General features: G+C 39.9%; 1 protein-coding gene across 1 annotated transcript; it reads left to right on the top strand.

Annotated features, from left to right (window-relative positions):
- The first annotated feature begins 24,667 nt into the window (after positions 1 to 24,667).
- On the top strand, positions 24,668 to 60,422 carry GABRB3 (gamma-aminobutyric acid type A receptor subunit beta3). The gene is made up of 7 exons (XM_009637648.2): positions 24,668 to 24,731; positions 29,600 to 29,822; positions 35,462 to 35,544; positions 36,657 to 36,794; positions 44,388 to 44,540; positions 48,922 to 49,166; positions 60,072 to 60,422. The coding sequence occupies exons 1-7, from the start codon at positions 24,668 to 24,670 to the stop codon at positions 60,420 to 60,422; spliced, it is 1,257 nt and encodes a 418-aa protein (XP_009635943.2).
- The last annotated feature ends 6,620 nt before the right edge of the window (positions 60,423 to 67,042 follow it).

The raw sequence follows: 67,042 nt of genomic DNA on the forward strand, positions 1-67,042 counted from the left end.
CTGGTGATATTAACTATTGTCTCATTAGCATCCTTTCGTACAGTCACTTTATAGTTGGTTTGGTTAATCCCCATTGGAGATTCAAGAGATGTAACTTGTTGGCCTATATGCTGGTATGGGCAGTCTCCATACATTTTGATAGTGGAACAGAGAAAGAGGCAGAGCAAGATCTGCGTGGCTCTCGCTCTCCCACCCAAGTTTGGGTGGGGAAGGGGATGTGGATGGAAGTTCAGTTCCAGCCTTCCCAGGCGCCTGGCTGGTGGAGCACAGGAGGAGCAGCGAGAAGCAGCTCTCAGGGCACCTACTGCTGGGCGCCACTGGTCTCCTCACTTGGAGGCGATAGGTAGGGATGTTTCCTGAGCCTGAAATAACTACCATATATGTAGACATTGGAAAAAGGCAAAGTGGGGCTCTAAAGTACCATCTTGGCATTTCCAAAGTGTTGGTATTTCTTGGTTATCTTGCTGTACTGTTAATAAAAATGATTAATTCCATTGTTGTCTTTTTTTGGTCCCTTCAGCATGAGTGACCTGTGTTTTCTCACACATTTTTCTGAATTAATAGGTACTGTGTTGACTTCTGAGTTTTGGAGAAAGAGGAAGTAGGGAGAAAGGGCAAAGCTATCACCCATTTAGCATGGCTAATCCGAGCAGAAAAATGTTTACTTACAATTTTACAAACAGTTTTCTGATCATGTCTATAAGTCATGGCTCTGTAAACAAATCTATGTTTTTACTTAAAAGCAGATTGTTTCTGATCATACGCTTCGCACACTTTTATCAAAATTGTTCTAAGTCGTGCTTAGCTGTATTAATTTTGCCGTTTGTCCCTGCTGGGGTAGCTGTCCACAAAGAAATTACAGCAATACACTTCTCAGTTAATGCCTAAAACATAGGAATCCTGCCTCCAGGTTTGTTTGCATCTGCTTGTTTGGTTGGTTTGGTTTTCCCTGGTACTGTTTATGAGCGGGTGATGAACACTGCCACGTATTTGTCTCTGGTTTGCCTGAAGCCTTCAGTTTGATCTACAGATGCTTGAAAAAGCCCATCTGGCATCCGTACAGCAAGCTGCCTGATGTTAACCTGTTTTCTGGGGAGGTAAAATTGCATCCTAACTTCTAATGTCATCTGCTGGCGTTTAGGCTGCTCTTGGTTTTCCTTGTGTGTTTGAAAGCAAAGGTACAATTCAGATTCAGTCCTGCCAGGTGCTGTTCCTGCCCATAAGTGCTCTGATGCAGCCCGTGCATCTGCATGTTCCAGATTTGTGGTTGTCTGCCAGCCCAGGCAGACAGCCTGGGAACCCTGTGCGAGGGGGCAGAAGTAGACATCAGGGGATAAATGACTTATCCTTGGGGGCTCTTCCAGAACTTCCCTGTACTCTGATGTATAGATTCTGTGCATACTCATTCACGTGAGCAACTTGCTTTAAGCCCTTCTTCTCTCCAGGCAACCAGAGGAAGCTCCCCTTACCTGTCTCAAGCATGTGCAGTGTTGTACAGCAGCAGTTATACTGTGGCTGTATTGTGAGACAGCACCAAACCAGGCACCATTATTTTCAGCTTGTCACCCAAGTCAGCCTACATGCACAGGAGATGAATTACAAACAGCCTTCCAAGCACTCCCACTGGAATCCTCTGTGCGGAGCTTCTGATTTCCTTGGCTGCAGTGGCCTGAATCGTACTGAGGTTCCTTCCCTCCTTCCCTGTGTCTCTCTCTCAGTCTCTTGGCAGCCACCAGCAAAAGTCAGCTAAGTGCTGAACCTGTTGCAAGCCAGAATCTTTTGCAAAATCTATACTGCAGCTTTGCCTATAGAGGGCCGCTTTCATGCTTGCCTTCTGTAATGCAGACATATCCTTCCACTACAGTTATCCTGAGAAAGTTGCCCCAGCTAACATACTCAGGAATGGCTGGAATGTCTTTTCCTAGTTTCTAAAAGTCACTCCCATAGGATGGGCTGCTTTTTATTTCTCCTCATTAGTTTTCCTCATGAGAATGCACACAGTTCATACAATATTGGTCATATTTTGTCCCAGAACTAAATCATATTGTCTTGTTCAAATCCCAAAAGTTCATTCAATAGCTCTTCAATATTTATTGTCAGAAAAGTAATATGTAATAATGCCTTAGTTGGAAAAATTTTTTGCATAGAGTATAATTTTCCCTTCTGTTTAAAAGCTTGTGTCATACAGCTCTTCTGCTATCCATCCAGTATTTCTTATATTAAGTTTTAATGACTCTGTAGAATGAGTGATGTCTGACAGATACATTTCTGCTATTAATTTGCTTAATTAATTTGATGTAGAATTAATGAGAATGACTGAATCTTTTCCTGCTGTTCTTGTTGACTCTGCTTTGTGAGGTTTCAAAGATTACTTCTGTACACAAGAGATGAATGGGATATAAACATTCCTGTATTCTCCAGATACACGTATGCTTGAATACTTAAACTTATACCTTTTATCTGTTTTAGGTCATAAAAAAGGTAGCAACTGTCATATTGGTATAATTAAGTTATATTTTGATTCCTCTTCATACTTGGAAAAAGCGGGAGTGCTTGAACCGGAAGACCACGGTTCCACAAGCAGAGATGCCAGGCATGTAATTCTAAAAGACAAAATCTACCCCAGCAAGATTAATTCTTCTTGACGATACTATTTCTAGCTGGTCATTTGCTATACATATAGAGATACTAGGAACTGATATGTCTACCTATTCAAGGTAAAATCCTGCCCTCATTGAAGGCTTTAGCAATAAGTCATTCAGGAAAGTGTTTACCCTATCAGTGCATATATTGTCAGGCATTGTTTGTCTGGAGGTTTTTACAGCTTTGGGAGTTGAAAGTCCCATTCTGGTAACTTATTCTGAGGATATCTGGGTGGAAAAGTTGGAAATGAACATCAGAGACATGGGCTGAAAAGGAGTTGAATCAGTTAAGTATTTCTTGTCATATTTTACCTCATTTCTCTTTTGACTCATTTATAAAGAAAAAATGAAATCCTGATAGAGAAACAGCAGGGGCTTCTTCTCTGACTAAGCGAAATAGAACAGAAAGTGGGAGATGTTACACAGGAGATGTGAAATTTGGCATCTGAATTTGTGGCCTATGCTTTTGCCTGCTGCTTGTGACTCCATCAGCTATTTCAGTCTAATGTCTGTGCAACTTTTGCTCATCTGTTTTCCTTCTTTTTTTTTAAGATCTCTATTAATTTTGTAGTAGAGAGGGTTGGAGTCCTTTGCTCAATTACAGGTACCTGGTGTCCCTTTGGGTGTTGCAGTTATTCCATCTGGCCTCCAGGTACAGTCCCAGGAAGGGAGTGGGTCGTCTAATGATCATGTGTCCTATCTGCAGTCTTGTGCAGAAATCTTAGCTGTCCAAGAGGAGTAGGTTTGTGTGTCTTGGTAACTGAACCCTGCTCACAGGTACCAAAGGGACATGGGAATCAGCTTCCAGGCCAGCTGAAGGCATTACTACGAGGTGTTGTGAAGCACAGGGCTAGGTAACACCAAGATCTGCCAAAGCCACCAGAGTGCAGAAATGCACTAGGTGACAGGAGAATGAACTTTGGTGTCAGAGATCCATTCACCTCTATATATTTACAGCTATTGTAATTAATTGCTTGGCAGGCAGGTTTTTTCCCCACATTATGCGTCTAATGTGGAAATTCTTGCTTGGCTTTGTGATTAATAAGTCCTCCAGATGGAGAGTTAATTTCTCACTGGAAATAAAAAGAATCCTAGGTTGGGTTAAGGATCTGATTGTGAGTCAAAATTTGGTTTATAATGTTATTTATTTTATCATTGTTTGTTCACTTACCCTCTTCTTCCCTGCAGTAACTAAAAAAAGGGTTTCTAATAAATATGAAATTACAACTTTAGATAGTCTAACAAAATTAAGTTAATGATTGTGTGTACAAGCAATTCATTTACCACCTTGGGATGAAAATGTAGTGTATTTCATACCAATGCTTGTCCAGTAGTCTGTGAGTCTGTCTGGCAATTGTAGCTGCCAGAACCAATTCTAGCTGAAGTAGGTGTGTTATTTCTTGCATGATTTCTACAAGCAAATGTGTTGTGAAATTTTTATAGAGGCATATGATGTACTAGAAGGGGTTAGTTATCCGTTTAGTATCTGGAGTGGTAAGTAGACAATGGATGATCCTTCCTATTTACGGAACATTCAGAGGCAGCAGGAAAGGGAAATATAAAGCTTTTTCTAAAGCTATTCTAAACAAATATCGACTCCTCAGCTCTAGAAGTATAATGTGGGGCTGAAATGGACAGGAGCTGCTTGCAAGTATGTGGTGAAAACTGGAATAACAAGACTAAAACTGCATTTGCAATAGACATTTGATTCAGATTCTGAGGTATTTAGTTCAGAGGTGGCTTTGTTTCAACCCTAATTAGTCCAGGTTGGGTAACTGAACTGGGGTTCATATGAGGTGCCTAAATTATAAGTGCATTTGTCTGAGGTTGTATATGCAGTCAATGGAACGCGAAGCGCACCTCCAGAGGCTTCAGCTTGCCTAAGATCTAAATGGCCCTCCAGGGTAGCTTGTCTTTCTCCACTGGCCTGGGGCCATTACACATCTCAGTCATGTAAGTGCCTAAAATTCAGCGGAATGAGCCTGAACCTAAGAACTTATGCTCTCTGCAGAAGTAATAGATGCTTTCTTTTTCTTTTTTCTGTCATTCATGAAAAAGAAAATGTGGTCATCATATAGCCTGTATTTAGAATCACTGTCCATACAACAAAATACAAGATTGGCTTCATTTCAGATGTTTGTTATAGCATGTAGCATTTCGTTCCTTGGAAACTTTTGCCTCTTTAATGTCCAGCAATATTTGGTATTATTGGCTTTGAAGGGGCTTTTCAATGATCACTAGTGTTCAGAACATGGAAGCTGTAACTGAAATACACAATCACATCTTTCTGCTGAGAAATGATCACGTGTATATGCTCAGGAGGGGTCCAGGGCTGGAGAATTAAGAATGTGATACCCTAGCACTAAAATACAGCAGGACTACCCTGGGGGTACCATTCCTGTTGTCATCCAACATCCACTTGAGTTTCTTTTCATTGCTTTCACTGCATAATGGCTCAAATGGTGAACTTTGTTATTTTTGAGAAGAAAAAAGATGGAAGATGGAGATGGAGTAAGGAATAAGGAGGTTACAGAAAGGGAGAGGAAGGAGAGAGGAAAGAAGCAAGTGTAAAGGACAAAGAAGCAGTGGTTTGGAGTGGGAAAATTTGAATTATTGTTAAGTAGTCAGCAAGCTACTAGAAGGTTCAGAAAATGGTGTTTTAATCTGGTTGCCTGAAGTTGCCAAGTGTTCAGTGCATGAGTCACCTTGTGTCAAGTATCCAGTAGAGTGAAAATGTTCTTTTTCTTGAAAGATGTGAGATGGGTTACTGTATTGCAAGGTCACAAGCTGGTGTTTGGGTGCCAGATTCTGAGAGCTCTGAAAAAACAAAACCTTGAGCACCAAATGAGCTATAAGTAACACACTGAAAGACACTATATTGTGGAATAGAATTATTTGGTAAAGAGCCACTGAAAAAAAGTCTTAAGGAACCCTTGTAAATAAGTACTGTTTATTTTGCTTGTGCAAGGAAAAAAAAAAAAAACAAACTTACCCACTCCCAAGTGATTTTATCTCATAATCAATATTTGCATTCCTAGATTTGATCAGGCTTTCTCATATTTGTATTTCGGAACAAATGTGCTTCCATGACTACTTTATAGATTTCAGAAAAACTATTTTGTTTTTATGTATACATTCTTTCAAGTGATGTGTACACACAAACATCAAAGCAACAACACAAGGATTATAGATCTAGCTGAAATTATGTTAAATTTTTAGACTATAGGTAAACAGCATGTGTTGGATAGAATTTTCTTTTTATTTTCATATGTAATTTGTGCCGTCACTTCATTAAAAGTCAAAAAGGAAACAAAATCTTCTACTAAACATTGCCACTGATTTTCTATCCTTTTTATATATGTTGCCATTTGTTTTATGAAAGACAAAGGGAGAGCTCGTACTAGTAGTAAGTGCTTTACATAATTTACTAGTAGTCTCACTATTCTTATGTGTTGTCAGATCAGCATTGTGCACCGGGGAGATGTATCCTGGTTTCACCACGGGGTTTATTGGTGACCCCAGTTTTCCAAAGTTACCTGACATTCGGGCACTCTCTTTATCCTTGTCCTCTTTTTGGTGAGAGCTTCAGCTTTATATTACTGCCAATGAGAACAACATCAGCAAACCAACTGCTGGGGACTAAAATGTTTTCTAAGACAATAAAAATACCTGAAGTAGTTTGTCTGCAGCTAAAATAGTTTCTTTTCTGCAAACTTTTGGAGCGTTTTCTAAGGCTCACCAGTCCACAGGCAATCAAAGATGGATGCAAATATGTGTGGGAGTACAGAATAGAAAAATATGAAGCATTTTTGTCATAGGGAAAACTATTTGGCAGAAGCACACTCTTTGAATTAGTGCCAGCCAGATTATATTGGTAGACAGAGATCACATAATAGTCGAAAGCTACCGAAAGAGGACAGATGCAAGAAAGAAATGTGTTTATCTTATGTTTATGGGGATGCACATGATGCGCACTTGTGTACGTCAAATATCCTCAGAAGCATCAGAGTGGCTGCCCGTGGAGTTTGGGGTGCTTCATCACTAAAACTGGCATCATGGAAATTTGGCAGATGTTCTAGTTTGATTAATGTAATTTTTTTCCTAAATAAGGTTAATTTTTAATCAAGTTTGCTTTAATATTTTCACTGAGCTGATTTCACTGAACAAGCAGACAAGTAGATACCAGTTAACAAAGTCATTACATCCTATTTCATACCTTTATTCTGCAGCTGCTAAGACTGCAGATTTATGTCAGTGACAAAGTAGAAGTGCTGATAGGAAGGTGAGCACTAGCAAATGGAAAAATATTGTATCTGTAGTGCACAATATAAACTGAGTTGCTGGGTTTTTTTACGAGAAATGCAATAAAATCTGCATAGCAGGCTGACAGCTCTACTGTCCTCAGCTATCACATACATCTCCCTAGCTTTAGCCGAGTTGTATCATTGCTTTTATACAGATATTCGTTGTGTCAGCTGACATTTTACTGCTTTCTATTTTTTGCAGCCTGAAATGGCAGTCACTGATTCTGAAAGAAAGAGGTGTTTTCACCTGCTACCCCCAGCAAATGCATTAAGCGGAAGGGGCCTGCTATTTCTAAGCAGACAACTTCATTTTAAAATTAATTTCATTTCTAAAAGTAATAATAATAATAAAATCCTGGATGAGCAAGAAATGAGCAAATCTTGGATTTTAACACCCACTCTAGTTAGTTATGGGCTGATGTTTTCCTGATGTGGAAACACTGGAAGGGTAGCTCAGCTCTAGAAATGAGCTGATTCAGCCTTGAGTTCAATACAGAGGCAATTGGGAACTCATTTGTTTACCTTCTTTTTTTTCTATCATAAGTATAAAGCAACACTATCTTTCTTTGTTCTGCATCCACAGGATGTCAATTACTTTTATTTCAACAGTGGCTTACATCTAAAAGTTGAAGTGAAAAGTAAAGGTTTTACTAAAAATTATTTCAGCCATATTAAAATACATTAATACATAAACAGCCTTTGAGCATGTTTCTTTTCATCTTTTCCATTCATCTGGTGCTTCCTAACGTGTATTCCAGACAGAATCAATTTTGTAAATACTAAATAATGAAATTGGCTTTGTGGATATTAATTAATCATTAACACTGTAGCAGCATGTGTGGGTATCACTGTGCTGAGGTTCACACAGTTTGTTCACATACAGGGTCTTGTTACCTTTTTGGCGAGAAAGGGAAACGAATGAATGGGTTTGGTGTTACTCGGTCCAGCTGTGGTGTTTATTGACAAAGGAAGCTCACAAAGGCAAGGATATGTGCGAAGTCCTCTTTTCCTGGTCATGCTGTGCATAACCAAGAGGAATCTCCTTTGTGTTCACAGATAAGTTGGTCATTGCCACAAGCACTCTACCCCCCAAAAAACCAACCCTGCAGGTCTTGGCTTTCTCCCAGGGCTGCACACGCAGCATTCTCCTCCTGGATGGTGCATTTTTACTCTGGTCCTTTCTTCCTTTCATATATATCTTTATAATGAAACTAAATCTCCGGCATCTGCATTTTCAAACTGTCCTCGGACACTGTTATGATACATACGTTTTCTTCCTGAGCTGAATCACATGTAAGGTGCTGTCCCCCTAGTATTTCGGCTATTTTTGTTCTTCCATTGGAATTCTGCGTTCTCTGATAAAAGCATACCTGCACAAATACTGTGTCTCCTGTGGACTGAAGTACTTGCCAGGCTTCTTAAGGATAGTGCATTAGGGTTTGTTTCCTCTAGCTTCAGTAAAGGCATATGACAGATAAATATTTTTAGTGTCAATCTTTGTTGCATATGGCTGTCATTCTGTGATGCTTTTATTTATATTGGTTGAAAATGTATCAGCTAGTGATGCTGTATCATGTAATGGTAATAGATAACCAAAATATTTACTTCTTTTATTGCCAAACGAGGGAGAGCACAACCCCTCAAGACAGTCCGGCTGACTTGATTGCAACAGAGCATTTGTATTTCCAAATCGTTTCCGTCTCTGCTGCATGGGCTATTTCTATGCTGTAACTAAATCATACACGTACAACTCAGTTGTAGTGTTTTCTGCAAAGCTATTTCTTCTTGTGGTGTGATAGCCACACAAAATGAATGAGGTTTCGTCATTACGGTTGGAGGCCCTAGTAACAACTGTTCTGCGTGCTTAAACAAACATCAAGGCTGAAGTTGTATGGGTTTTATGATTGTTCCAATTTGCTTCCGAGACAGAAAACGGCAAAGAACTTTGGAAGTTACTTAGTACTTTAAAAACGTAAAGAGTAAGAACAATATTGCTGTACCAAGATTGCTGAGGATTTTCTGATTCAAATTTTCTGGTAACAACTTCACAGTTAAAGTGATGAGTGAAGGGGAAGTGTGTACACGCCAGTGTATTTTTTTAAGTATTGTGTTTAAAGAGTATGTTTTGAGTAAAGGGTATCAACTTTTTTTTCTGCATATGAAGAGTAAAATAATAAAATGTTCAGTAAAGATGCAATATTCAGAATAGAAATGTCTAAAAATTGTTTTTGGAAGGGAGTTTTAAAATTTGCTTAGAAATAGTTTGGGTAATCCATCTGAAAGAAGTTTGAGCATCCTAGGAAAGTTGTGATACCTATTGTTTACAAGGGAAACAAATAAGGAAATACAGTGACTGCATCAGATTAGTTTGGTTGCAATCTATTGCGATTCACTCCTTGCTAATGAATGTTTTAATTACTCTCAACAGTTATCCTGAGGTCCTTTTGAGGAACTGATTTTGAAATCTGTATAATTCCAAGAAAAGTCTCCAAAGCACCAAGTGCCATTTCCTTAATGCTGTATGTATAACTACCCAGGTAGTTAGACCTGAATGAGCTGTGTCTCCTGGGAATACCTTTTGTTCCACCACACAACATTAAACCACACAGAAATAGGAGCCAATGGAAGCTGCCAGAAAGAGACAATCATAGAATCGTTTAAGTCGGAAAAGACCTTTAAGATTATCAAGTCCAACCGAGAGGGACCAGTAGCCAAAGTTACATTTTTTTACCTGCATGTAAATCTTCAAATAAAATGCAGAATGCTTTTGGCTGAACTTTGGAAGTCTTTCAGCTTTCCTCTTCCTTCCATCTGTTGAATTTATGGGTCTGCTAAATTTGAGCCCGGGTGGCTCAGATCATGTGTAAAAACCTAAGCATATTGATAAAATCAATAGGTAGCATCAATGATTTGTATTTTTTTCTGAGAGTTTAAACATAGTTGATGCACAGAAGTATAGCAAAAGCCAACACACAGCAACCAGCAAAGTTCCCAAGAGTAGCCCTGCAGAACTGCGTGACTGTTTGTTACTCACAGCATTTTTATAAGGAAGAGAAATACTTATTAAAACACATTCACATAAATACAAGTGCTGGCTTGTGGAAAAAGATTGATTCCAACACCTTAAAATGTTCTATTTCAGTTTCTGCGCTGTTACAGCTGTGTGAATTCAGGCTAAATCCACATCAGAGAAATAAGGAGGGATCTATTGCTCCGGTCTGGTAATATTGTAACAAGAAGTTTAATCTAAAAAGCGCGTAGTGGCAGAAACAAGTATGGGGGAATACATTTAGAGGAAGAAATATGACTTCTGTGGTAGGAGGAATGCATTTAAAAGCACAGACCAAATCAGATTTACTCAGAAACAAAAATATGGCAAAGAGGATAAAGCTCTAGTGGCATAGACCATATAATGGATGGCTGTAGGTGAGATACTAAAAAAATCAATAAATGAAGAATTTGCCTGAGCACAAACTCAGTTTATAGAAAGAGAAAGAAATGTCTAGCAGGCAGAAACCAACAGAAAAAGCCAGTGTTTGCCCTGAAAGGAGGGAAGCATACATGTTTAATTCTGGGTTGTATTTAGTCTTGCATCATAGCATTCTGCATGAGTCATTATTTTATTGTTTACTGGGAGAAACGTACACAGGAGCACAACCTCATCAGAACCTGTAGAGTTCCAATGGCATCACATTAGCTGAATCTGGCCCATTATTTGCAAATTGTCTGTCTGAGCTCAGTCCAGAATCTGAATCACACCGCAGGAGTATTTTAAAATGTGCAGCTCTTCTGCTATGACTGTTTTTAGAGAATGCTTATGTGGGCACGGACATGCCATAGGTCTGGTGCATTAAAGCTATGAATATGCTCTCACCCTGTCTTAAGTACAATAGTCACTGTAGTTACATGGAAGCTGCACACTGTCACTGGTGTTGCAGGTTTTCATCAATATTTTCTCCTTTTAATGCTTCCTTTCGGTCCAAATGGAACATAATCCTTGAATGCAAGAATAAGCACAGTTGAAATATAACTGTGATAATGCTAATGTGATGATGTAGAAACAGCCTGAAAGCAGCAACTGCTTATAACCGGGCTGTAACTTACACCCTGGTTTTGCCAAGTGTCAAGGTGCCAAAGCAGAGCTTTACCTCTGCTTCGTGTCTCCTTTCTTCATCAGCCTGTCTCATGAGCTCTTCCCTATGCCTCAGTCATGCTTGGATCCTGATACTGGGACATCAGTCTGCTCCTGGAAAACTCCAAAGTCCAGGTCACAAAAGCACAGAGGTCACCAACTCCTATTTACCAAACCATCACACCACTCAAACTACACCTTCAAAGTCTCCCTTTCCCATACTCCTGCTCCTTTACATCACTCTTTGGTGAGGCAGCCCCTCAGCAGATGGCATCACGCTGCAGCAGTGCAGCTTGTCACCGTCACCCCACTAGCATGCACGTGGTTTCACACGCTCTTGAGGTCCGTGTTTTGGTTTCCAAATGCACACTGATGCATGTGTGCAGTGTGAAGTACACACCTGAATAAGATTAAAGTATGTAAACAGTTTTGTGGCCTTAGCCCTAAGTGTACTTAGACAAGTCCCACAGCTTCAGGTTTAGTTCAGATTTTCTGTTTTTAACTCTATAAATCATCTAAAATAAACACTTTGAATCTTTCATTAGTGACAATCAATGATGGTGACCAATGAATCAGATCAACATTAAGTAGACAACTGATGCTTCTAAATATAATTAATACTTTTTTCTAATAAATTAGAAAAATTCTGGTTAATTTATTCTGATTAATTCCCATTAAAATTTCAACAATTTCTTTGATGAGAGCTTTCTTAAGGAGTTTAAGATTGTAAGTAATTTAGGAGCCTACACCCTAACTGCACCTAGGCACCTTTGAAAAAATAGACCCGTTGCCTATTTTTTTATGTAAGTTGGAGTTTACTTTAGGACTTTCTGTGAAAGGTTAATGCTAAATGATGAAGAAGTATGGCTGGATAGTTCGTGAGGCAATCAATTGTAAACTGTCCCAGATTACATCTGAACATGGAGTGTTTCCTTCCCTAGGATCAAGGTAAACAATGCAGATGCATCCTGACTGCATGTTGTGCTAAGATGTAGGTGCATACCTTCCCTTCATCTTCTGCTACTCAGTTTGAAAGAAATTGGTGTATGTGGTACAGGGAGAGAGTCATAATATACTCCATTTTTCAAGTCACTGAGCTGAACAAGCCAGTGTGTCATTCATAAGACAGGTTCTCTCTTCCCTTGGACTTTTATTAGCCCTTCTCTACTTCTTTTCCAGTTTAAATTTTTGAGGAAAGGTGTCCAGAACTTCACAGAGTATTTAAGTGAAATTATAACTGATATCTTGTGCAGTGGCACTGCTGCTTCCATCACCGGCTGCCTGCTAAGATTACAATAGCATCTTTCACATACATGCTTCGCTAATAACTCATAGTACTCTTGCAACCACCCAGAATACCCCACTTCATCTTCCATGCTTCCTACCAACTGACCAGCTAACATCGTTGTCATTCTTAGTCTCTAGGCACATGAATTTCCACTTCTGCATTCCCCAATTTATAGACCGCTTCATCCTCTTTGACTGAAAGGAGACCTTAACTAAGTAGGAGTAACTGGAGTGTGTTCCGAACATATGACAGTCGAAGAAATTATAGCCTTATGAAAGGCAGGGGCTATTTTCCTACATTTTTCAATGTAATTTGTATTTGTCATTACTGGAAATGCCCAGATGACATTATATTTTATAGACATTTGAAGAATATTCCTGCAAAGGAAGGGCAAGCAGTTCTGAAAACACAAAGTATGTAAAATAAATTCTTGTACTCAAAAAAAAAGCAGTATTTCCTACTGATATTTTGAAAGTAAATTTCAATTAAGTTAGCCTTCTAGAATCCATGGCCTCAGGTAAAGGTTTTGAAACAATAGTTCCAAACAGTGACTCTTGATATATTTCAGATGGCTTGTGAATGATCAGCAAATTGCGTTTTTGAAATGGTAATATTAACCATAAACCACTAGCCTTTTAAAACCGTCTTACTGAAAATATGAGTTAGTGGTGTGAAGACACTGGATGTTTCTCTCATGTACACTAGCACGGAACCAGGATTTAAAGCCTGCATGCCTGTATATACAAATGCATGTATAATCTATGTATCTGGTAGGAAAGATAAGTCCTTTATATTTGTATTTAGTTATTATATTATCAGGGACCCACTTTATGAATCCATTTGAAATATTTCTACCATGTCATGTTATTCCAGTAATAACACATACATCAATAATTCTATCAAAGGCCTTTTCTAAGCATAAAATAAATCATTCCACTGGGGAACAGGGTCTGAATTCAAAGAAAGTCAATTCTTTTATTAGTGTAAATGCGTTTGTTACAGTTAGTTGTAAAAGATAACCAATCAACCATGTTTTTCAAATGCATCCATTTCCATCATTGCAACCGCATTTCTAAGAGCTTTTTTCCCAGTATAGCATCAGATGTTTCAATGTGCCCAGCATTCAGCAGCTTCTACTCTGAAGGCGAGCTGCTGGATTGGGGATCTTGTAGAAAAGCTGGCCATATAGGAATGAATTCTTTGTGAGATGAACCTGGACAAACGTGAAAGAGATAATGTAAAACTAGGTTACATCCTGAAGTACAAATTGCACAAATTGCACATACATTTTGTTTCTGGGTTTGAGATATGGTCTACATTTTGTTGTTGTTTCATATAATTAATGATTTGGTAATTCTGTTTCTGCTAGTAGCTGATAATTGCAATTCTAATTACAAACTTCTTACAGCCGTCACAGAAACTAGCTAATTGTGTAGAAAAAGTATCTGTTCACATAAATAGGAACAGAATCAAAATTCACTATAGCACACTAAGGTGGATGAGTAATTATTTTTAGCTTGTCCACTGATCGATATTGGCATGCAGTACTGGTTTGAGGTACATCTTTCTCATCTAGAACAATAATGAACTATTTACAGGTTTTGTACCGTGTAGAAAATTTGATTTTTAGTTATGAGCAGAACCATTTTGTCTACATACTGTGAATAAAATCAGATTATTTAATAGTGAAACCAATCATTCTTAAAATTTAAACCACTAAAAGAATTTATCTGTGGATTGAATAGATATTTTGAAGTCAAATATTTCCTTGTTTACTGGCATGATCTAGGCTCTGTGTATGAGAGGTGATACCCTAACCAACTTTGCAGTAGGTGTCAATAGTGCGACTTCTTGATTTATTTGAGACGATGTTGCTCTTGCAACAGTTGTCAGAATTCAGCTTTTCCTGACCAAATCACCCCAGAAACCTGTCACACCCTCTTTCTGCAATACATTTTGCAGAGAGCCCAGAGACTCTCCAGCATGCTGCCGTGCAGAGCAGCAGCCTCACCAGGGATGGGGCAGACCGCGATCTGTCAGAAATAGAGACGTAAAGCCAGCAGCTACTTCCTTGCACCGCAGGAAGACCCTGCATGCCAGGGAGCAGCGTGGGCTGCCCGGAGGCTTGCATTGGCAGTGGCGTGGCAGCGGCGCCGGCCAGCTGGGTGGCAGCCGTTTGTCCCTGGGCACATGGCGGTAAGTCCAAGAGCTGCACTGTCAACAGCTGACCCAAAATCCAGGATTACAGACATAGTTGAGTGCAGGTGGAGAGGCTGCATGAGGCACTGTGGGTTTGGAGGTCCCAATTTGAGGAGACAGACGTAACTGAGTGGAGAATCATTCTGCACGGGATTAATGGTTAAACTTCTGTGTCCAGACATGGACCAGGAATCTATGTAACTGTTGTGTTGTGTTGCGCTGTGTTGAAAAGGGTAAATGCACCACTTCAATTGGGGTTTTAACTGATTTAAAAATCTTTCAACATGTATAAAACACCAAAATAAAATGTGGATGGTGTTGCAGTTGAAGAAAAAGGTCACAAATATTACCCCTATCAAAGAACATAAACTGGAAACAACACAGTACAGACTTTGAGCTACAAACTAATTTAAATTTCACATAGACTAAATATATGTATCATCTTTAAACAATATTTTCACTTGGAATAAGGTATCTCTCGTGTTTATTTGCTAACTTCCCAACTATAAAATAGATATTTTAACTATCTGATTCATTGCCGTGTCATTTGCTTCAAAGGCATTTTATCTCTACTTCACAAAAATTTTTTCATGTTCTTATTCATGCTATGCATATACAAGTATCGGAAGGTAATAATTAGACGCATCTGCTTACATTTGCCAGCAGCAGATGTTAGACAAATTAAAGTGAACATAACTATCACTCAACATCATTAAAGAAGCGACTCTGTAATAATTTCTGAACTTTGACAGGCAGTTAAATATTCTACATTGGCATATTTATGCTATTTGCAAAAATCTCATGTACAAAATTATCTTCATGTGCAGTTGAATAAAAAATGAATTGTGTAAGTGTTCCAGGTCACAACTTCTACTTCCTTTCCCCCTGGAATGATAAGTTGTCGGCCCCGACAGCAATGCTTATTAACACCACAGGACAACCACATCATCTCATGAACAACGCAGCAGAGTCTTAAATGACTTAATAGTGCATTCCAAGAAGATAAAGACATGAGAATGGTATTACAAAATTAGACCAGAAGTCCATCTTTCTTGGTCTCCTCTTTGCAACTATGGGCCATGCTGAAGGCTCAAGAAGTGTATAAAAGTAGGGTGAGACTAAACTGTGGTATTTCTTTGATATTCTCCCAGCATCAAACTATGAAACTGTTCAGGGGCTTCCTGGGACCACTGCATATTTTTTTGCCAAGCAGTGGGTAAGAACTGCCCAGTTTAAACATGCACATCCATACATATTTACATGAAAATAGAGTGTCCTTTTATTGAGCACGACATCTGGTAATTTCTTTTGCTGCTCTGTTTCTTACAAGTGAGGAGCTGTGAATAGCTGTTGGCCTCTTCCACAACATTATTACAGCTATCTGCAATATATTGCTTAACTAAGCTTCTTTTCTAGGCAGAAAAGTCCTCCTGTGTTTAGTCTGTCTTTGTATGGGAGACGTTCTCTGCCTTTCCTTCCCCTTGCTGCAGTTCCTGGTACATTATCATAGAATCATAGAATCATTAAGGTTGGAAAAGACCTCCAACCTTGTTATACTCTGTTCTGTTGGGGACGGGGACCAGAACTGCACTCAGTATTCAATATGTAAGTAGACTAAAATGATGCAGCACAATGATTTTTCCTTTTTTCTATTTCTTTTCCAAAGAGCCTTAATGTTGTGGTTTAACCCGGCTGGCAACTCAGCACCACGCAGCCGCTTGCTCACTCCCCCCTCCCTCAGTGGGGTGGGGGGGAGAATCAGAACGAAAATAAAAGGTTAGAGCCAAGGGCTGAGATAAAGACAGTTTAATAGGAGAAAATAATCATAATAGTAATAATGAGAATGGTAACAGAATATACAGAATATACAAAACGAATGATGCACAATGCAATTGCTCACCACCCGCCGACGCCCAGCCCGTCCCGAGCCGCGATCAGTCCCCGAGCCGCGAGGAGTCCCCGAGCAGCGAGCAGTCTCCGAGCCGTGACCGACTGACCAACTAACTCCCCCCGAGCATGACGTTATATGGTATGGAATAGCCCTTTGGTCATTTTGGGTTAGCTGTGCTAGCTGTGCTGTACTCCCAGCTTGTTATGCACCTGGCCGAGCAGGAGAAGCTCAAAAAGTCCTTGAGTAGTCTGAGCACTACTTGGCAACAGCTGAAAACATCAGTGTGTTATCAACATTCTTCTGGTACTAAATCCAAAACACAGCACTACGCCAGCTACTATGAAGAAAATTAACTCTATCCCAGCCGAAACCAGGACACTTAACATTCAGTTTGCTTATTTTGACTTTAATGAATATTGAACTGATCTCTTCATAAAACTGCTGATTAATATCGCAACATTTTTTTTCCTGAGTGGTCATAATTAGCTCAGACATACCACTTGGCCCATATTTAGGACTGGTTTTTCCCCATATGCATTACTTTGTATCAGCATTGAATTTTACCTGTTTTATCATTCAGGCATTCAGAATGCTGCCATCCTTCTGCACCTCTGCACACTCACATCTTTTGTTTTTACTGTTCTGGGAAATGTTGCAGCAAAAGTAAGCATCTCAATGTGCATCGCCTGTCTATGCTGTTTATGAGGAGGATGGCCAGAATGGAGTCCTGCAGAGATCCCTGTTCAGGTCTGCGGGTGACCTCCACTGTTGTGAAAATTGGCTGCCAGGCTCTGTTGCTTGTTTCTTGTCTTTTACCTGGTCATTAATCCATGGAAGGAACTACTTTTTGTTCTACGAGGATTTCTTTAAGACCATTTGATGATTTATAATGAGTGTTTATGCATTTAGCAAATTATTGCTTATGTATTTTTGGCTTGCTTTTCTATGTTTATCTTCTTCTGTATTTTTGCTCCTTTGGGTGTGACTTCTTATTTTTGAAGTATTTTTTTTTACTTGTAATAAAATTGTTTACCAAAAATTTTAAATATTCTGGGTTTTGTTTCTTTGTTACTCAACAGTTATTTTTGATATACAGAAGTTCATATTATGATGACTATAAGCAGTTTTTTCTCCAACTTGGAAGCGAGCCGCCACATATTTATACAATTTACTTTTTGAAATTAAATACTATTTTTATGTCATTTTAGACTTTTCTTGGTTTTAAAAGATGATTTCCCAGTTCCCTCAGGGTTCTGGAGCAGTTGTTCTGTCACAGAATTTTGACCAGTGACTTGCACATTGTTCAGAACCAAGTCAAGAGTGTCTTGCCTTGTTTCAGCTTTCACCAAAAGCTCCTCCATGAATCAGTCATTTGTGGTGTCATTTAGTCTCTGCATCACACCCCAACCTGACATTTACCCAGCCTATGTGGGGGTGATTGAAGTTTCTGATTACTAATTTGTTTTTTTGCTGTCTCTTAAATCTCTCTTGGCACCTCGCTGACACCATTGTCATCCTGATTAGGCAGTGACAACTTATTTCTAATACTTATGTAGGCCTGGCATCTTAATCTGTAGAGATAATGTGTAACATTCAGTACAGTTAACTATCTGTTGCAAAGCTTACTTTAACATACACTGCACCCTTCTTTTTCTTGCCTATGTAGTTTGTTTTATGTTACAGGTTTCCACTGACTGCTTTCCTTCCATCGAGTCTCTGATGCTCCTATTAGGTCAATATTCTCACTTAAAGCTAGGTATCCTAGTTCCTTTGTCTTATTAAACAACTTCTAGCATTTCAATAGTAGCATGTATGCATTTGATCTGGTTCCTTATTTTTCTACACTATCTTCAAATGGTATTTTTGGGTGCAGAATGAGCTTCACTTGTGTCCTAAATGAGTTTTACCAGCTTCTGTCTTACTTTTTTCTCAAGGATATAAAGCTTTTTTAATTTCACCCCTCTATGATTCATCACCCAAGCCACATTTTCTTCTGCACCTGTTGGCTTTCCTGTAGTCTTTAATTCAATTCCCTTCTCTGGGAAACTTCCTGGTCTTTAGTTCCAGCAGCTCTACCTGAATCCTATTTTTGCTGTACAGACTTTGTATAAAGTTTGTCCAGTTCCTGATGAATCTAAACCCTTCATCCCTACACCATTGTCTGAAGGGTCGATTCTCCAGCCAGCATGAAAAAGCACTGCCAGAGCAAGACCAGAGGAAGATCAAGGATATAATTTTCGTATTTGAGGAGTCCATCTGATTATCAAAACTGAGGTGCTCTGCAGAATACTAATTTCAGGCTGAAAGCAATGGTATATAAAGTAGCTTGCTCATGCTCCTTTACTCAGCCACATTGTATTCACCCAAAGGCCTCGTGGGGAAAATGATTTCTTGCCTCCTAAATGCACTTTGCTGCTTCTGAGGTATTTGACAATAGTAGATGAAATAGGTCAGTAATTGAGCAGTGGTTATAGGCTGTACGTGTTGCAGGGAAGACTCCAGTTCTTTAAATAACTGCTCTGTGTCTTTACTTCTGAATTCGAGGAGTGCCTTTGAAATCAGTGTGCCCACCTAGCACAGATTTATACAAGTAATTTTGCTGCAGAAGAAGCATTACATACATCAGAGCAACTGTCTAGAGAGGGTAAAACACTTTGTGTGAGGGAGGTATATAAACTGAGTTTTAAGTTCTCAACATTTTCACCAAATTTCCAAGGAAATAAAATATTTGTCTTATGTCTTTCCGGTTGATACCACACTAGGAGGAATGTCATGATACACAAATAGCCCCTTCTACATTCCGTTACTTGAACAGAAGATATGGCAAAATACATTCACAGTTTTTCATCTTTACAGGTATCTGGTATTGCACATACAAGTTGATATCAGAAAATAGCCTACAATAGCCTTGAGGAAAGTATTGTTACTGTATGTAGATCATAGAACCGTAGAATCACAGAATGGTTTGGGTTGGAAGGAATCTTAAAGATAATCTAGTTGCAAACCCCCTGCCATGGGCAGGGACACCTTCCACTAGACCAGGTTACTCAAAGCCCCATCTATCTTGGCCTTGAACACTTCCAGGGATGGGGCATCCACAGCTTCTCTGGGCAACCTGTTCCAGTGCCTCACCACCCTCACAGTAAAGAATTTCTTCCTAATATCTAACCTAAATCTACCCTCTTTCTGTTTAAAACTGTTACCCCTTGTCCTGTCACTACACTCCCTGATAAAGAGTGCCTCCCCATCTTTCCCGTGCTGCAAGGCTGCTATAGAGGCCCTCCCCTTTAAGCACTGGAAGGCTTCTATAAGGTCTCCCTGGAGCCTTCCCTTCTCCAGGCTGAACAACCCCAACTCTCTCAGCCTGTCCTCATAAGGGAGGTGCTTCAGCCCCCTGATCACCTTCATGGCCCTCCTCTGGACCCCCTCAAGTAAGTCCATGTCTTCACTGCACTCGGGACCCCAGAGATGGGCTCAGGGCTCCAGGTGGGGTCTCACCAGAGCGGAGCAGAGAGGCAGAATCACCTCCCTCGACCTGCTGGCCACCCTGCTTTTGGGGCAGCCCAGATGCAGTTGGCTTTCTGGGCTGTGAGCACACATTGTTGGCTCATGTCCAGTTTGTCATCCACCAGTACCCCCAAGTCCTCTGCAGGGCTGCTGGCAATCCACTCATCACCCAGCCTGTATCCATGTTTGGGATTGCCCTGACCCAGGTGCAGGACCTTGCACTTGGCCTTGTTGAACCTCATGAGGTTTGCACAAAGGGGAAAGTAGCCAACATGTTACCCACTACAGTATCAAACCCCTGGGAGTGCCCGCTGTCATCAGAGAGCTCCGCTTTAAAAAAGCCAGCTACCTAAACTGGAAGTTTTGAAGATTTGTGACTAAAAACGTTTCATGTCAGTTGTTTAGACAGTTCTGTGTGCAGCTTCAGCAGTTGGGCAGCTTTGCATTTTGAAACCCCCTCATCTTTCTTTATGCAGCGACACATTTTGGTTCCCTGATTCCAAAATCTATTAGCAGATCTTTGCAGGGTGTTCAGGTCACGTGCAGGAGGGGAGATGCTCCCTCAGCAAGACATTTGCCTTTAAAATCACTCACAGCCTGATTTTTTAAATGGCACTGTCAGGGGACATGCTCTTTTCCACTTCTTTCGTAAGTCTGTGTACAGAAAGAGGGTTGGGGAGGGGGGGCACACTGAGTATCTTGCACGCTTGTAATATTTCCTCTTGGATGCAGCGTTTAGCTTTTTTTACCCATTTATTTATTTTGCCCTTTACCAAGTTTTATGAGCTGTAGCATGTATGAGTTTATCCTACCTGTAGTAACGAGTTTTTAGCAAATGCATTGTTCTCCTTTTGCCTTAGCATACATCCCAGTTTTGTTACTGCAAGATGTAAAGTTGGGTTTGGCGTTACTGATCGAGTGAAAGGGCGAAGCGAGGGAAGCTGGCAGCATAAGTAATGTGTCTGGAGGGAAGGGAATAGGCTGCGCGGGGCAGGTCACTGATCACCTTTCCGAGACTGCCATTGCAGAGAAATCTCTTCTACTTTATTTCCCTACTCAAAAATGAACACATCATATCCTGGTCCGAATGAATTGCCCATTTATGTATAAAGAGCCACAGTTGCCATAGACATCCTGTCATGGCATTGGTAGTGGCAGAGGCTCCCCATGGGGCTCAGGGCAGGGCCTGGCAGCCAGGCCCCATCCCACCCCCAGGCAGGAGCAGGGCAGCCGGGGGCGCTGGGGCAGCCCCAGCCCTGGGTATCAGGCACCTCCCTGGGGATGGGGATGGGAAGGGCTGAGGCCAGGACATGGGCCCATGGGTGGGCCCAGCTCAGTGGGAACCATGGCTGGGCAGGACTGTGGGCAGCTGGACTCCAGCCATGCTGTGGTATTGCAGGGGCAGGGGCTGATGGCCCCAGGGGGCTGGCATGGGGTCCTGGGCCCTGGGCAGGGCCAGGGGAGCCTCAGTGTCCGGCAGGGCCAGCGAGGGCTGGAGGTGCCCTCCAGGCCTGGGACACCCAAATGGCGTATGCAGCAATATTGAAAAATACACGGATCATGTTTCAAGTTTTATATTTGAAGAGCATTTGATGGCCAATGCACTCTCACTGTCTTTCTCAAAGGGCATTTTATTCATGGTTTTTGGCTTGAATGGGATTTACTGTAAGAATATCTGGTGGTTCAGATAATCACAGACAGCAAGTAGAAATTTGGGCATCAGCCTTGCTGCTCTACTGCCAGTGAGATTGGCCGGTTCCCAGGGTCCACAAATGAATAGGTTTGGAGGTGAGAAAATTTAAGAAGTTTTCCCCACAGTGGAGTAAATATTCCTTTTTTTAACCAGAAAGTGTGGATGGGAACAGATACGTATTTCAGTTTTCATTCAAGGACATGCTTCCCTTAGCTCTCTGTTCCTAAATATATCTTTGTTTTATTTCTTAACACTGGAGTGATTAAAAAAACCCTTATGAATTCTGGAGCGCCTTTAGAAAGGTCTTTTTACAATTCTATGGTGACAAAAAGACAGTAATTTTTTCAGTCTGACATACAGGTTTATTGAAAATTGTGGTTTTCATGTTCAATCGTAGCAAATAAGAGGGACAGGGAGCTATGTATTTATGGTCACGGTATTTAAAATACATCTGTGTATGCCCAGCTATGGAGGCTCTTACCTACCTCCATCACTGCTGTCCTAGAACACCTTACAGACACTAAAAGAATTATGCATGCAATAGTCTAAGAAATAGGAAGGTCTGAACAAATACAACAAGTGATATGGACTTATAGGGCTTTCATTGAATTTTGTTTTTCATTCCAGATATTTATTGATAATTCAAGTAATACCAAAGAGATATAAGTTGATATATTTATGGAAAGGCCAAAGTAAAAGTACAAGAAGTCCTTCATGCTCTAAAATGCGTACCTGGTAGATCCTGAATTTTTAGCCTCTGTTCATATCTCGTAACTAGAAAAAAAAAATCCCATAGCTTTAAAATTTTAGGGCACAAGCTTGTTTCTCCAATTCACTGGTGGCACATCCCGCTACTGTGTAGGAGGCACGATCCATTAGTTGTCAGTTCCCATCTCTCTAAGGTCAGCTGCCTCAGTCGTGGGAACCAGCTGACAGCTGATAAAGGTTGATTTTTTTCTTCCCTGTAGGTTGTTAGCAGGATTTCAATTAGTGCAATTAAATGTACCTGTTTTCTTGAGGTCCTGTCAGCTCTAAAGTAAATAAATTGGTGTTTCATGAAGCAAGTTCAGTGCCTCACTGAGCCTAGCATTATTTTTCTTCCTTGTAAGTTTTTTAAGGATATTAAGTGGTTTTTTTTCCTGACTTGTTCTCTTTCAGAGATTTCAAGTATAGTATCTAAACATTTGATATTTCTATTTCTATTCCTCTTTTTTTAGGAGGGCTCCATCAGATGCTGAATTTTATATTGTATCTGTCCATCATTGAGTGGATTTTGATTGCAATTTGCCACATAATCTTTGGACAGATCTTCAGGGTTGTAGTGAAAGATCATACTTCTTTTAGCTAGTTTTCTGCCGCCAGATCAGAGAGTATGATACCCTTGATGTGTAAAGGTGTATGTCAGTTTTTCTTTCATCAGTCCTGTGGGAATAGGAACTCCTGATTGCTGAGAGGCCTATGGTGTTGTAGCACCTATGATACTCTGAATCAGAGAAGGAATATTTAAGTATTTTCCTCCACACCCCTATCTGTCAGGGATTAAATAGCCCAGACTGACTTCTTATTGTCCTGACTTTTGACCCTGAACTGAAATATTAGCAGGAACTTTCTTCTGTCTCTCTCCATATTCGAGTACCAAAGCTCAGCCCAAGCATTCGCCTCCTTGTCAGCTGGTGTCCTCTGATGTTCGGATGAAAGAACGCCCCAAGGGCGGGAAGGCATCCCTGCCAGTTTGTTCTGGGCAGAGGAACACATAAAGAGAAAAGCCAATACCCAGCTTTCGAAGAGTAGGCTTCTGTGGACATGGCAGGAAGGTGCCGTGGGGCAGTGCCCACCGTGGGTGCCCGGCTGCTCCCTTCATTCCTGTGGAGAAGCTTCTCTTCTGTTGCAGTGACCACCACCTGTCCCAGAAAAGCTGGGGAGAAGCTGCTTTGGCCGGTTGCTATGTCAACCGTGCTGCCTTTGCCTGCAGAAAGCAGAGCGCTGGTTGGTATGGCAACCCTCCTCAGAGCACCCAGAGATGCTTGGTGGGGGACAGGCTCTTCAGAGAAGGTGCTGTGGTTGCGGTGGAGATGGAAACTCTTGTGCCAAAGGGTATGAGAGGGCAGGAAAGAGCCATGCAATCATACGTTTATTTGGAAAACTTTATTTAGTAGCATCAAGTGGTTTCTTGGAGGCTAAATATTTCCTTATATCTATTTATAACACCGTTCTTATGTGTTTCAGTAGAAGAGGAAAAAAATCACGGTAATTTGGTACAAAGGATACCAAGACAACATGGATATATGGAGGGTCACAGTGAAATGAGTGTAATCGAGCTGCTTTAGCATTGCATTTTCTTAGCAGAGGAGTATTTTAGCTACATGCTTGGGAAAATATGCGCCATGTTTTCAACTGCTCATTATTGTAGGGTTTTGAGTGTGCCAGAGAGAAGCCTGGATCAGGATCTTATAGGGGACATGAGTCTTGGGTATAACAGCAGGTAGACCAAGAAACGTTAGAGGAAGGTGCTTTGGTGGTGTGGGGTGGATGTGTGTGTGCTTGTGTGCATGCACAAATCTCCTTCACTCAGGCTGCTCATGAGCTACATCTAACACCAGAGAGGTTCTAATCGGGCAGTTTTCTTGTAAAAGACTTTTCAGAAGAATAGACTCTGGTGATTTTCTCCATTCACTGACAAATAAGTAATGTACAGTTTAGACATTGCGCAGATCAAAATGTCAACAGGTAAAACGCAGTGTAAATTTTTCTTTAATAAATCTTTTCTTAAATAAAACTTTTGTTTTAATATGATAGTTGCTGAAGCTTTTAGAAAATGTTGAATGCTGCGAAAAATGTTTAAATGAACATCTCACACAACTGACTAGTATTGCTGGTAAATTCTGACTTCTGAAGGTTAGCCTTTCTGAATATACCTTTATTATATACATATTTAACTATGTGAATTAATGCATGCATGAATCTATTTCTCAGGTGTCTTCTGTGGATAGTAGGGGGACAGATTTACAGGTATGTTGTTGAAGTGTAGGATTCATGAGTTTGGCTTTGCAACTGACTTTGGGCTTATTGGGAAGAAATAGCCCCTTATACTACAGCAGCCATATCTAATTTTTGAAATGACATAGAAGGTGAGGGAAAGGACCTTGAAGTTATATGGAGACTAAGGCATGGATTTGCAACACATCTGTTTATCCACTGAATGAGTATTTGCTTTATTAACTCATCAAAATTAAATAATCCAAAAGCCGATGGTAATAATCTCATTTGTCTGTTGGTCAAGAAAACCAGGATGTGAATTTACATCCAAATGCAAATCCAAGACAGAAATCTGCATTTCAAGTAGATATGAGGCTGTCCTCCCAAGCAGAGGAATAGTTCTTTTTTGCATAACTTTTTCCAGTATTTCTAGTAATTTTCATTATATTCATTTATTTTGCATGAGTATTTTTTTAACTGCCATATTAACAGTATTCCATCGTAATTATTAATTACAGTGTTCTATCTAGCAGTCATTTTGAAGAAACACAACATTTTTACAGCTAATGGAAAATGTTAACATTCTTGATAAATAACACACTAAGACTGTAAACAGGGATAGTAAATTTTAGAGCATTATTGCTGCTATAAGGCTGTTAATTTTATTTTGATGAACAAACTGTATTTTTAAAATGTTCTTTCCTTTTTATTGAGTGCAGTAGAGAAAAGGTAAAGATAACAAACCCTGTAATAGAAGACAAATTATTGTTTGCTTTTAAGATTACAGCATATTAGTATTTATTGTTCATTAGTTCTATAGTCAGTGCATTAGGTACCATACAGTAGTGTACTATAATACATTCTGCCTGTTTGAAGCGGCTTTGTAGTTAAATCATAGTTGTGCTTCCTACACATTATGTTCAGTCTGTGAAGAGACAAATACCATGTAGAAAACACTTAAAAATTTCTTTGTACGTGGTTAGCACCATATAATATTTGTGAGTCTCTGTAATTCTTGCTTAAGATGTTTTGAAATCACAGATAATACACATGGATGTATTATGCTCTATTTAAGTTGTGATATAGACCTCTCCACCATTGTATCTAAATTGCTTCCCAAGTATTATCTACAATTTGAGTTTTTTCTTTCATTTTTTTCCCCAGGGAAAACTATGTTGAAAAAACACACACACACCTTTCTGTGTGCCTTTCCTTACATTAGTGGCATCGTTGCAGTGCTAGAAAGTCACGGATGCTCGTCGCCGTTATTTATCCTTGTAGGATGTTCCATGGTCTTTGAAAACACAAAAGAAAGCTCATGTTGCCTGTGCAGTCCAGCTTTTCCTGTTTTGAGGGCATTTCTCCTACACTCCAGAAGCACTGTGTTTGTCTTTTTGTCAGGGCTTTGAGTGATTTTGTTACCATTCTCAACCTGAAGCATCTATTACTGTGAGGAACTAGAGAGAGGACAGGGGGACCTTGGATGTGGCATGGTATTGTATGGGGAAAAAATATGATTTATGGAGGCCTTTGCTGCTGAGGAAATTGTCCACTGCTCTGTGCGGTAGTTAGAATTTCTTAAGCTGGCAGCTCTGTGTCATCTTTGACATAAAATAGCACCCTAACACAGTAGCTGTAGTGAGATTAATCTCTTCTAGCTTTAGACATCTACCCTCTTGACCTCTATATCAGAGCTAGTCATCGTAAGCTCCCCTGGAGGAAGGTGGCCCTTAATAAACTTGGTAGGCTACTTACCTGGGGGTGGAAGTCCATTTTCTCATTTCACCTGACAAATACCTACTGTATTTTTTCCAGTCCACACTAAAACCATTTTTGTGTTTTCCTCTCGAGTATAGAAAAGGGGAAAACTTCTTTTATGGGTACAAAACCTAGCAAATTAGCTAATCAAAGATTGAGAGCTGACATCCTCCTGGGTTTTGATAAGCTTAGTTTCTGCTGGTGATGACTTTGGTAGAGCCACCCTAAGGAACTGGCCTTTCCTGCTCATTTTATCACTCCTTGCACAACCAGGCAGTTTCAGTGCAGTTCTGAGTTTGCTGCTGCTTTTTGCTTTGAGCTTACCAGAAGAAGTGTGATGATGAACAAGCATGGTTCATATTCATTCTTTCTATCCCGTCATCTTCAGAGCAGGTCTGGCTGACGTAGCACAAATGTACGGTGATCCTTCAAGGTGTGTGGTAGCACACAGGCTTTCTTAGGCACTCTGTTTCTGCCATGTCTGTTGTTCAAAGTGCAGGGAGTGGGGTTAGGCAGACACGTCAGTGCACCTGGTAGTGTATTGCTATTGCAAGATGCTGTGTGAGCATTTTCCTTAGTAGATACCACAGGAAGAACTGGGGATGAGATGGTATTTTGCAAGCAATAATGTACTTTTTTTTAAATAACTTTTCGGGGTACATGCCGATACAGTCATATACATTAGCAGATGTATAGATAGAGGTTTTTTTTTTATTTAAAGTTAAAATGAAATAAGAAGTGAAGGTTAATTGCGAAAGCACTAATGAAATTTGTACTTTAGAGAATGTATTTTGGAAGTTTGTCTTTTGGTGAAGACACTGAAAGTTTTTTGTGTTTGCTGGATGTTGCTGTTTCTGTGTGTAAGTTTTAAACTTTTTCCTCTGTTGTTCCCTGCCATAGTAAATTTAAGTTAAATAAACAAATAAAATGTCAGGCTACCACTGCTTGTGTTGTTACATATGTTTTACTCAGCTACTTAATTACTCCAGGAGCCTAGCCTAAAGCTCTCTTCTGCTCAATTGTACTGCTTCTTTTACATTTCAGGGCTAGGTGGTTCACTTCTTTCAATGCTGTGCGGTGTCACCCCATCTCTTCATTTCTGTTTTGCATTATCTTGCACATATATATTGTGTGTTTATACATAGTGAGATTTTGTTGTACTGCTCATGTGTCCACAGCTTTTATAATCCCCAATTTCTTGACACTGATGTGCAAACCATTACAGAAGCCAAGCACATAGCAATTTTGAACATTAATAGAAACACGCTTTAATGAAGGTGAAACAGAGCTGGTAGAGGATATTCATTCTAACGCATCAGTGTCAGAAAGTTGGTTGCAGGGAACATGAGGAGAGACGTGGTCTTCCTGACATGCTAATGGGAGCAAGTGCACCCAGTATAACAGGTAGCTCATTCAGCGGTGAGCAGGGACGATTGGGCCCACCGAAGAAAGCTTCTGACCAAAAGGTCGAGGCGTGTTCTCCTGAGCAGTCGTGTTGGATTTGAGTTTTGAAGAATGAGCTTCCTTCCAGGCAGTTCCAGACGCACTCCTGTCTCCCATCGCTGAGCCCTTTTGTTTTCAAAGGTCTCCTATTAGTTTCCTAAAATGGCAACAGCTTGTCCTTGATATCTATAATGATTTAGTTTTCTAAACAATTAAAACTGATTTCTTAAAGCTGTAGCAGCTCCTTCATTAAAGAGAATGAATCGCTGAATAAAAAATGCAAAGGCTCTGAGTGTGAAAGGCATGCTCAAGTTTCATTTGATTTCAAGGAAAGGCTGTAGGGCTTGAGGGAAGCAGGGCAGGATCAGTGCCTGAAATTGGGTTGTCTCCACACGAAACCCATTACAAGAATGGACTGTTCCCAACAGCAGTACTTAGAAAGCCTGAGCATCCTTTTCCCAAACAAGCAGCAAGCCTGAGGGGTTTTGCATCACCAGCTTGTAGAACCAGATGCAAATGCAGGTATCCTGTGGTTTGCACACCTGCTGCTAAATATTTAAATGTGTTTGGAGATCACATAAATTTCTCAGTGTTTTGTGAAGAGTTTCATAAAGAGTTTTGTTGTTTAAAGCACTTCTGTAATTTGAAAATCAGAGTTCTAATGGCTTATACTTACTGCCTCATTTTTGTTTCATTGTTAAATACGGAAATATTACCAGACCTAAACCCAGTGTTTTCTTTAATTGTGAACATGCATTTCCATATATACAAAAGTATTATTTTCAGATGTTCACCTTTTTATTTCATGCATAAAATCAGTCTTTCTAAAAATGAAAATGTCCTTCCACACTTTGAAAGTTATGAGGGAAATGAAAGACAAAGGTTTTTCTTTCCCAACAGGAAATTTTGCTGGTTTATGTGATTTTTTTTTTTTTTAACTTTGTTGTCACCTAACTTTAAAATGGTCCCGTATTTTATTTTTTTTAATAATACCTTGAAGCTAATGAATGAGGCCTATTGTCTAAGACTTTCGAAGTTTTTCAATATAGCGTTATTATGACGTGACCAAATGAAGTTAGAAAATTCTGAAATTAAATAAAGAATTTTATAATGGATGTTTTAGGCTTCTGTAGCCATGTTTAGGCTCCTATATTAGTGATCACAGCTCTTAGCAGACACCATAAACCTGAACTGACAAAGTTAGGAAAGCAAAACATTGACATTAGTAGGATTTTACTGCAATTCACTGTTCTTCTAAGTACCTGTGTAGCCTGTTGATGAGAAAATCTTTATGTCATTGTAAGATGCAATCTCACAGAAAGGCACATATATAGACATCTTTGCAGCTTATTTTTTAGATACAATTTTGCATACTACTTCAAAATACTGTGAATGATTTTCCATTCTTCTATCATTTTTAAAAATGGGGAAGGTGGTGGTATTTACCTATTACCTCGTTTATCATTCTACAAGCATAATTTCAGGTAACTGTCTGGGGGTCTAAATAAAAGAAATGGAGGAGCAGGACAAAACATATCAATAATAGCTGAATTTCTTAAGATTTGAAATGCTCCCTTAGACTGGAGTGGTGCTTGAAATATTAGAATTATTTAATAAGTGGTAGGAATATTTAATGTTTTTATGAAGCACTTTTAAAAAAATAATTAAAATTAAATTAAACCAACAACAAAATAAGCTAGTGAAAGGGGGAAAAAAAATTCTACAAGTATGACTGACTGTTGTGCTTTTCTTTTTTTTTCCTCACCAGGATTACACTTTGACTATGTATTTCCAGCAGTACTGGAGAGATAAGAGGCTGGCTTATGCTGGCATACCTCTCAACCTCACACTTGATAACCGAGTGGCAGACCAACTCTGGGTGCCTGACACTTACTTCTTAAATGACAAGAAATCATTTGTGCATGGTGTTACCGTGAAGAATCGAATGATTCGCCTTCACCCGGATGGAACGGTGCTTTACGGCCTCAGGTCTGTACTTCCATGATGACGATTTAATCACTGCTGTTATGTATGGTTGATATTTGCTTCCTGGTACAAGGTTATTACAAACATTGGGTAGTGTATTATGTAACCTTCCCTGTAACTCTGAAAGATGCCCCTAGAAAACAAATGACACACTCGATGTTTCTTAATTTTGCCAGAAGCATCTTCAGTCAGGTTTTATCTGTTTCTGTAGACTCACCATATCTGGAAAGCCCAGTGGCTATACGAAGCAGAAAGGCAAGCACTAATTGTAAACCTGAAAATTTTGTCGAAAATACAGGCGGTAGGATTGAACATGGGTGCTTATGTTGTCTCTTGATGTGTCTGCAGTCTATAAAGAAAAAGCCACAAGCAGCCCTGGCTGAATGGAGTCAGCCACAGCCAAGACCACGACTGTGGGTACCTTCAGTGATTTCTTCAAACAGTGATCAGCACTGCAATGTGTTATATTTCAAAGCAGAGGTACAAAGTGACCTTACATTATCTTACTTTCTACGTCTTTTAGGCTGGACCTGTGTTTACTGTGTTTTCTGTCATAGCTTTTACAGTTAGGAATGCTAAAAAATCTTTCCCTTAATAAACATAATTACACTAGCAAGAATCTTAATGGAAGACTCAGTAGTATCGAAAAGTTGCTTTCTTTGGACAGGTTACTCCATTTGCTCCAGTGGTTTAAATTGTACCAGCAGAAGAAGTCTTTGCTGGTGAAAGCTCCATTTCCATCATTGGAAGTTTCTCATATTTTTAAGCATTGATAATGCTCAAGATTGCTGCACATACATAGTGCAGGATAAAGAGTCCCTAGTATCAAAATGAATGAGATTTGAAGAGTGGTGCAGATGGATTATATGACTAGTTTAGCTGCTTTTGGTTTTTTTATCAACAGTTGAACTTTTTTTTTTTTTACCTGACTTGAGTCTTGGCCTCTTGCTTCTTCAAATCCTATTACGTATCATGTATGGACTATAATTGGATGAATCTTTGCAGACAAAATAAAACCAGACTCAGCCTATTATGAAACTTGAAAGAAGTTTAGGGTTTTCAGGAAATGTTGTCTCTATAATTAACTGGTTTTAGCAAAAGAAGGCTTTCATCTCACATGCTCTTGACCCAATATCGAACACTGCAGGTTTAGGATTCTTCCCACAAGTAGTTAAATGCCAAAAAGTGAGGTGAGATATTTTTTCTTCCTTTATCTCAAGAACCATTCCTACAAGCAATGTAATAAAGAAGTGATGGAGATTAGAACTCTTGTGATCGTAATAATGCATAGAAGTTTTTCTGTCATACTCTAAAAACATTTGGAGTCATTCAGGTAAGGATTATCTGTCACAGAATGGTGTATTTAAATAAGTTAGCTTCCTCTTCTGCAAAATGTCCAAAAGCAGATTGCATTTCCCTTGATAGTATTTGCTTAGCAGGGATTTCAACAGTGGCTCACCTGTGGCACACTTCTTTCCGTTCACTTTCCTCTGAAAGCATGCAATATCCAGAGCCAGATATCCATGGGGTGAAGCCGCTGAGCTACTTAATGAAGGATAACTGTCTGAAATTAAATCTTGGCAAAATGTAGGACATAAGGAAGAAAATCTCTAAGCCTTAGCTCCACTGATTTAAAGACTTGAGCTTTGTGTTGCCCTACTGCTAGCCTATCTTCTTGTGTTGTGGCTTCAGAGCATCCTGATGGCATTGGCCTCAAGGCACAGTCTGGAGACAGTGATTCATCCTGTGGGCTGAGGCCAGAACCTGGAGTTTTATGTGCCACAAAACACTGGGTCACTGAGAATAATAGGGGAAATTTTGGAGAGTTGCAACCGATTATAGAATATACACGGAGCAAAGCAGTTCCTCAAAAAAATATATAACAAAAGTGATCCCGAGGCCACACTGACTCTGTGTTCTCTTCTGAACAATGTAGAATTTGTCATAGTTTTGAAAGGCTCGACCTTCCGTTGTCCAAGGTTTCTCTCTACTTCAGAGAAAGCAGTTTGCTACTGCAGCAAAGGTCTATGAGAGTTGGGCAATGGGACAGTAGCTTTTTGAAGGTCAACCCATTTCTGGGGAATTCTTTTCTTTGGGCACGATACTGACTTTCTTCCTCCTTGTTCAGAACAACATACAAGACATATGATGGTACAACAGCTTTTTTGCATAATACACCAAAAAAGAAATTATGACATTATAGACTGGGGATCAAAAATGGAGTCTTTCTGACCGCTTGTGTGTTTGCCATATATAGAACTCTTGTTCTCAGGCAGTACAATGCTAAATGTTATAAATAAATAGAGGAATATATCTGTCTTATCTGAAAGGACTCACGTAGTTATCACCCGTATGTAAAACATGATGGGTGTTTGCAAGGTGAAAAGGTTAGTTGTGATCAGTCAGACAAGGCAACCACACTTATTTCTGGGTTTTTTTTGATTAATGTATTTGACTATCAAGATGAAACAAGGATCAAATTAGCCATCGGGACTGTGACCTAGTCACATAAGAAGTATTTATATTGCTTAGACTGATCTATATTGTAAACTTTTGGGGGACAGAGAATACCCTTCTGTCAATTGTTTGTGCAGCACCTCCCAGCACAGGTGGGGTTTCTATACAATATAGCAATATAATCAATGCCAATCAGCCCGGTAATAAGGTAGCAGAGAAGGGTAAGAGAAGCTATATCTGGAGGACAGATAACTGGAGTAGGGAAATTTAAACAGTTAAAAATATTTCCTTTGTGTATTGCTTTCACCCAAAATGTATGTACAGCTGTGTACCACTTTATCTTTGTCTGGCTCGTAATTGTTTGTCTGTCACTGCTGTGATGATGATTTCTTGAAACCTTGTTGTCCTGCTGTGTCAACACAGCATCCCATCCCATAAAAAATAAACCTGCTCTTCTTCGGAGCGTGCACAAGCCTGAGCAATTAACATTTGCTTTTGGTGAGCATTTGTGCAGGTTAAATTTGGTTGCTTGAACGTTCATTCAGGAGGGACCTCTGAGCACTCAACTTACTTTAAGTAAATGGGGTAAATCTGTTTCTATCTATATCTAGCTGTATCTTCTTTTCTAGTAGATATTTATGAAACTGAAAATATACATTTTGCTGTAGTGTAAAAAGTTATTTGAGCAAGAATGTGCAGTTTCTCATACTGAAGCTTGTGACACAGAACCAGTATAGTATGTGAACAGGCCAAAAGAAAAATACATTCTTTAAAAAGTCAAAAGGCAATTAGTAAGTTGAATGCAAGTTTCCCAGGTGTGTAATTTTTAATAATTCTGTCAAATTAATCATTTGTAAGTGCACGTTTTCCGGAAGGCTGGCATTTAACGCTAGTTATACAACATAATAGTTAAGAACCTGGTACCACACTCCCTCTTGTATCAACATAGCTCACGTGCATTCTGCTGCAGGATCTTAGATGAGCCCTAGGTTAGCATAGGTGAATGTACTGAAGCATGGGATAGACACCTCATAGCAGCAGTGCCCAAGTGTGCCTGCTTCTTTTACTTTAATTACAGTTAACAATTGATTCAGGAGCCAGATCATTTGATTGCACAGTCAGCACGGCTTTGTAAAGCTGATCAATGCTAAGGCCTTGTCATTTAAAAAGTTTGTCAATGATTACAGATTTAAGACTAAGTTTTCTCCTCTAAGACTCTAGGCTAGTCCTAGTTTTATATGCTTAGCTGGAGCTGCTAGTACCATCCTATTGACGAGACATTCATCTCTGTAATTAATAGCCCCGTGTCTAGCACCTTGCTTGAGGGTCCAGCACTTGCAAATGTTGACTGCAGAGAAGACGTCCCCCTAAACTTCAGAGCAGCTGAGGAACTGCTGTTTGTAAACTATTCCGGCCCACTGGGACATGTGTTAACAGAGGAACCAGAGCATCTCCCAGCAGGCAGCTGGAGGAAGGTTGACCTAAGTATCCTCCTGTGATACCTGGTACCTGAAAGTCTGTGGGATTAACATAACGGTATTCAGAGGACACACAGAGTGAACAGCAGTGGCAGAGACATGATCATGCCATAGATAAGGCTGGGAAGGACAAAGATCAGCTGTGTGCCTTTCTCATTGGCTACTGGTAGGAACACAAGCAAGAAAATATGCTGAGTAACAGATCCTAGAGCTTTTTTCCTATCCTAGCTCATCCACTGCCTTTGTGCTCATACAACTGTCTCTCTCTCTGCAAAGGAATTATAACATTTTCTTCCAAAAGCAGCTTCTCAATCAGAGAAGGGTGGTCTCTGTTGTTCTATGAGATAGCTGTAATGGTTTTAATCCCTTCCTTTGGCTATTATGTGGTTGTCCATCTGAAATAACCTATATGCTAGGGATAAGCATTCTTTCGTTCCTTTTCTGCGAGATTGGATAGTGCATTCGTCATAACAACAGGGATTTTTTTTTTAGTGTAAAAGAGTTGGAGAAAGGCACATAACTACTTTTCTCCTCTTGCAATGTTGACCCTTAAAGTAGTTTACCAGATCAGAAGACTGTAATTTCAGAAGGTTAAGGGATTAAAGAAAAAGCTTCAAAATGGAGAAAACACACGGACAAAACCTTAACATTGAGGGTTCCATCTTTTAGAGGTACATTTAAGGCATTTCCCCTCTTGCCTTATTGGCATAAATTATCACCAGAATATTATTCGTTTAGGAACTAACTATGTACAAGGTCTATCTCTTCTTTATATCTGAAAAGGATCAGTAAGGAATGTACTTAGTCAAGCCCAGAAGATAATTTAAATGTGAAATTTATATGAAGCCATTATAAAGAAAATGATGCATAATAATATACATACACTTGATGAAGGCTCTGATTCAGCAAAACACTGAAATATGCTAAAGATTAATTGTGACCATATGGTTATAACTGTCTAAAAGTTAGTACAAATATATAAATCCATTAATTTAAAAATAAAGTGCCAATGCTGTGTGAAGCTGTGAATACAGTTGTCTTGGTTGTGCCTGTGTGTTTTTGACACTCCTGATATGCAAGAGCTTGATGAAAAATACAGATTCATCAATAGTGAAATGTTTTGCAAATTAATCCTTAGTGTGCTAAATTGCCCGCCTTGGAAATAGAGGAGCAAAAGTATATTGTTATTTGGGGAGAAAATTTAAAATTCAATGTGGCGCTTCATTACAAAATCCTTTTTAATTTACTTTTGAAAACTAGAGAAATATACTCCACTTTGAAATGAAGCATTTTGCTGAACTTAGGACATTTCATTTTTTTCCTAGAGCTGCCACAAAACCAAGGAATCAGTTATCCACACAGCTCTAATCATTTTGACATGAGTAGCAGACTTCTTTCGCTTCACATTTTCTGACATAAAGTCATATTTTTTAATCTCAGCAAATGTTTGTGTAATGTTTGCATATGCAGATAGGCCCACTGAACCCCAAAGGGACTGGTTGCATAAGGGTAAGCCAGAGTGAGTTGTTCCATCGCAGTCAGTGTAACCACTGTTCCATTAAACTGCTGCTCCGTGTAAAACTATGGACCAGATCCTCAGTTATTGTAAGCTGTTCTTCAGTGACTCCTTACTTTGAAAAGTAAACAACAACAACAAACCCTGGATTACTGGCTGTGTAGTAATTATCTCTGCTGTTTGTTTTTCAGAATCACAACCACTGCAGCTTGTATGATGGACTTGAGAAGATACCCATTAGATGAACAAAACTGTACTCTGGAAATAGAAAGCTGTACGTATATAAGAAAATGCATGCAAAACCTGATTCAGATGTGGGGCAGTTCTCCTTTTATAGAACTGTGTAATACTTACACTGGTGTCTGTAAACACTACGTGAATCATGTAATTATGACCCTTTGGATTTTTTGTTTGTTTGTTTATTTGACTTTTTTTTTAAAAAAATAAGGGCTCATCCATTTCTAGATGGATGAATTCATCCTACAAAAATGGGTTTAGGACAGAATGAAGTCATTTATTGCTCCAGACTGACTTGGCAGAGGCAGCGGCTGGATGCTTATCTTCAACACAAGAGAATGAATGTTCATATTTTAATCAGATTCATTTCAAGACAGCAAACAATGTGATATCATTTTCTTCCAGTATGCTTTATTACGCATGGATGGTCTTGCCACAGGACACACACATACACCCTCCCTGGGCTTTCAGACCAGCCCTATTTATGATTTGGAGTTGAGTTCCAAACAGAACCAGATTCTCTCTTCCACCTAGTCATGTCCTAGGATTGCAATATTCAGATGTGTATTTGCACCTCAAGAGTTCCTGTTTCATTTCTGCTACTGGCTGAAGATTGTCGGCCATATACAGAAAATAGTAGTATATATTCTATATTCAACTGTAGTTCTCTACTACAGAAGCTAATGGAAATGGTACGACTCACAGTCTTTACTGTGAGTGGAAAAGATCTGCCCCAGTTATGTGTGTCTGTCTTCATTGAATAATCCACCTTCTTCTGGTGCTTATCAGAGTTTCAGTGCTCAATACCTCTGACGTCCTAAATCACACTAATCTGCAATTTTGCAGATTATTGGCTAGAATTTTCTGTCTCATTGCGGCCATTAATCCTTATATGAATTTTATGAGAACGATACCATAAAAAAAAAAAAAAAGAAATCTGAGTATTTGTCTCCAATTTCTGTGCAAACTGTAATGGCACAGCTCTTTGGGAGACCTTCCCACAGGCATACAGAACAAAATACCATACAACATTCCAGCTGTTCTGATTCTTTTCATTGTCTCAAATGACAAAACACATGTACTGTGTTTGAAGCTACATTTGAGCCTGCTGTTATTTCTGACTTACTTACTCTCCTGCTTTGCCTGCAGATGGCTACACAACCGATGACATAGAGTTCTACTGGAGAGGTGGGGATAATGCGGTCACTGGTGTGGAGAGGATTGAGCTTCCTCAGTTCTCCATTGTGGAATATAGACTGGTGTCAAAGAATGTTGTCTTTGCCACAGGCAAGTATTGCCATTTGCCCATTTATTATTTAATTTCCTTGTGTATGACAACTACTGTTTTAGTAATCATAATTAATCATTATTAATCATAACTATATCTAGTCTATGTTGTGTGTTTGGCTAAAGAAATTACTTACTTGATAAAGGCTGGAGGCAGGAGTCCATGAAATAGCATTTCTTGTTTATCTTTCTTTGTGTGTGTGTGTGTGTGATATTTAACCAGACACCTAAATATCTATGATCTAAATAAGTATGAAGTTATTCACCTCTGAATCATCAGTTTAAATGTAGCCTGCAGGGTTACTGATCGTACATAAGTAAGTTTTGGCATACTAGGTCAAAAAGCCACCGTTTTTGTGAACACCTCCCTGCAACTTTTCAGTGCATATTTATTTTGGTTTTGTACAGCGAATGTAATATCTTTTATATCTTGATTTGCAGTGATGGGTATATAGTACTGTATACATAGCCAGGGCTTTTGTCATCATTGTTAAAATGCTAAAATTAAATCCCTGGGTTTCCTCCTTGTTTCCTTGAACTTGTAATAAAAGTTACTGGTAACTGACAGCAATGGATGTCTTCAGGTGACAAAGCACAATGTTGATTTACATGTTTAATATTAGACACCAGCATAGGAAAATTTTATTAGGTGAGACAAGACAAAAGCAACACAGAAAGCCATCAGGCAAGTGTAGAGCCACTGCTGGGGACCTCCGGATTTTCGGTACTCTTCAGACCACAGGAGTGTGCTGTTCTGCCTGTCCCAGTGCACTAGAACAAATGAAGTACAGCTCTGTTGTGTTTGTAACCATCACTTCACCCACTCTTTGGACACAGCATCTGTTTCAAAGTACACAGAAATGCAAGTTGTATTTCAGAACAAAATGTAAATATTGCTGGGTTGAAATTAATATGAGGGGGTTTGCCAACTGCTGCTGTTCTTGTTTATCATTGTGAATGGAAGGGGGGGTTGTTTTTTTTTTTTTTTTTAAGTGAAATCCATACTCTAATCCTATATCCCTCTGTTCTGCAGCCAGTGTCACCTTTGGCAGCCAGGGTTTACCTGCCCCTTCACAAGACTGAATATACTTTTGTGGATTGGCTCTTTGGACAACAGTGAGAATACAGAGAATTTCTTTGGGAAGTTTTTATGACAGTCCAAAGCCACCTTTTAGTTCTGTGTGAAATATTTCAGTAAAGACATGATTTAGCAATTTAGAGAAGAGAGAGGTTTGTTAAATTCAGGAAAAAGAGAAATCCAAATGTCTGTGAGGCAAATATGAGAGAGAATGAAAACTAGGAGTAGACATTTATATGACTGACGAAATATTCAGAATCATCTTTCCAAAAAGACTTGTGGAAGGAGTAAAGAAGTCTTATACTTCAGGGTTTAAGACAGCTTGACATTAGGGAGTAGGATGAGACAGTCACAGAGAACAGATTACTCTGTGTTTCTTGTACCATTTTCTGAAGCACATAATTTGTGTCACTGATGAAGACACAGCGCTGCATTTACTATTATTTTAGTACAAGACATTATGAAAATGCTTGATTAATTATGGAATTTTGTGACAAGTATTTCCTTGCAAGGGAAACATCACATTTGTTTCTCAAACCCACATATTTAATTATAAATCTGAAGCATGGTAGTGAATCTGATGGATAAAGTCAGCACACTCTTTTCAAATTTCTTCTCAAAACCCGACTTTTTTATGGTCCTAGTAATTAGGGACAGTTTCTACATTTTTGTGGAAAATAAGTCAGGCATGCTTTTTTTTTTTTGGTTCTGAGATTATTGAAGTCTCAGGGGGAGATATTAGTTCTTTGAGCACAGTATCTCAGTGAACATTTTAGAGATTTCAGTATTAGTGTGCTTTGATTGTATAAAACTAGAAGAAGACTTCAGAGTCATGCCATAAACAGCTTTTGGTGTAGTTATTTCTCCTATCCTTCATAAGGAACAGTGCTGTATAATCTTGTGTAACTTACGCAAATGGAAAAATCTGTTCCCATAGTTACTACTGAGAAGCAACGGTAAGCATGAGAAAAACCCCATAGATAATGACATAAAGCTGTGCGGGGCTGCAAGCATACTGGAGGAACTGCATGCATGTTGAAGCTTAACATTGAAGTTAAAAATGTTCTTGCCAAATTAGCGAAATGGGTCTGAAAAAAAGGATAAAAGTCAGTGTGGACAGGTGCAGAATACAATGTTTATGCAACTAATTATTCCCATCCAAATTCAGGATAGGGAATACCAGGTTAGGCCAGAGTTCTGTCTGTAGAAATCTAGGGGTTACTATTGATCTCAGACTGAACATGAGCCAATAACATACTTTTGGGGAAAAAACAAACAAACAAACCCCACATCCTACAAGGAGTGTGACTTGCATTGCTAAGGCCTGAGCTGTGTATTTGTGGCCGTGGGTAGCACTCTTCAAGATGGTTGTGGAGCAATAGAAAAGGGTCTAGGGAAAATCAGCAATCAGGAAGACTAGGAAATGGAATACATGAGATTGCCAGAGAGCCAGGTATGATTGTGCAGCTTAAAAAAAGAGAACACTTGGTGGGAAATAAAGTCTTCAAGTGTCTAGAAGGCATCTGCAAAAGACATGGGGAATAGCCTGTTCTCTTTATCCATGATGGGAAGAAGAGAAAGGAATAATTAAATTGCTGTGAAGAAGAAAAGTCTGGTTTGACTATCCTTCTAACACCAGCTGAAGGCCATACAGGCTACCATAAGACATCTAAAATGGCACTGGATGCCTATGTATCAGTAACTGAGTTAAGCCCATAGCCAAATGATATCAAGTCAGAGCTGTCAATGGAGCCTAAAGAGCTATTCAGCTCTTGAACACCTCTATTCTGTCAAGTGAACAGCTCTTAGGACACTATTCAGTTGCCTAAACATACGTACCTGGTGCCTCTTGATATACTGTAGAGCATCCTGCTTACCAGCTAGGCTGGCGTTCCAGAGTCTCACAGTCTTGTGTCCCATGTGCCAATCCAGTGCTTCAGTATTAATTACTTAACTAGTATTAAATTCTATTCTTCAGTAGCCTAAGGCATCTCAAATGGCATTAGACACCTATGTATACGCAATTAAATCATACCCTTAGAATCAGCTGGCTGTAAGTCTAGATCTATATGGTTTACGTGGAGAGCCTATTTGCCATCCATATGTAAATATGTGCATGCAAACACCTGAAATTTAGTGCTTAGACCTGTGAGCTGAATCCGCCTCCTAAACGTTTGTTATCCAGAAATGCTATGATAATGATAACAATGATGACAATGAACATGAATGGCGATATTTAAAACACCACCTAAAAGCTTCAAGATGCATAGCAGTCCAAGCCAGTTTAGCAGCCTGTTGGTAAGAGGAGGGTAGTCTTAAAGATCTGAAAATTATTTTTTTGCTGCATTATGAAAGACCACACTATAGTCTTAAGAGATCTGAAAATTCATTTTTTGCTGCATTCTGAAAGACCAAACTGTAAAGTACATATCCAATTAGCCGAAGAACCTTCCCAGAAGAACAGATTAAAATAAGAATTCTGTAACTGACCAACTCTTGTTATCTTGGTTCTTATTAGATAAAACAGCAAGAGACTAATTTAGCCTTGGAGCTAGATATTTCAGCTTGCTAGCTTTTAATGAAATTGAAACAGAAACAAGTAATTACTTTTTACCAAGTGCCCAAACATATGGAAGAGGAATATTTTGAGCTCAGTTATTGATTAAGTATTTGTTTTCATGCCTGCATTCTCAATACTGTTGTTATATTTAAATACTTCAGGCCAAATTCTGTTATTCCTGTACTATTTAAATTAGCCGATAGTTATCAACATGTTATATGAGATGGGAGGAAGGGTAACAAATCTGGTCCCTGAACAGCAACGCTGTTCTTTAGGCTAAAACCAGATTTTGATGGAATGTTAACAACTAGAATTTCCTGGTAATTAATCTCTAAATGTACTGAGCCTTAATTGACAAATCATTATCCAAGCATAATCAGGCAAATATCAGCGTAATTGTTGAGCTCACCAAGATATCCATTTTTATTAAATATATTACACAAAATGGTTCCTTCTTAGATAAATAAAATCTGAGTTTACAATCTTTGTTCCATGCAGGTTAGGACCCATCCTTTTCACTGAGCTTCAGCCATCCAGACAAAGAGGGGGAAATAAGTAGGGGAAATAAGGAATGTTTCAATTCTTTTTTTCCCACAGATTCCCGTGGTCTGTTTGCTGGAGGTGAGATGTTATAGCAGAGATGGCAGGCTAGAGGCAGGGCCAACAGGTTATCTGTAAAGGCAGAAAAACAATACAGGTGGAAGTAATACAAGCTTTTGTAGTCTCAGGGAGAGCTACCTAAAGGAGAGCTCTGGATGCATGGTATGAAAAAACAAGGCTACCAGTTCATGTTTTGATTTCAACCTGATCTATACAAAGACCAAATTATTCTGAAATTTCCTGCGATCCAGACCTCCCGATAGAATTTGAGCTTGGAAAATCACCACAGGATGGCATTCTATGTAACTCTATGAAACCGAGCAATGTCTCAACTCCAGTAAGTAGCTGTGATGCCAGCAACACTTTTGGTTAGATTGGCAAGGAGCCACAGACCTTCAGAACCTACCCCGCGACTTACAGAGCTGGGAGTCATCTTGCTCTGATTTAAGGTGAATATAATTCACCTTAATTCAGTGTCTACATATGAACTAGGTGTCTTGGTTGATGGGAATCTACTCAGTACAGCCTGTGGAGTCTGGAGACAAATTCAGTTCACCAACAGGAGTCTATCTGAGGAGGAGGTGGATAATTCTCTAGGTTTCATTTACTAGATTGACTAGATGAACTGACTCCTGTAAATGTAATTGGAGCTTAGACACCTAGCTCATGTGTATGCGGTTCAAGAGAGTCACTTTGTAAACTGCTATTTGAGATGGCACAGGGCAGCCTTCTTAGTCTCCAGCTGCGGGTCAAAAAGATGTAGGGGCTATGTCATATCCACCAGCTGCATGCTGCGGTCTGAGATGGGCATCTCAAAAGGAACAGTGCACCTTCAGATTCGCAGCTGAACCTCTCTGTTCCAGTCCAGCTCCAGCTCTAGAGCAGGAAGACAGACAGCACTGACAGCCCTGGACCTAGGTATGGTTGTTAGGGTTCTATCTCCTAGCTATAGGACAAAGACCCTGGTGCTTGAAACAACTTTATGTTGATGTATCTGGCCTTGAGACAATCTGTCTGGAGAGTCCACCTCAAAGGCCAGCTCCCACTAGTTTCAGTAGTTACCTTATCTCATTAGATGGAGATGGTGATGATGGTCACGGGTGAAGTATTCAGGAGAAACGTCTAAAGTTTGCTCTGTTACACTGTTTCTCAGTTCAGGATTTCATTACTGAACGTTGCTGACATACGTGACACACTGCTTCTCTCTGCTGTTGACACACGCCTCCTCCATCCAGACCATTTCCCCTGCTTTATGAGTAGCAAAGTGCTCTCTTTCTTCTTTCTCTGAGGTTCCCCAGTGCGTCCAGGGTCCTTGGCACTGGAGGAGCCCAAGCTGAGGCTTTGATTCAGTGACTCAGTTCCACTGAACCTTCTTGAATGAATCCTTCAGCCTATTTATCAAAGAATCAGTATTTTATGGGAGATTTTCCAGCCATCACCTGTATGAATGATATTCTGCAGATACCTAGACCTGGACAGGACTTCTAGAAAGGAAGAGGTTTCTAGAGAATCCTTTATGTGGGTGGTGTACTATATGAAATTTCCTCAACAGACCTTTATAAAGATTTCTGTCTTATTGCAGAAAAGTGATCAGGTCTGCTACATTTTTAATGTATTTCATGATGGTGGGGTATAGTCCTGTTTTATTTACATAGTCTGCAGATACAAGGCCATGGAAACTATTTCATAAGAAGCTCAATGAAAAAGTTAAGCTTTGTTAGCAAAAAAGCAGGCATGGTTTCAAAGAGAATTTGTCTTTTGAAATGAAACAGTGTTCGTTGGAAAATGGAGATGTAAAGAAAGCTAAAGTCTAGATGATTCTTTGCTGAAAATTATGTTGACTGCTTTAAACAGCAGAAAACTTTGGTCTGATTTTCATGATGAAATAAATTCTTCTGACTCTACCAATATTCTTCTGTTGGTGAAACTAGAAGGAATTTCATCCTGGAAAAAATTACTACTGACTGAAGCAATCAAATCCATCTGCCAGATACTTCTTTTTCCAGTGATGGTTCTTCTGAGATGATTGTTTGATAAAACAGTTAAGGATACTTGCATAAAAGTTGATATTCCCTGGATCCCTCTGCTGCCTGGAAACAGTGTAGCATTTTTTCTGTCATATGACTCAAAGTATACCTAGCTACCAGGAACGTGATGAAGAGAAGCCTGCAGTTTTCTATTCATTCTTTTGCTTTCTCTCTCAGGAAATCCATCATTCCTGTGTGTATGGGCACATGTAATTTCTCACACTCATATGCAAACATGAACATAATTTAAAGGGAAGTTTGTAAATTTTTATTTGTTTCTAGATGTAATCTGTCATATCTTGCACATACTTGCATTAGAATGGGTGGGATGTGATCTAATATCTAGCTGGGCCCTTGGTATGTTCAGAAATGTTTTTAGGATGTTGACTGTACCTAGAGCTTTTAGATGACCTATTAGAAGTACCGTATCTAAGACTAGCAATGCAAACACTGAAACCATGGAGCTAATATTGTGTGAATGACTACCTTATTCTTGTACAGCTGTACTCAGATTTAATCCTCTTTGCATTTGGTGAAAGAAGTCACAATTTTTTTAAACTGTTTTAGATTTCTAAATATATAGACTATATTCAGTAAGATTAACACCAATTTTTAAATACACCGGTTTGAAGTTAAATAATAAAATGTCTTGTTTAAAAAATGACATTGAGGTTATTAATTTTTTTCATTATTTATTTGCTCCAATTGTAACAATTCATGAATCCTATATACATACACACACACATAAAATCATCTTTTTTTCGTTTAAAATGTTTTGGTAGTAAAATTCTGTCTGTCTCTAATTGATGTTAGAAGTGTTTGGACCTGGTCTGAAGGTTTTTCCTTACTAGGATTCATTACAATTTATTTTTGGCACCACAGGTAGCATGTTTCTTATGTTCAGATGTAATTACGAAGTGCTATCTCATGAACAACTCTTCCATGTAAATACAAAACTATGCACATTACTAATCCTCTCAATATAAATACTATACATAAAACTGTGTATTTGGATAATCATTTTACTTGGAGACCTAAGCATCTGTTTTTAAAAACTAACCGGTGCTCACCCATCTGTTCAATAACCTAGAATAATTTACTCTCTCTTTTCTTCCCAAATACAAATTGGTTGGGTATCACTATATTCACTGCAAGGTTTCTTTTACTACCAGCCAGTAATACAGTGAAGACTTTTTCCCTACTGTTCTGCAGATGTCATACTACCCCATAAAATGTTCATGCTTTAGTTTCTACGGAAACTGAAGACAACGATCTGCAAGTGTCTTTTCTTCAGTATAATAACGCTGGTTTTCCCTCCTTTTCCTCAGGTGCCTATCCAAGACTCTCACTGAGCTTCAGGTTGAAGAGAAATATTGGATACTTTATTCTTCAAACCTACATGCCCTCCATACTGATTACCATTTTATCTTGGGTGTCATTCTGGATCAATTATGATGCATCAGCAGCAAGAGTTGCCCTTGGTATGTGATAAAAATGAGTGGGACATTAAAATGTCAGACTGAATGTAGCCTTTGGAGGCTGTTAAAGACTGCAACGTGATGTCAATGTTTTGATATTCCAAAATAATTTATGTCAAAATCATGTCGTTCACTATTGCCTCAAAAGTGATAAATTTTCCCCTGCGTTGTAAGAATGTAGCTACCACTAAATCTCTGACATGAGCTGCTCATACAGGTCCCAGCCTTGTTCTCATCAAAGTTAATGTTGTTGTCAGTAGCTTCAGTGAGGGGACCAGCTCCAGAATCATGCTCCAAGGGCTTGAGTGTGGGCTTTTAGTCCAGCTCAGTGTGGGAAGACAAGCGTGGCTCCAAGCCTCCTCCTGAATCATGGGTGCTTTAACTGACAGTGGCAGGGACAGACCTGAAGAGCCCTGATGTGCAGGGGCACATCAGCTACAGACCATGACATCCCATCTCACCCTTAGAATGCACGGTATGCTAAGTGCATTTTTATGACAGCTTATAGTATTGTTTACCTCATGGCAGAAAAACATGGATTTGGCACAGATTGGTGATCCTAGTCCAAGACCTTTTCAGATCAAAGTATCCTTTAGGTAAGGGATGGTGGCTTTAAAATATCTCACAGGAAATATTTCACCTATTACAGAAGCATACTCAGGGGTAGCTAGAGACCAGGAATATTGAATGGATCCATAAATAATCCTTATGACTACTGTTGCCTCTCATTTCATCCCAAATCCTGTCTTCAGCCCTGTGCTTCCCAGTAGCACACCCTGTGCTTCTCAATAGCACAAACCTTCCTTCCCAAAACTTGATACTAAGCCTATGCTGTATAACTTCCTGCTATGCTCTCTTTTCTTAAAACAGGAACATATTCCCTAGGTCCCTAATTTTTCTGATATGTACCACAGCAAACTGTGACTCCAACCCATGCCCATGAGATTCCCCATCTCTGTACCACGTACCTCCCAAGATCCCTCATACCAAAGCAGGCTGGGCAGCTACACCTAGACCTTTGTACAATATAGTATTACCACCTAGCATCTGAACTTGGATATCTGAAGATTTTGTAGATTAACTGCAGTGACTGTACAGTAATTCTACAGTTACTGTGGATTAACTGGTGCATATGGGCATGACACAATCTGGCATTATCACTCAGCAGCTAGTGCATATTCAACAGGTTGCAGCTAAGTAGTAGCTTAATGGGAGGTGAGACACAGGGTCCAAACAGCTCTGATATATTCATAAATGAAATACTGGATACCAAATATCTGCCCTGGAGACATTATGAGGGAGTGAGGGGAGCACTTCAAACACATCAGTCAGCATCTAGATTTTACATGCCAGCCAGGACTGCAGAGAACAGATGGTTAGACAGAAGTTATGAAACCCAGTGGCATTCCACGCCCTTCCTTAATGAGTTCACACAGTTTTTGCTTGTTTAAGGAACAGGACTGTCTCATGTGGCCTATTTCTGTGTAGCACAAGTTCATCAAGTACTGTACTGTGATAACACAAATATTAGAACAAAATTCAGAGAGTGCATTCAAGGCAAGCTCAGGAGCCCAGATGTTCTATTTCTGATTGATAGAAAGTCCTTTTGAGAGGACGAAAATCCATCTAATACGTCCTTCTGAGAAAAAAATTAGTGCCTTGGTGATTATGTCTGTGATGTTTGTATGATAAAGTTCAGTACCATGGGTCTAATCCTATGTTCCTTTGTATAGCCACTCTTACGAGTCTGAAGCTGATGTGAAATGGTATCAAAGTTTAAAGGCAATACAGCACCTATGGATATGTGGAACTGGCTTTGAAAAATTCACTTCAGAGGAGGATAAGGCCTGCTGGCTTAGGTATTTGTTAGAGGAAGAATTTCCCGTGCAGTCCTTAGAGACATGGAGACAAGCTTTTACTCTACCCTTGAAGGAGCCTATGTTCTGAAAGAGCCTGGTTCTGGTTCATTCACTTCCACGTTTTGCTCCTGTCCCTGGTCCCTCGCTGCACGCGCCATCTGTGCTCCAGCCTCCACTGAACCAAGTAGTTCCCTCAACAGAGAAACCCAGGCACGGAGCAAAGGCCAGCTCATTCTACGGACTATGTGCTATAGACAGGGCAGGCAGGGGCTGATATAGGGTGGATCTCAAGAGAAATATTCAAACCCATCAATTCTGTTCGAAACTGAGTTGTTGCTAGTTTGCCCTAGAAGTTTCTGAATTCAGTCCTTTGACTGAGGAGGAAAGTAATCTCAAAAGTTTTCACTCTTGGGAAGGGCTGTAATTGCAAGATTACCTTATTTTTATATGGTAGGTGAGTGTCAGCTGCTTCTCCTCCAGCTGTGCTTTAAAATAAATTATTGATCTTCAGAAGGACATTTGCCTGCAGGGTGTCAGGATCTCCCAGGGGACATATTTCCTTTTGGTCAGTGATAGCCACCTTTCTATTCAGTGGGCTTAATCTTCTGGATCACTGAGAAAGCCACCAACCTCTCCCCATGTGGTGTTTAAGGATTTATCTCTGGAATCCAGATTACAGCCTGGGAACAGGCACCAAAAATGTGGGCATTGTAAGCCCCACTGGGCAGGCTTCTAAGTCCCTTGTTGACCTAGGCTTTAGTAAGTATCTGTGGGATGATTGTGAGATGCCAAGGGTGTGTTAAAAAGAATCTGTGGGATTTCTGATACAAGAATCTACTGGAACTTAAGTAATGCTTTGAATCCCTTATGGGAAGCAGCAGCAGGTAATCCTACAAGGAAAGAAGCTAATGTGGGCTAGAGAAATCCCTTGGGCTGCAAATGTATGATAGCATTTGCTTGCAGTCCTCCACCCTTCTCACCCCTCTTTTCTAGAGACTTTGACAAAGTTTCTTTAGGTAAAAGTAATGTGTCAGCTGTACTCCTCATTTTATGTGGATGTGGTGAGTTATACCCAATACAATTTTTAAATAGGCTTGTGCTGTGTATGTCTCTGCTGTATTTCAAGCTGCGAAACATCTGACATCAACACACGCTTGTTTCACAGTTTAGAGGAAAAGCACTGAAACCCGCATGATGCTGACCCACTAAATATACAAAATATCTGTTACAGAACCTCATAGGCTACTACTACAGTTCCCTGGAGTGACACTGTTTACACTAACGGCTTGATTTTGAGTTATATTGTCTTTATTTCTGTCTCTTCAGGTAGAAGAAGCTGGGCTTTCTAATATGGCAGCAATTTGCTTTTGTTCGTTATTTTCGTTCTGCCTGCATTTTAGTGACTACTTGCAAACTGATGGTATAATTATGGAATCAGGGAAAATAGTAATGGAGGGGCCCTATTAGGATGGCTTGGCTCTTTTACCAATGTAGACTTATTCCACAAATCAGTGTTTTCAGCCACTGGTGATTTGTGATTCCTATAAAATTTCCAGCAGAGATACAGACCCTGCAGTTTATTGTGAATTCAAGCAGACTGACAATAAATTTGCTTTTCTTACCAGCTTTTCAAAACAGTGCTCTGGAATATATTTTCAGGTGCTATGTTCATCCTTAGATAAATAAATGAGGGTCTGACGTACCTTATAGATTTTCTGGGTGCTTTATTAGTGTCCAGTCAATCACTATAAAAATGCTGCTCTCCCTCTTTGGCTTTTCCTTTCCAGAAATGCACATACCTGTCTGCCTCTCGCTGCTCATCTCATTTCTTTCTATGTAAAAATTAGACTACTGCTCTAAACTAGTCATCTCAAATCCCTCTTCTATGTTGTCCTTTCCTGAAAGAGGTGTCTAAAATAGATGGGATGAACTGCTCTAGAAAAGGTGCCTGTCCCTCTCCTTCTACTACAGAGAGCCCCTACAGGACTAACTTCAACCAACCGCTTGACTCTTAGAAATTTGAAACTGCATGAGAGGAATCTTTCACCACCTGTACGAACACTCTGCCTCAATATGTGCATGTGGCTTTAGCTAACCTCCGATTAGTTTTGTTACTTGTTAAAAGCTTCTCTCCCTTGTGTTGAGCAGCACGGTGCTGTAAGAGCATGCCTTTTAATGCTAGGCAGGCTGCTGGCCTTCCTGTTGCAGATCAGTTTGGTCTTCACAGAAGAGGTCCTCAGTGCAGCTACACAGGCTTCCATGAAGCTATGGTAACTCACAGCAGTGGTGCCAGGCCCCCTCGTGCACTGTTCCCCCAATCATATGAAGGAAATATTGTAACAGAATAATAATGCATGAAGCTTTAATTTTACTTTCATTTGCAGGGATGTCACCTGTGAGAGATCTTTCACAAATTTTTAAGCTTCTTCACACTGGCAAGGCAAACTTGCCAAAAAAGAAAATAAAATTGAAGCATGATCTGCTTAGAGTTGTAAGATATGTGATCTTTTTTTTTCTTTGTGTAGGAATTACAACTGTGCTGACTATGACAACAATCAACACTCATCTGCGAGAGACTTTGCCTAAAATTCCGTATGTTAAAGCCATTGACATGTATCTTATGGGCTGCTTTGTATTTGTCTTCTTGGCCTTACTTGAATACGCCTTTGTCAACTACATTTTCTTCGGAAAAGGCCCTCAAAGGCAGAAGAAACTTGCAGAAAAAACAGCAAAGGCGAACAACGATCGCTCAAAGTTCGAAGGCAACCGGGTAGGATTCTTTAATCTACATACAGTGTCTTGTTTCTTTTACTACAAAAAATAACTCTAGGAAATAAACAAAAAAATCATGTACAAAAACATCACCAGCACATTTCCTTTTTGTGAGCAAACTTTGGCTTTTTTGTATTCGAGAACCTACATAGAAGAATATATTTAGGCATACAGAAATTGAAGTGCGCATGATCTGTATAACAAGTAACTGTAAGAGGAAGATAACAATGGGAATGCAGCTAGCTTGAAAATAAAGGCCCAGATCTACAAAGGCATTTATCTGTTTAAATCAAATATAATTTAATTGTGATTTTGTTTAAGTACCTACATAAGGGAATCCAGGATCTGAGCATACTTTTTCACTTCACTTAGAGCAGACACATTTAGAATGGGAGAGAACAGATAAGGGATTAGTTCTGCCATGCTAATTAATTGGCCAGCATAGCCGAACTGCTGTATGTGGCATTGTCATCTGCTGCTGTTTAAGACCAGCAGAAAATTATGAATCCTAGGAAAACTTTCGGATTGATTTCTGAAGCACAGTATTGGCATGGTCTGTGCTGATTACACTCCAGCCTATTTTCTTGCCTGGAGTATTACTTCATCCAATGAATACCCTTTTTTTTTGTTTTCCTTTGGAAGAAAAATTCAAGGTATTCAACCCTATACGATGTTAGCAAGCCATGTCAGTTTGAATAGAACATCTTTTTTTTTTTGGCTAAAATGCTCCTAGTGAGGCTTTTTCATTCCATTCTGTTGAGTAAGACTGTTTTTTCTATAAATCAGCTATAAATTAGAAGAGTTCACAGTGACAAAACTACTACCTGTTTACTAAATACCAGTATCATAAAAGTAATTTCAGGATGTATTTTTTGATCTGAATGATTCTGTCTGCTATAGTAAATGCAATGCAGAACAACACCTAATGATTGACAGTCATATCTGTGAAATAATTTTTGAACCAATAAACTCATTTTTGTCCACTGTATTATGAAACTAAATTCTCATCACAGTTGGCAGCACTGCTTAGGACTAATCTAGCAGGAAGAATGAATTCCCTTTCCTGGAAAAATAAATAGTTACAATAAGAAAAAAAAGAAGCAGGTGGGTGAAAAAAAACCCCCAGTATCAGAATTGAAAGCAATCGAGAAGATTTTAGCTGCAAGCAGGTAGTGCAGATGTATGCACCAAGGTTTAGTTCTCCCAGTGGAAACCATCTGGTGAATTTCATCCATTTAAATGATTTACATAATTCAGTACAAGTCTTGTTAATGGGCCCAAGAGCATCCCATGCCTGACTGTTCTTCTATCTTGAGATCAACGGGTCTATATTGCCAAAAGAAGGATATGAACCTTAATAAATGAAAATGAGGGGGTTTCATACCCAGATCATGTCATTTTTATGTCCCAGATCTGATCATACCTTATATCAGCCCTTTTTTATTCTCACTTTTGACTTCTGGACAGTCCTAAGCAAATATGGACTTTTCTGACATTTCTGCTGGTTTAATAACAACCATGCATAATAATTGAAATTAGGATACAAATTCAGCACATCAGAGCTGAACGAGTGTGTTTCTTTGTCCCTTGTAGTCCCAGCTGTGAAAGGGAACTCTCTATGCTTTGTAGAAACACATACACTCATACCAACTGTGAATAGTTGCCGTTCAAATGATCTAAGTTAAATAATGAGGTATGGTCCCATTCTCTGTGGAAAACATTTTGTCTCCAGGCCTCAGCTGGTGAAGTCAACAGAGCTTTGTTGCAGTCACTGGATTCAGTGCCTTCAGAGAAGCAGTGCCAGCATACAAGGCAGGGACATTAGGTAGAGCTGATCAGAAATCTTCCTTTGAAACAACGCATAGACAGAAAATGCAGATTCAGTGGATGTAGGATGTCAAATCTAAATTTCTGATTTGAAAAACACTGGCAAGTGCAAAGCAGAGGTTATTGCTCAAAGCAGGTGAGAGGTCTCATTGTTTTCAGGACGAGCAGCTCAGGGAAAAATCCATCTAGCAAATCTACTCTGAACAAAGTTTACCAGGGCTTCCAGACACCATAGCCCTGAAGCAGGAAAATGGTTTCCATGGTTCTGGATCATGCCCACCGTGTGCCATGCTGTACAGGCATCCATGGATGTAGCAGGACAGATCATCATGCCAGATTTTTTTAACATACTTTCCATGGAAGACGGTACCTGAAGGCTCTGCAACCTTGGCTCTGACCTCTTCATTAACTTCCAGCCTGTTCTTTGGTGGCTCTTGAAGATCATTGGATCTGATGGAAATAGTGGCTGCTTGGCATTTGCTTGCTTCTTGCTTTAGAGTTGGGACTCAGAGGTTGGATGTCCTGGGACAGGCTCACAAACTGGAGGGCATACTGCACAATGGGGGAGGCTCAGAGCCACAGATGAAGACTACCTTATGCGAGTTCAATGAAATGATTGGGTTTTTTTCATTTTGGCAAGGCCTCAGGCTTCCATTGAGTGTATTTCTATTCAGAAAGGGCAGGTTTATAATCCTGGGAAATAGTTCAAATCTCACATGATTTGGGCGGAGCAACATTTTTAAAGAATGGGAGAGTGCCTAAAAACAGGCAGACCCCTTTGCAGCTATTGATGACTGTCAAAATGTATGCTGTGCTGGAAAGAAGATTGAAAAGGGTTCATACATAAAACTGGAAGAAGGCATTTTTTTTTTGTTTGTCTCTAAGACTACCATTTTGAGTTGATTTGTGTTGCTCTTTTGTTTTAGTAATTGAATTTGCTTGTATACGAACCGCATGCATGAGCTCCCTGTCATTGATTTAGAATGCTAGCTCAGGACACTGAAAAACCCAATGAAAAACCAAACCAAACCAAATAAATAAATAAACATTAGTCCATTTATTGTCCACATCAGATGCTGTAACTTGTGGGTGTAGCAGCAGAACAACCCTGTGCTGTATCAGGTCCAACCTGAGTCAGTGCTCAGGCAGGGGGGGCTGCAGCACTGTGGAAATCCCTTGCTTTTGTTGGGGGGCAGCACTAGCAGAGGGAAGGCAGCACAATATTTTGCCTGGCGTTCAGGCCCTGAGTTCAAGCATTGCTCATATGGTACCCAAGACTGAGAGTGCTGCTGAGGCAGGGTCTGTCTTCAGGGAAAGGGCACAAGGGGAGGATGAGGAAAAATGCCCCATTTTCCCTCAGGAATGTTTTAGCCCATGGAAACCAGTAGAACCAGCATGGATACTGGTATTGCAGTTCATTTTTTACAGGTCAAAGAACTGAAGTCTGGCGTGCAAGCTAGCAGGCTTAGTTATAAAGACTCCTCTTAGAGTAGCAAGAGAGCTTTTTGTGCTTTCCTAGTCTTATTTGATTGTAGAGCAGGAGAGTTTTAACAAAAATGTTCTAGGCCACAAAATCCACAGATGTGGGTATGTTTGTGTTTTATTTGATAACTGCTTTGCAAAGCAGCCGCTGTTCATGCTCAGTAACTCTGCTTCCTAATGCATGCATTTGCATTGTGCCGCGGCAGAGGTTACAGGTTTGAAAAGCCGAAACTGGCACAGCCATCTCCACGCTGCTGCTGCTGCTTTGGATGTGCCTCTGCCACACCGAGCTTCTGGGCACTTCTGTCAGAGTTGTTCCTGATACGCCACCACCAAGGCTTGCTCTGTTGGGGAGGGCTCCACCAGCTGCTGCCGCCGCCGAGCTGCCCGTTTGCTTCCCTGCTCCCATGATGGCTTTCTGTCCAGCTCTGCCCAGGCGTTAGAGCCAACGAGCCCAATATCTCCAGGCATTAGGGGAAGAAGAGCCTTCATAGCATGCAAATGGCACAGGCGGTGTCCTCACATTGCAGAGGTGACAAAGGAAAGCAGTGGGGAGAGGAAAACTCTGCCCTGTATTCTCCCACCTAGCACTGCGGAAGGTGGGGCAATGATGGAGGCACATCTGACTAAACTGAATCTCTGGAAATGGTTTCAGAAGATTCAGAGCTGGTGATGAGATGAAACCTGAGAAAGCCTCTACGAATGACTCATCTGTAGATCGGCAGGTGACTACAAAGAAAATTTCCCACCTAGCCTTCTCTTCTTTTGCCTGCTTTTGCATCATATTTTATTTCAGATAATGCATTGAAATAGTATTCCTTGCTGAACTTTTCCAGCCTTTTTCCCAGTAAACCACAGTTACTGGAGATGAACATAAGATGCTCCTTTTTTTGTGTAAACCAATTTTCATACACATACCAGTTTTGGATTGAAAACTCTCTCTTGAAAGCCTTGATACACTGGTTCATATATAAGGACAAGTTCTAGGATAAAGGAAAGTTGAATCTTGATTTTTCATAAAATGCTTCTTCTGCCCATGGTATCGGTACCTAAATTAAAGTCCTCTGTTTGTGGAAAAACTGTCACAAAAGAATAGGTGGCCTGTAAAAATGTTTTCCCTTGAAAATTGATTGCCATTGTTACTGATCAATTCTGTTTCTCCTGTTTGCATTGGCAGATTCAGGCTTCATTTGTAGCTCTCTGTGCCCATTCAGTTTTGCTACATAAATTGTTTCTTTTAAATAAGGCTCAGATACAGCCTAATTTACAACTAAATCAGCATGAGAGAGCTCTAAGGCAATCCTGTTCTCACTTGTTGTTCACTCTTGCAATAGAGGCTACTGGCGTAATCAGCTGGTGAGCGTGTGTTTTGGACATTGCTCCTTCTGGGCCAATCCACAGAGGTTATGATTTGTTACAGTCCCCTGCTAAAAATATTGCTTCTTAGTTCAAGCTGTGGCAATTTACGTTTTTAGTTTGGTGGGACCAAAAATTCAGCCCCAGGGTATCAATCAGGAGGGTAACTATCACACAAGTTCATTTGAGCTTCAACCCCCCGTGGCTGTCAGACATGTGGGAAGAGCTTCCTTTGAATAAAAATAATGCATAACCCTTTATAAAAAGGTCCTTCTTGTCAGGGAGTTCCTGCATGTTTTTTTAGCTCTGGAGATTCCTGGCTCAAACCCCCGCTGTCGGCCAAGGCAGCAGCTTCCCGCCAGGCATGACTGAGAATAGAGGCTCAGGCCACTTACATCTACTTAGCGCTTTTAAAAAATTGTTAATTGTAGCAACCCTTCTCACAAGTGGGATTTTATTCTGAGAATGAATATCTTGGCTGCTGTGCAGAATTATCACTCAGTTTAAATTGGGAAATATGAGAATAGCAAAGCTGGCAGTATTCTCCTGTGCATCTTCATCTTTCCTGGATACTTTTTTTGGTACTGTTTTGAACAGTAGGATATTCTGAAACATGAGTGTGATGAGTAGGTACCAAGTTTTGAAAAATATCTGTCACAGGTGATGAGCACAGTTTGCGTGGGAAGAACTGTAGTCCTGTAGCGCTTAGGGTGGGGACATTCATTGTGCACTGGGAGACCCGTGCGTGTACCCATTTTGTTCTACAGCCACTTGGCACAAGTATGAATGGTGCAAATCCAGAGACAGTAAGAAGGATTGTACCTGCAATCCATAGTACAGCCCAGAGGCAGTAAGAATCCAGACCAAGTGAAATACAGGGCAAAGGGAGGACTGTGTATTTATTTCCTTTTCTTCCTCTTTTCAAATACATCAAGGTTAATTGTCAAACTCTTGTTCTTACTTGGTGGACAGTGATAGTAACATGAAAGGTCCTAATTATTTCTCTTCTTCATCCTTTCCTAGTTTTTCAAGATCTTTCCATCTTCCCAGTTCTGCTGACTACCCTGGGCCAATCTACTAGGCTGATATAACATAATGCTCTCTTTCATTTTTTCGTGCTTATCAACTAATATAAACATATTAAAATGGTAGTGAGAGAAGTATCAACTTTTAGACTCTGGGAGAACACTTAACACTATCGTTTCTGTTGTGCTTGCAGTTCTAATTTATTTTAAAAATATTGAAGGCGTAATGTGGTCAATGAATTTTGCTTTAAGCACAGGTAATACTTAGGGCCTGATCACGTACTGTTCTACACATTGGAAAGATGTTTATACGTAAGTAAAGAAGATGAAAACTGCTACCAGGCAGTTTGCCCCTTGAGTAACCATAGATGCTTGCACCAGGGCAGATCAGGTGAGAATCAAGTAGCTGGAGTCTAGATTACAATTTCCACCAAAAATAATTTCCATTTTATTATAATTTTAAAGGGAGATCTATTTTGTGGGATAATGTACTTGAATAGTAATTTTGATGTAAAATAATGCAAGACTAACTACAGAGACAGCGTTTCATGCTGTTATTTAAACCCGCTATTTGCATTTATATTGCTTCATATGATGGAAAGTGTTTACATGGTATTTAAAAATTTGGGATTGATGAACTCCTAAACATACCTATGGGGTTTGAGCAAAATGCTTTCTCTTCTTCTTTTTGTGTAGTAGAGTGAAAGACTTAAGAGGAAAAAGAGATTTCATTGTAAAGTACTCCTTAAAATTTATGGAATATTAAACAGAGAACTAAATGAACCTGAAATAATTCAGACACTACCTAATAGTAAATCAAACTTTATGGTAGTTTCCCGACCCTAGTAAAGTGTCTCCAAACTGGCATTAAAGCTGAAGTTTTCCAAGAATCTTGATTGGAGAAAGGTATTCAATAGCAGCTCTTGGCTTGCATTTCTTTAAAAATATAGTACTTAACATCTAAATGAGCCAATATCTTGTGTAGAATTAAAAAGTAGATTCAAGACTTTCCAGGTGTAAAAAGGCCATTGAAGTTTCTTATCTACAACGTACAGTCCGAGTTGAGCCTATTGGAGACGTGGTGTTCTTCCAAGAGCAAGGACCAGAGTCTCTTTGTGAGCCTTATCTTAATTCTCCTCTTTCAGGCTTCAGCTAGGTGAGTTACAGTCATTTTTCTGTGATGACATTAGGCTGCTTGAGTCTTTGGATTTTTTTCTTTGTACTGTCACATGTAGAGTTCAGAAATGGTGACCCCTTCAAAGCGAATCTGTGTTTCTGTGTATAAAACATCTCACAGCATTTCATACTTCTCAGCCTCCAAATGGAGTTTTGTGAGATTCAATCACCTCATCCTGGCGCAGGAGCTGTAGTTGTTCAGAGGTGGGAGGGATGGGGTTTGATTAAAATTGATTCTGAAATAAGAGCATCAGTTTTGCATATTTGGATCCATGCTGATTCAGCAGGGACTTAATTAATGATTTGGTACTCAGCTGTTTCCATCTGCTTTGATGAGCTCACCGGGAAACACTCTGTGAAAACAACCAGCCCTGGCTTGTGTCAGGGAGGAGATGGGAGCACCGGCAGTGAAGACTGCAGCGGGGAAATGGGAATAAATGGCTTCAGGTGGAGCCATGGTCAGGCGAAAAGAAGACTACAAGAAGCATGGAACCCCAGGGAGACAAGGGAAATCTTAAGATTAAAGCAGGATGGTAAGGAATTAAGGGAAATGGGCCAAATACACAATATCATCTCTCCAATTTATAACAAGGTTCAAGAGCAAAGCCTGGTGTTAACAGTTTGGGGAGAATTTCTAGTGCACAGACAGTGACATTTCTGAGCCAGGTGACAAAATTCTATTCTAAAGCTCATAAGGAGTAAAACTAAAGTTTTACCAAAGACATTGGCCTTGTTCATCATGGGTAGCCATGACTGTAATCACTTCAGCTGCTTTTCTTAATCTATATCTGTACCTGGAGTAACAATTTCCCTGCAGCCACAAATCTGCACGCATCACAGAACCACAGAATCATGGAATCAATCATAGAATCACAATCTCAAGTTGGAAGGGACCCATAAGGATCATTGAGTCCAAGTCCCTGCAGCTCATGTTCACTCATGGAGGATTTTGCCTTACCTGTGTATTCAGGCAAACATGAGTCAACTTGCAGAGGATACCTTGCCATTGGTTTTCTGCTTTATTCATTGAGAGAGCTTGTGTACATTTGTCAAAGTAATTTAAATTATTGCTTGAATCATTCAGAACTCATGTTTATGTGCAAATACTTTTTAACATGTTGCATGCATTAAGTATTCATATTTCACAATATCACCTTAAGATTGTCACAGAGCATTAGCATATATTGCTCTAGCTTTGTTGAGAGTTTAGGTGGTTTATCCAAAACCTCTGAAGGAATCAATACAATTTGCAGGAATGGGTCTCAAGAATATCTGCAGACCAGAAGCCTGCTTTCAGTTTCTGCAGACCTATTCTTCTCTCCATCTGCTCCTTCCTTGCATTGACATGCAAGTCTGTTGCTCTACTAACAGAGAGATGCATTTTCAAATATATGTTTCCAAATATGTCTCATTTGATATTTTGAGAAAATGGCTGTTATCATACAACCTCATAGGACATAACGGGATGTTCAGACAAAGCATTTGCACAAACGTTGCAACTTTCTTGACCACCTTTCTGGTTTGATGTATAGATGCGGTGATGAGCAGTGAGAAGCAGCATCATCATTGGCAGATCAGAGGCAGAAGCTATGTTAGGGTGGCATGTAAGGTTGGCACAGAAGGTGAAGCAGGGTGTGCACTGTGATGAAATAAGTGGAATCAAATTAATACTTTCCTTGGGCAGGAGAAGTCTGAGCACATCGATGTACCCTCCAGAATACAAGCTTTCAGCAGACACCTCACTTACTCCAGGGCTCAGTGTAGAAAGACAAAGTACTTGTGGACAGACTAGTGTCTGTGTATACGTAGGTGGCAGGCAGAATCAGGGAAGATCAGGAAGCCCCGTGCTTGTGGACGGAAAGGGAGTAGAGACCTGCAAGGGGAAGGCAGTGCTGTCAGGGTGGAGCCCAGCAAAATAGTCTCTTCTGGGACATTTTTAGTAAACCGAAGGACGTTTCTCAAAGCCTGGGAGGAGATAGGAAAGGGGATGACATGTCACGCTGTGGGGGCCTGGATGAGAGATTTAGTTTCAAGCTTCATAAGGAAAATGCAGATTATGGAGATATTTTACACAATGCTGTTACAAATCCTGATCATAATTTGTACTCTTTGTGGGAAAAAAAAAAATGAACCCAAAAGCCAAAAACCAAAGAAACCCAGAGAAAACTGAATCAGTTTTTTCAGAGACCACCATAAGTAGTGATGATATCCATGGTTGTATTTTACAACTGTGTGTATTCCCTGGTTACAGATACCGCTCAACAGCATGAACTCATTTCTACAGACCTCAAGCTTGTATTTTTGTACCCAATGGGTTTCTGCCATGGGGAAAATAAATTCTTCTTAATCACCACTGAGCCTTCTCCACCCCGTTATTTTGGTTCATGTTGTTTGTTTTTATTTATAGGCACTCATCAGCATAATGTACTGTTGCCTACAACAGCAGGATTTGTTGGATACCTTAGGGTTTATTTTTTCTATTTGCCTGTATGTCATTCATAGCATTTTATATTCTTTCTCCATTTGCAAGAAGCTTGGCAAAGCATTACTGATATGCTATCATAATTGTTTTCACTGAGAAAAGATAAGCTGTGGCATCAATAATTGATGAAAGGAATATCCATTTTACAGATTTTTAACACTATTGAAAAAAGCTAAATGCATATGGACAGACACATAGCTACGCATACTCTCAGTGCATCACGCAAAGATTGCAAAGGAGGTGGCATCAGATGACTGTACAAACTTCATGACAATAGTCTGTTTTCTCAGTGACTTTTAAACAGATGCTTCTTGGACGAGATGTTCAACCACCGCACAGTTAACACAGCTAGATCGTGTGGCAAGTTAGAAAAATGTATTAATTGCAGGATGAATTGTGGATGAATAAATTGTACACCTAAAACTGGAAATTACCCTATATGCCATGATTCGCTATCTATTTCTTACATGGGGAACCGAGTTCACTTGAACAGTCACATATGCATCAACTGGCTGAAAATACCCGGTACAGAGCATTTATTTTACATTCAGATGTTATTTTCCTTTCCCAAAAGCAGGCAGGAAAATCGGAGCTGATGCCTGCATCAGCTGTCTTCTCTGCCTGGCCACCAGCATGCAGGGCGTGGGGCACAAGGGGATGTAGTGCCCCACCACTGAAGCTACCAAACACTAAGACAGCATCGTTTGGGACGCCTGTCAGTTCCACTCATGGGAACTGGAAGTTTTGCTGGATTGAAGGAGCTGTACCCAACTCTGTGCTGCTCCTCCTCTCTTGGTACTCAGGGGCACTAGAGAGTCTGGACCAGAATTTAAGGACTCTAAATGACAATAACCTTCCACTTAGTTACTGAAAATGGCATCGTGTTGCTCACCTGTGCTCAACACTGTGCTCACCGCCTCTTGGATATGGTGGTGGAAGGGAAGAGTGCCACCTGTTTCCTCAGTTCAGCAGCTTTCTTCCATGTCGAAGTTCATTGCTTTTTAAGATCACTTATCTGAGTGGAACAGCCCCACAGTTAAGCATTGCCATGATTGCAAAACCATGCAGATGACTTTGGAAGGAAAAGATTAAGAGAGAATTTGTAAATAAGATCAGTGATTCCAAAATGCAAAGAGTTCAGTAGGTCAGAAGTATTCTTGTGATTTTAGCAATCCTCACATGTAGGTAGCAGAGAGATAGTCCATCCCTTACCCCCTCCCCCCTTCCCCCCCAGCAACGTAGAGATTTCACTGAACTACACCATCCTTTAAAACGCAGCTGTTTTAGAGGGAGAGGAAAATGATTTGGTTTGCCAAATACGGTTTTGTACTGGATGTTGATAGTAAGATGATAACCCTGTTTGTAGAAGTATTTAAGTACTTGTCTAATTTTGAACAGTTGAGTATTGCCATTTTTTTCTAAGATTATGACATGCTTAAAATGAATACACGCTTTCTTAAAATATGTATGGGTTTGGAGCTTTAAATACACCCACATTCTGCTGGTAGATGTCAAGTCTTTTGAAACAACTTACACTTCTATTTTTGCCCCCTAGGTGGACACCCATGGAAACATTCTGCTAACATCGCTTGAAATTCACAATGAGGTGGCAAGCAATGAGGTCACCACCAGCGTTACGGACGCCAGAAATTCCACGATATCCTTTGACAACTCAGGAATCCAGTACAGAAAACAAAGCTCACATCGCGAAAGCTTTGGAAGGCGTTCGTCGGAAAGAACAGGCCCCCACAGCAAGAGAGGCCATTTACGAAGAAGGTCTTCACAACTGAAAATAAAAATCCCTGATCTAACAGATGTGAATGCCATCGACAGATGGTCAAGAATGGTGTTTCCATTCACATTTTCTCTTTTCAACTTAATTTACTGGCTATACTATGTTAACTGATTGACTGAACTTTTTTAAAGGACTTCAATTATAACAAGTGAAGTACTACTTGCCTGCAGAGTTTATATATATATTTATATATAAAAATACATATATATATGAACTTTTACTATGTAGACCATACTCATGTATGTGTGAATACATATAGCAAAGAATCGTGTGTATATAAAAGCACACGCTGCAAAGCAGAATTATATGTATGCACACACACATGTGCACATTCGTTCTGAGGTTATGGACACTTTAACATAGAATGCACTTCAGAGGAACTTTTTAAATCAAAAGGCAGGTGTCATCAAAACAACAAGCCTTGAGAAAGTAAGTGTTGTATATTATCACTACAAAACTTTGATTGTCATAGAAGTTTTCAAACAGCTGTAATTGTGTATAAAGTCGGTATTTAGTAACATCGTTTGTAAATGCTGCCATACACACTGATCATAAAGTGGTAGAGTTACACTGGTAAGTTTAAAATAAGTTATTTATATTGCAGATCCATCAAGCCAAATTTATTTTTCTTTGCTAAAATTTCTTGGGTTCATATATGTCATATATATGTCATAATTCCCAGCCCTGAATGGGCATGGTTTTTAATGATCTCTTGCTTTCTCTTCTGCAGTAAGCAAGCCGGTCATGGGAATGTTGTTCTAGCTCTTTGGAGACATATACATGTTCATAATATTTCAAACAAGCATTTTAAGTGTCCATCAACAGTGAAATGAATCTTTTGTAAGTACTGTAAATGTACAGCACATTTTCCTTCCCTTGGACTGGTTCCAGCTGCCATGTCATTTTGAAAAAGAACAGCACATTTTTAGTGTGATTTAGCTGAGAATTCAACTACTGTCAATGTGTTCTACATCTGCTGTAGATTTAAAGATTGTTATTCCAAGTGAAAGCATAGAAGATGTCTCAGGTTATTTGCTACTTCAACATGAAACCACCTAGCTGTAGCCTTTTTTAAACATGCATTCACGTTATTTAACATTCTTATAACATTGTATGTTAATGTAAAATATATTTGCATAATATGCATATAAGTATATTTTCTCAATATTTTTCTTCCCCGTGCTTGCTATCGTGACCGCATGCTATGTCATATTTTTGTTTCTGTGATGTTACAACTTTTTATTCTCTATAATTGAGGAAATAGAGCACTTCTGATACTTTGATTCAGTAAGGGAGCATTTTCATATTTTATTTATACGCTGAAAATATATACATGTACACTTACCAAGCTAGTGTGCTGCAGTCACAGATCACAGGAGATAGCAAACCGTATGTTTTGTTTCAGCATCAAGTATGTTCAAACATAACCTTCATGCAAATGTGACCGCTTTGGTTTTCATCCCAGCTCATTCCCTCACCCTCAATCCCTCACGGGATTCCAACTTTTTTCAGTCTAGTAGATTGTAGTCGTCAAGGTATGCCAATTTCAGATCTGTAAACTTAATTTGTTATTTATCAGAACTAAACCTTTCTAAAGAAAAGAAGATATATTTTTTGTAAACAGTGTTTCTATCATGTACATTCACAAATAGCAACAGATACAGTAGCATAAATAGATCTAAACAAAATACTTCAGGCGTGACCCCGCCAGTTCTCTGCATGTAGAATTCCTCTGGACGTCGATGGGAATTTTTAGCAGATAGATAGAGAGCTTTGGGTGCTAGTTAGAGACACCTATGGGAGAAAAATGTGTGGATATGCATCTATCAAAAACACCAAATGGGGATGAAACCGGAAAGGCTGCCTTGGCTCTGTAATGACCCGTGCTCTTGCTAGTACTTGATTTCTCCGTGAGTAGAGCAGTGATACTTGTGTTGCTGCCATTGCTGTGGTGTAACCCCTCAAACTGACTCTACCCCAGCCAAAACCAGCACAGCCGTGTACGGCCCGTTACTGTTCCCACCCCTGACTATCTGCAGCTGAACTGTGAAACTTTGCTCTGGGCTGAAATTCAGCATAGATGAACCTGGGTTGCAGGGTCTGTGTTGTAATCCCATCCCTTGGGGCTGCTCCTTGAACAGGAATGGGCTCCGCACAGTTGCCTCGCAGCAGAGCTGCAATGCGAGCCCCAGCTGGTAGCGTTCACCGTAACCCCGGCCGCCGGCACGTGCAGGAGCAGCACTGCAGTCCTGCTGCATCCTTGGCAGTGGTGCAAAGTGGCTGTAACTGCAGTTTTTAAGCACTGTATCTGCAGACAGCTCTACGGTATGAAGAGCCTCAAAGGAACCTGTATAGCTGGAGCAGAAAAACTTGGTTTTTAAAAACTCCTCAGTATTAGCTCCCACTGGCAAACCACAATGTATTATGAGCTCTCTAATATCTCTTCAAGCTGTGAAGGGATTATAGAGCACATTGTCATCATTATAATCAAAGTAACTGAACAATTAATACCCTCCCAAAGTACCTATTTGTAGAATTGTTGAAAAGCCCTCCCAAGTTTTTATCCTAATAACAAAATATAATTAAACAAAAAAATCTGATTTTGATAAAACTTAAAAATGGTAGGCTTTGCTTTAGAAAAATTACCCTAAGGAAATGACCTTCAAGCAAGTCTTTCAGTAAGTGCCCTAAAGAACTACCCTCAAAAATGGTATTCAAGAAGAGAGTGGTTCCACCCTCATGATTTCATCATGGTTGTCTCTTTTCTTCAAGCCCCAGCTCCTAGAAATTGTGTGGTCAGGCAGAGACCTTCAACAAGAAGAAGAGTCTTTTTAGTTGTGATAGAAATGTGTACTCCAAAACCCACCAAAATCGGTTCTCCAGTGGCTTCAGCCAGGATTTCCAAGCAGATGGCAAATTACTGTCTGGGCAGAGAAAAGGGCAATGTGCATTTTTGGGACCCTGCACAGGCAAGAGAACTGAGTCTCTGAGTACTCTTCCCTCTCTTACCCTTTGCGCAGCTGGAGGGCAGTGTGTTCCTGCAGCCCCTTTCATGAAACTGTACTCCCCACCTTGCCTCTCATCGCAAGAAGTGGGCAGTCGCGCCTTTCAACTTTTTCACACGATCTCATCTTCATCAGTGTAGTTGAGTTCCATGGAGCACAAGCAGCTTGAACCTTGAACAAATCCGAGTCTTGGTTTGACTTGAAAAAAGCCAGGAAATTCTCACTTGAGGTTAACAGTTCATCTTTAACACGCATTTTTTGTGCCTTTTTTTGCCAATTCCCTTCCTCCAGTCCCAGCGCCACTTCTTACACACAGACACACAGACACAGACACACACACAACCATGTGTTATGAACAGTGTTTGCCTTGACCTCCCATTTTCTGGCTCTTGTCCCTTTACGCTAGCTGCAGTGTATGATTTTAACCATAGATGGCTTTAAGACTAAAAATGGTAATTTCAACCAAATTGCACCAAAGTAGTGTATTTCATTAGCTAATGAACTCCTTTCTAACTCAACACTGCTATAAATAACATTTGCACATCCTTTGTTTGTAAAAGGCATGAAAAAAAAAGAAAACTGGGACTATCTTGTGTTCTAGCCCAAAGGGTCAATAAACAGTAGAAATATTATGGTGGTTTAACTCTAAGTTGATTTCATCCCATTGTAAAGATAAACTAAAATCCAGTCTTTTTTGCTTAAGGCATATCTATGTATTTTTGGTATTCTTCAGCAGTGAAAAAAAAAAAAAGAATAGTAAAATGGAATGATGAAGAGATGCTTTATGAAAATATTGATGAATGAATATTCATTTATTAAAAAGGATTTAAAGATGAATTGCTTACTTTTTTTTCCTGGGGGTGGAGGGATTATGACGACTGTGTTTGGCTGAATTTGAATGTTTACTTACATGTTAAATATCATGTAGTGGTTAGTCTTACACAATTCTAAAGAAAAAAAGAACACATGAAAGCATTTTCTTATCCACACATAAGTAGCAAAAGGGATCCTTAAGCATTAAACTACTACAGCTCCTAGTGTTTTCTATGGTAGATTAAGGAAGAGGGAAAAACTACATCCATTGATTTAGCAAGATTCTTAATGGCAAGCCAGCCTCTCTTAAGGCTGAGGCATTGCCTGTTAAGAGCAGAAAGTTTGTTCTCTGCTTTATATGAAAGCTCTACCTGCCCAGGAGGCAAAAGAGCTTTTGATATGAAAACAAGACAGCGGTGTTACTTGTTTCATTAATCAAGTCGTAAGTATTTCAAAACCAAACCAAAACCAAACTTTCTCCAGCTATGCTATTTGTATCAGGAATGCTAACTGTGTTCATTACACTCTTTATTGCTAAGTATTAGAAAGTTATTTTAGAGGAGTCAGGATATGGACACATTCCAAGTGGGCTTTTTAAAGTCATCTTGATGGTAGTTCACCAACCCCTTCCCCCAAAACAAAAAAAAATACCCTGAAGATTTGGAAAGCATACTGTCCTTAAACCCGGTTGCCTTCTTTGCACCGGAACAAGCTGTCACTCCCTTGCTTAAATCTCATAGCAGCTAATGATACATGTCACAACTTTTAGGAGTAGATAAAATATTCAGCACTGTAGATGTGATTGCAACGCCTTTCAAGTTAACAGAAACAGTCCCTCTCATTTCAGCCTGTTTCTGCTCACTTTTAGCCACACTTCCCAGATCGTAAGTAACATCTATTATGTATTTATTCCAGTCCAGCCCATATTGTGAGTAGGAAAAATTAATGATGTACCAAGCTTTGTTTTTGGGATTGGGAATATCTGGTAAGGGATGTATTTCTTTGTGTATTTTGGAGATGATGGATGGATTAACATTATAAACTATTTGATTAAGAACTTCTCATTATATTAAAGAAGTTCAGGTTCTAGTAGAAATGGTTGGCTGTTTTCCCCAAATAAATATGGTCCTATCAGTATCAAGACTATTTCCACAGATGTTGGTTTTATAGCCATGAGTGCCAAAACAGCAAATGCTACCTGCTAATAGAAGAAGTACGGCAGACAGCTGAAAAATAAACTAGAAGCGGTGGGAATTCCAAGGCTTCCCTGAACTGCTTTTGAACAAAGAATCTCTCATAACTGCCTTCAAACTCCTCCAAATACAGGGTCTGAGCTTTTCTAAAATTATTTCGGATTTTGAGTGTTTAGTTTATGTGGTTCTTATAGCTTGTGAGGGCCTGACTTGTGGACTTGGGCACACACCTTCTGAAAATCAAACCCTTTGGCAGCTTACCCAACATGCAGAAATCGCTTGCAATACTTGAAAACTAAAGCCATGTGGATGGGATAAGTAATAGTACAAAAAGAAAAACTGCTGCCCCTAAAATCAGCCAGAGTTTAAATTACTGCCTAATTATCTGAACTTTATGTAATGCTTAAGCAAGCACAATATTTGTTTGGACAATTGTCTCTTACCTCTGCAATGTGCTATGCAGTGTGCCTGTGTCCCAGCGTTGCAGCCTAGTTTAGATTAGCAGGTTTTGTTCTCCCCTGGAAACAAGGGAAAACCCAGAAAGTGGCAGCTCAGGCCAACTTTGCCCCTGCATTGGCGTACCTCCAGCGAGGCGCAGGGCGAGATCCTCCCTGGGTGTTCCCGAGACAGAGCTCCCCAAAACCACTCAGGTCCCTGCTCTGAATCCCTCCTTGGAGGCATGGATCTCTCTCCTTTGACTCCAGAGGGAGCCTTAGGCTAAACTCTGAATTATCCCCCAGCTTGCCACCAGCAGTTGGCTTCTTTCAGATGTTATTGCTCCTGCTGCAAAAACCTGGAGATAAAGTAGCTGTTATCCTAGCTGGCAAAAGGCACAGCAGCAAACAGCATGTGTACTTGGGGCTATGGTACATCACGGTAATCTTTAGCTCATTCGTTCTAATATTGCATTTAAATATATTTCGGCTTATGTTCTAGCCCTCAAGAGTTAGCACACTTGTCTCCAGATGCTGATGCTTTCTATATGAATGTACTTGGGAGCCTGGGACAGAGCATGGGGAGTTTTCTAAAGCCTTTAAATCCATTCAGCAGTACTCCCCTGGGCATTTCCATCATCCTTCATCCATATCACAGGTCAGGGTTTACATTACCCCTGCACTAGGTTAACCACCTGTCTACAGGTTACTGAGGGCTCAAGCCTGCGGACGTGTGCTGCCGAGTGGTGACCTGCTCCGCTGTACCGTTAGATCTCCTGCTTGTTAGGAAGTGTCTTACAGATCAGACGCCGCATTAGTCTAACAACTCACTGCTGCTTCACACGTCCTCCATCTAAAATGCCAGCACTGCCACTAGAGACCCCATTTTCCCATCCTTTGAAAATGACTAGAAAAAGGGGAATTTGCAGGCTGTCAGGCAATTAAGAACCTCTTTCCGTACACCCAGGCTCAAATTTTGCTTCAGGTTATACATTCAATCCACAGGGACAGAAGTAATTTGGTACCAAATTCTTCCTGCCTAGGGCTACTCTTAAGAGTTTGCAGTCCAAAATGCAGTACCAGTAATGTAGGTAGATGCAAAAGTACTTAAAAATGCTTGCAATGGAGTCTTTCTGTCTTTTTTCTTCCGGGGATATTTAATGTGAAAGGCACAAACAATTGCAGGAGCAGGAACCAGCACGCAGTAAATCTCTCAGTGCAGGCAGCCCAAGAGCTGGGCTGGAGTCAGGCACTTGGGCTCCTCTTGCTTTCAGAGGTCTTTCTTC

Source organism: Egretta garzetta, unplaced genomic scaffold (genome assembly GCF_000687185.1).
Source record: "Egretta garzetta isolate BGI_Z169 unplaced genomic scaffold, ASM68718v1 scaffold504, whole genome shotgun sequence".
NCBI lineage: Eukaryota > Metazoa > Chordata > Aves > Pelecaniformes > Ardeidae > Egretta > Egretta garzetta.

Excerpts from the sequence above, each read along its gene's own strand:
- GABRB3 (XM_009637648.2), top strand. The coding sequence starts at position 24,668 with ATGTTGTTGAAGTGTAGGATTCATGAGTTTGGCTTTGCAACTGACTTT. Across the intron at positions 35,545-36,656 it reads TACTCTGGAAATAGAAAGCT|ATGGCTACACAACCGATGAC; the intron begins GTACGTATATAA and ends CTTTGCCTGCAG. Across the intron at positions 44,541-48,921 it reads AGCAGCAAGAGTTGCCCTTG|GAATTACAACTGTGCTGACT; the intron begins GTATGTGATAAA and ends TTCTTTGTGTAG.